The sequence below is a fragment of the Apus apus genome, chromosome 2 (assembly GCF_020740795.1).
Source record: "Apus apus isolate bApuApu2 chromosome 2, bApuApu2.pri.cur, whole genome shotgun sequence".
Taxonomy (NCBI): Eukaryota; Metazoa; Chordata; class Aves; order Apodiformes; family Apodidae; genus Apus; species Apus apus.
In genome coordinates, this window is record NC_067283.1 from 43,753,442 (window position 1) to 43,812,455 (window position 59,014).

The 59,014-nt window shown below is 44.7% G+C and overlaps 2 protein-coding genes across 8 annotated transcripts; both read left to right on the forward strand.

Moving 5' to 3' along the window:
- Positions 1 to 15,081: 15,081 nt before the first annotated feature.
- Positions 15,082 to 24,963, forward strand: GGCT (gamma-glutamylcyclotransferase). The gene is made up of 4 exons (XM_051610614.1): positions 15,082 to 15,225; positions 18,247 to 18,392; positions 21,427 to 21,562; positions 23,523 to 24,963. The coding sequence occupies exons 1-4, from the start codon at positions 15,085 to 15,087 to the stop codon at positions 23,670 to 23,672; spliced, it is 573 nt and encodes a 190-aa protein (XP_051466574.1). The 5' UTR covers positions 15,082 to 15,084; the 3' UTR covers positions 23,673 to 24,963.
- Positions 24,964 to 25,488: 525 nt separating this feature from the next.
- Positions 25,489 to 54,020, forward strand: NOD1 (nucleotide binding oligomerization domain containing 1). 7 transcript variants are annotated; one of them, XM_051610334.1, is made up of 13 exons: positions 25,489 to 25,510; positions 31,384 to 31,507; positions 32,425 to 32,763; positions 34,617 to 34,791; positions 35,997 to 37,800; positions 39,858 to 39,941; positions 40,983 to 41,066; positions 42,628 to 42,711; positions 44,763 to 44,846; positions 46,991 to 47,074; positions 47,483 to 47,566; positions 49,641 to 49,724; positions 51,124 to 54,020. In XM_051610334.1, the coding sequence occupies exons 3-13, from the start codon at positions 32,548 to 32,550 to the stop codon at positions 51,194 to 51,196; spliced, it is 2,856 nt and encodes a 951-aa protein (XP_051466294.1). In that variant the 5' UTR covers positions 25,489 to 25,510; positions 31,384 to 31,507; positions 32,425 to 32,547; the 3' UTR covers positions 51,197 to 54,020. The 7 variants fall into 7 exon arrangements, 6 of the variants coding, with proteins under 6 accessions (XP_051466294.1, XP_051466296.1, XP_051466295.1 ...); XM_051610336.1 differs by having other exon boundaries at positions 25,496 to 25,510; positions 31,444 to 31,507; XM_051610335.1 differs by lacking the exon at positions 25,489 to 25,510 and adding an exon at positions 25,712 to 25,733.
- The last annotated feature ends 4,994 nt before the right edge of the window (positions 54,021 to 59,014 follow it).

Genomic DNA, 59,014 nt, shown 5'->3' on the forward strand with positions numbered 1-59,014 from the left:
TAAGCGATTTCAGAATAATTTCTGAATTTTATTATTAGTTTATATCATAATGGTTCCTCAGCCCTATTTTAAGTATCTTAGGGAAGAACACTTTGTAAGCCAGTTAAAATGCTTCCTCGTTGGACAGAAATCAATATCCAACAAGGCAGCAATGACTTCTCTCAAATTTTGTTACGCTCACCACAGAAGCATTTAAAATATGAATCCCAGGGAACTTACTGCAAAATTGAACAGGTTTTAAATAATCCAGCATAGTAAAAGAAGCTTCCAACACTTCACTCAGAGAACATTGCCTATTCCTGGGAAGAACCTAGGAAGAGAAGATTGACTGTTCCTCCTGCCATCACCCGTATCGCCAGGGTTGGGGTGGCTGTGCCTGTTTGACTGGAGACAAGGCAACTCCCAACACCCGTGTGTCATAGAGTGAGGGAGTCCAGGCGAGTCACTCCTGAAGCCATATTCCCTGTGTGTCAATGCTATGTTGTTTGGGATGGAAGAGCTGAGGAAGTTCATTGCTCCTTTGCCTTTACTTCTCTATAGTCCCTTTGAAGTCCATGCAATCTCTGTTCTTGGAAACAGCATGAGATAATAGCTCATGTATAACTCAAACATGTATATGCTTACATATACACGCACTTGGGTCAATACATATGTTCTTCATATATATATATATATCTTCATATATATATATATATATATCTTCATATATATATATATTCCTGTGTGCATTGGGTCTCTTTATCTGTGTTTCTGGAGTAGGGCTCATAAGACAGTGCTGTGCTACATGCCATGCACATGGCACAAAACCTTGAAGAAAAAATCTTCACTAGACTGACTAGACATATCATTATTCCAATTACAATAATAGTAACACAGACAGATCAATTTATCCAATTATTGCTCACTATGATTAATTCTTTAGTTAAAACTGTTATAGACAGATTTCCTGGTATTCAGTCCTTTCTCTGGTGCTAATACTTACCCTTTACCATGTCCTGCTGGGTCCTAAGATCAATGGTGCCAGTCTTAAGAGGGAAGGTTTAAAGTGAGTCACCAGTGTCCCTAATTTTTTTGTTGGGAGGTGTCTGCTCAATATGTGTGTGTAGGCAGGGGCATCTGTTCCTCCTTGGTTTAGTGTCCACTTAGCATTACTTGTACATGCTCTCTGTTTTTTTGTGGTCATCCACAAGTTAGTTGTTATAACTACTTAGTTTTATTAGACTTTTATCCCAAATGGCCACACCATACCATTGCAGGATCATCTTTAAGCTATAGCAGAAGATGGTGCAATGGCATCTTGATGCTTTCCTGATTCTTGAGCGATGCTTTGCGGGTAGAGCTGAACAGGACTAAGGGGCTTCACAATCACACTTACTTAAGTATTGATTATTTTAAATGATACATTGGATTGCTACGATCAGTGGTGGAATGGAGAATTAAAAGGATGGTCAGGTCATTCATTTGAGAGGTAAAGGGTACATAGATTCACTTACTTGGTGTTCCAGGACATGCACCGAGAAATGTACAGCTTAAGTTAGAAACAGACTCTGGTCTTTTTCCTCAGTTGCAAGGGTGATTAAATTCTGAGCTAATTAAACTAGAGAGTTAAATTACTTTGCTTATTTTAATGTGCCCTCTAAAAACTGTGCATCAAGATAGTCATCAGACTGGTGAGTGCTTATAAAACACTTCCCTTTTTTGCTGTTGGTGGTCAGAGGGAGATCCTGGGGGGGCTTCAATGTTCACATCCGTCTCTGCTCGAACCCACTTTTGTCAGGAGCCAGATGTCTCTGAGCAGCAGAGAAGCAGCAAGCACTCTGTTCAGAAACAGAGAAACCCCTAGGAAACCTGAAGAGAAGGAAGGTCACTGACCAAATACAATTCTCATGTTCAGCTTGTGAATCTGAAAACAGCAAGACAAGAATATTGTCTCCTTGGGGAGGCAAGTACTAAAGTCCTGGTGTAAAGCCAGCTTGTATCTCCAACCTCCTGGCCCATGCAAACTGAGGGGCTCATGTGGGATTTTTTTTGGTGGCACCACTTCACACCCTGTGCCCAGAGCAGGTGTTTGAGCAGGGGAGGGCCATGGCTTGCCCCTGTCCTCCTCCTTGCTGTCTTTGACCCAAAGTACCACCACAGGGCTGGGAGGACAGAAGGGGAGAATGCCAGCTGCTTCCAGTGTGTTATCCTCTTACTTCTCTTGCAGGGAAGGGAGTAATACTGCTTGACCCCAGCTTGTGCTTCTTCCAGGAAGAAGCTTCACTCCATGCAAAAACAGCCTTTCCTCAGGTAACAGCACTCTACCTTCAGTGGGAGCTTAAGTGGCAATGGGGAAGCAAACCAGATTCGGGTTATAGCTGCAGGAAAACAACTTTATCCTCTTGAGAGCTGGGTTTTAACAACATTTTTTTATTAGCAAGCCATTTAAAGCATGAGAAAAAAAATCTAGTATTTTAGTCTGTTCCAGCCAAGGAGTGCCTGATAAGGACTCAGTATCTTTTCCATTAATTAAGATGCTTTAATTAGCTGGGACAACTAATTTAAATCAGCTCTAGGAATAGGTATAACCCTCAAGAGAGCAAAGGACAATGACTGGATTAATTCAGACTAGTCTGAGGGAAAAATCTGCTTTAGGAAAGGCATTCAAACAAGTAGACCGAGGCATCATTGGATGTACTGCTGGTCACTTAAATGCATCAGGGTTTTTTTTGGTGTTTGTGTTTGTTGGTTTTGGTTTTTTTTTGCAGACACTGCCTGTTGGTCCTTTCTAGAGCTGCAGTCACAGGTTGTTGTTTTTTCCCCTGTGATGTGATTCCAGCTGGATTTTTGCATGGACAAGAAAATACACTTTTGACAAACTCAAAAAAATAATCAGACATCTTTGCTTTCTTGTTTGCACAAGCACACTTCTATTGACTAAGGAGGGAAATAGGGAAAACAAGGTGCATATTTTGATCAGCCACTGTGATTATTCTAGCAATATCTTTGTGTGCTAAACTCACTGATGTGTTTATCACTGCAGTAAGGACTTACTCTGCAGAACAGGTAGAGCTGTATGCAGGTGCAGATAAATCTAAAGATTACTGCTCTGTATACTGAAACATGCCAGTAGGTTGGCCTGTGGAAGGATTTTGACACTAGATACAAAAAAAGAAAGTGTTTACTCAAGGGTGAAATGTTCTAACTAAACAAAACCTGCCAAAGCCAGGGTAGAGTCCTTATCATTGGCACAGATGTGCAGCTAACAGCTGCCTCCAAATCCAACAAAATACAGCAATTTTAGAAAGAGCAGCAACTTCTCAGCCTTATACAAACAGCTGGACATTGTTTGCATGGGCACACCTTTTTTTCCTATCCCCTGCACTGCCATGAATTCTTCACATCAGATTTGAAGCAGGATCTCAAGTGCCTTGAACTTAATGAGACTATGCTTCTTTTTCCCCAGGAAATACCACTTGGATCTTAAGAAACACATCATCCTGTCCTAACAGAAGCATAAATTCTGTGGGACATGGGTGTGAATCATAAAGCAGCAGATTAAATTTGGTTCTGCAGATCGGCTGATCCAGTAACTCCAAGGAGCTTGTCGGAAAGAACCGGGACATGAAAATATGCTTGCAAAAGTCTCCAGTGAGGTTAAGCACCCTGCATTCAAATAATGGTGTTGCATTGCCCACTCTCCACCCTGGCAAATGGTGTACATCCCTATCAGACCTATGTAAGGTTCCTCACTCACCACTTTGAATAATCCCAAAGAGCTGGTCAGCATCAATACGAAGCTTATGTTTCTCACATACTATTCATTTCATCATTTTTTCAGGAAATCTGGATTAGTTTGGAAGTTTCTTCGTTGTTCTTTTGGGGTTTTTTGGTTCTTGTGTTTTTGAATGGCAATCTGTTGAAAAAAACAATTGCTACTCAATACACCAGGAAGGCCTCTTCAAGCAAGCAATTACAGCAGAAGATATTAAAATAAGGCTTCTGCAATATGATGGGAATGATTTAAGAGGGTTACAGGAAGCTGGAGCCTGCTGTTCTGTCACAAATTATTTCCCTGAGAAAACCCAGTTAGTGAAATATAATCACATCATGGAATTGGTCTTGAAATATCACTAGCTCCAGGGTCTGGAAATCAGCAGCCCCCAGTGACCTTGTATTTAACATCTTTATTCATGATCTAGGAAAAGAAAAGGTAAACAATATAAAGGATAAATCAGTAGACAAGAAGGGCATTCATCTGAAGCAGAGGCTGGCAATGTCAGGTTTGTTTAGTCCTTGGGGAACTCGAATGGAAAGAGATCTAAATAGAGAACTCAAGCAGGATGTTATAGGCTACATCAAAAAAAAAAACAAGACTGATGAGTCATTTAAGGGCAGGACAGAATGGAGGGTTGTGAAAAGGGAGAGCAAGGCAAGCAGAAGCAGAGGAAAAATGAGCTTATTGATGTAATTTACTGTGATGTGAGAAGTGCACGTTGCACACCTGAAGCTAAGAGGTCTGGAAGCCCTTTGCTTCTCAAACACCGCCGCACTCAAACATCAGCCCAGATCACCAAGATCAGAAAATGAAGAGTGGAAGTGCAAACTGTACCTTCCCACTCTCTTCATCTTGAAAAATGCAAGTTGTCATGGCACCATATTGTGAGCTGTCCCCTGGGGCCACTGGTAACCCCAGTCAGCCTTCAGGGCAACTCTCATGGTGTCAAGCAGGTAGGAAGACCAGCTTCCCTCCACGAAAACCAACGTGCTTGGTTTGTGGGACCCCAAAGACTCTGTCAGTGGCTCCAGAAGGGATTGATTTCGCTCACAAGTGAACATGAGGACTAGGAAATTCCAGCACCCTGTTCCCTAGGACACAGAAGGCTGTGCCCAGAAGATGACCAAAACAGGGAGGCTATGTTGTGGAAAACTTAGGCTTGAATTCCATGGCCCAAACTGAGTGGATAACTGTGAGTGCTTAAAGCAACTGAAAAATCTCTATTCAGTGCTCAGGAACACCATAGGATGCTCATTCCTCCTGGAAGGGATGTGGGCTGGAGGAAGTACCAACTTCTCCCATGTACAGCAGCATGAGGAGATTGTAAAAGATGCCACAACCTTCCCAAGCAGAAGCTTTCCATCTACACCCTTCTCTCCCTGTGCAAAAATGCTGCTGGCAAACTGAAACTTAGACTGAGGGGAGCAGTACCCACGGCTTTCCAGCGTAGGGGGTTTTCCAGTGTCCCCCTTCCTGGAGGGCAGGGAGAGGCTGCTATCCCCGCTATAGCCTGCAGGAAAATCCAGAAGATGGACAAAATGATTGGTGGCTGCCTCTTTTGGCTTCCTCAAACTATACCCCACGCTAGAGCTGCCTTGTATTCCCCGTGGAGCAAGAGTGGCACCTGGTGGTCACATCCCCCTCGCAATAGCCACGAGCTGATTTTTTTATTACTTTTTTTTTTTTGAATGCTCGGTACAGAGCAAATGACAAGGCAGTACTTTGTGTAAAGCGGCCCTCATTGACTAGATCACTGACAACTGCTGACTGCAACGAAGCCGCTGAAGGGTCTGGAGGACAAGTCTTACAAGGAGCAGCTGAGGGAACTGGGGTTGCTTCGTCTGGAGAAAAGGAGGCTGAGGGGAGACCTCATTGCCCTCCACAACGACCTGAAAGGAGCCTGCAGTGAGGTGTCAGCCACTTTTACCAAGTCACAAGCAATAGCAGAAGAAGAAACGGCCTCGAGTTGCACCAGGGAAGTTTAGATTGGTGGATATTAGGAAAAATTTCTTCACAGAAAGGGTTGTGAGGCATTGGAACAGGCTGCCCAGGGAAGCGGTTGGGTCACCATCCCTGGGGTGTTTCAAAGCCCTGTAGATGTGCTGCTAAGAGGGACAGGGTGTAGCGGTGGACTTGGCAGTCTTAAGTTAACGAATGGACTTGAGGATCTTAAAGGTAATTTCCAACCAAAACAGTTTTGTGATTTTTTGACACCCTTCGTTACGCAAGTAGTGCCAAGCCACGGTTTGTTGTGGCAGCACACCCACTGCACGAGCCTCCCTACCCACATAATTATGTTCCTGTGAGTAGGAAGGAAGGGAGGAAGGAATGAGGACCTGTCCTAGCTTGTTGAAAACGTATTATTTTTTTCTTGGTTGCTTAAGAAAAAAAAATAAAAATCAGGGCTTCCTATATGGGCAGAGATAAAACAAGCCTGGTTCCAATCAGTTACCAAATGTGCATCCCTAGAGATGCTTAGGGCCACATGTGCCTTGGAATAAAATCTCGCTATTCCCCTGTCTGTCTCAGACATTTTGCGCCTCTGCAGGACACGACTTCTGTAATTCCCTGCACTCTGCAACCCCTGTGAATAATAGATGTGCTCTGAGGCAGAACTTCTGCCAGGGGTGTTCTTCACATCACTGACTTGTCTGGCAAGCTGAATTTTTGGTGCAGAAGGGCCCTGTCTGAGAGACGAACAGAAAAACAAGCCCACACAAAGCACTAAACCTGAGGCAGCCTGTTTTCATTGAATTCAGATCTTGCTGCTGAGTGGTTTTTATATGGCTGGAGTGTGAGTGCTTCATTAGAGATCAGAGACTGAAGGGTTGTCTGTCCTCTTACTTCTGACAAAAAAACTCCTATTGGAAGTTTTTCAGCAGCTGGGCCTCTGTTTCTCTCCTGGGCAGGGTATTTGCTGTCAAAAAGCAGATTTACTCAAACTTCTGCCTTTCCCTGTTTGAGACTTTTATTTTTTGTTGTTGCCCAGCTGCCCCCCTTTTCTGAAATTCACAGGAACGTACAGTCTTTGCAGGCACACAATGTGATAGCACGACCTGCGCTTCCCTAGGAAAACAGGCTGCAAAGTCTGGGGCTGCATGAAAACAACATCCAACTTCTCAAACTTCTCACAGCTGTTGTTCCGCAGGGAGATGATGACAGCAAAGACGAAGCAGTAACTGCCACAGAGCAAAGGTCACCAGGGCTGGCTTTTCTATGTGGCAGGCTCAGCTTCCCGGGCAACACAACTGCACTCGGGGAGGGAATCCGCTTGTTTGGCATTGCACCAGCACAGGCAGAAACCCAAGAAATGGTGATTTTATGTGAGCACTTCCATCAATTTTAATGAAGAGTAGGATCTGCAGGTACAGCCTGTTGACAGCTTCTCTGGCTTTTTTACCCGAGTGACCCCTGAGGTATCAGAAATATGATAGTATGTGCATCTCTGATGTATCCTGGAAGGTTCTCCTGGTGAAGAAAGGAAAGAAGTACTAACATCCTTCCCTCCAAGTTTTTTCTCCTGTCCTGTTCCAAGAGCTGCATCCCTGCAATGGCAGAGGCTGTAAAAGAAAGAGGTAAAAGAAGGGAGAGAAGTGCTAGGCAGACTGTTCCATCACTGGAAACAAGTGCTAAGAATATGGTCATTCAAAGACAACCACATAGGAGTGTACGATGGAAAGAAAAACAGCTTTGAGGGACAAAGGATTTATTCTTTCTTGTTTGTCCTTGAGATCTGCCCACAGATGGCAGAGGAGCATTAATATTCTTGGTCCATCTTCTCTGGAGATGCGGAGCTCGCCCTCAGCCTGCTCTAGTCCCCTCCTCATTTCGTATCATATGGCTGGATTAAGGAAAACATGGCCAATCCCCTAACCCCAGTCAAGTACCGTGCAGCTGAGCTGGACAGGTCTCGCTGCTGGTTCAGAGATCTGCTGACACAGAAGAGCAGAGCCATGGTAAGCCCCAGCCCAAGCTCAGACTGCTGTTGTCACACCAGTGCAATGCTGAGGGTCAGTCTCTTGCCCTGACACGCAGGGATTTTTCTGGTTTAGCTCATGTAATGTTGAAATGAGTTTAAAACAAGCAGGAAAAAAGCACCACTGCTATTCCACAGCAAAAACATCCACACAGGCCAGCAGCCTAGTTGAAGGACTGAATTAAATTTACCAGTAATTGCTAAAATGTTTCTGCCCAAAACCACTCAGTGGGGATTTGTACCATGTTTTGCGAGGTCTATGCAGAGCTAGGAGGAGTGGTACAAAAAGGGCCTGTTTTGACATCCATGTCACATGCTTCTTCCACAGTGCTAGCACTGCACATGCAAACAGGGAAATGCCACCATCTTTCTCCATCCCAACACCTCCCAGGCAAAAGCTGCCCTCAGAGGTCAAGACAGGCAACTGTTCTGCTTCTGGGAAAGCACATCTCTACAGGGCATGTTCTTGCTCAGTGGCTGGAGCTAGGAGATACCTGCCGAGGGCTAATGGTCAGCAGCACAGAAATGGTTACAGACACAGCAGGGCAAAAGAAGAGGTACCAGCCTCCTTTGTGTGAAATACGCTGCAGGATTAAAATATAAAGCTATAGGGTTAACAAAGGGCTGGAAAATGCCATCCAGAACTGCATTCATTTGATAGCTCTCCTGTGCTGAAAGAGAACAAAAGGAAGAAAAAAACCAAGAGTGCTCCCAGCCTACAGAAGGTAAAAGGATAAGGAGAAAGCAAATTAACATTAAACTTTAAATAATAATATTAAGAAAAAATCAGAAATAAATTGTAAATTGACATTAAATAGCAGGGCTGTCTAAGGGCAGCAGGATACATCCCTTTCATCTCCAGTCTACATTCAATAGTCATAACATCCATGGGTAAAAAAAAATACTCAGGTGCTGGACAGCCTGGAGAGACAACCTCCATGTTGTTTGGTTAGACATGTGTCCCCACCAGAGGAGGACAGCAATGATAACTGATCCTCTGAAAGAAGGATCACTTCTGCGGGGGGAGATGTCAAGGCAGCCTGAGGCAACAAATCACAGAAACGTCTCACTGACTAAATTCTCTTGACACAGAAAACAAAGAGATCCCAGTAACGAGGGAAACTCTTCAGACAAAATCTCCTGTAGCCACTTGCTTTGTATCACCAGAGAATTGTTATCATTCAGAACAGCTTCACAGTGAGAAAAGTAAAACAACAGGTCATAAAGAAGAAGCCAGATTTTTAACTTACACAAAGATGAGCAGAAATTCAACATTAAGCTGTTCCCACTGTCCACTCATATACAACAAAAAGCCTGGGCCCCAGGTACAGCCTGTGCAGTACAACCCAGCACTCTTCCTATGAAAAATGATGCAATATTTGGCAAGATTTTCAAACCAGTTGCTGAAATCATACTTGCAAGTACCTGCAGGTTTGTGAGCAGAGCAGATTCCCTTGCAAGCCAAAGTGACTAAGGCCAGCTGCATGCTGGGACTGCATGCATGGGGATCTGTTTGCAAAAGCTTATCCCACTTTTCATGTGTCCAGATTTCATGCTTTTTAAATATTTTTTTTAATTATTTTTTTTTAATAGATCACATACATTTTGCCCATCCAAAAGCTAAAAGGAGCTCAGGCAGCAAGAAGCTGTTCACAGTCTGCCTGTACAGACCTGGGCTCTAGCAGGTACAAGCAAAAGCAAGGCATAAATACACACCCTCCTCTTCCAATATCTGATCTGGAGGAGGGATTCACATGGCTCTCCTTTCCCTTTGCCACCTCCTCCAACTTCAAAGAGGACACACCACGCAGGGATATCTCAGGACTGCGCTGAGTGGGCAGCAGCCAGGGAGAGCTCAGGAAGGGCTCAGGACTCACTTTGACATTGGCCAGAGCCAAAAAAAAAGGCAGGTATTTACATGCACAGACACAGCCACTGTAACAGCTTATGTCTCCAGAAAAACTGTGCATGCTAGTTCCAGAAACATGCAAAACCAGAACTGGAAAATGAACAAGGAATGATATTGCTCCTGGTCAGAGGGGTTATGAGCCCTATGGGCCAGTGGCTTTTTCTATCAGGCAGGGAAGGAAAAGAGGCTGAATTTCTGCAGGACATCATGGTCCTTGTTTTGTAGGGAAGGAACAAGCCCTGCAACACCACAAGACATTGTAAAATCCTTTGCATGCATTTGCATGAACATGAAAACTCTGCAGACCCCTGGACCTGACACACTGTATTAAGAAGCTACCACCAGCTGTAATCATCGTGCAACAAAAAAGGTATCATTTCAATGAAATACTAATTGCAGAGCACAGCCTGCTAGAGCTCCTCAGGGAGGAAAGAAAAGCTGTGGGGAGGACTGCACTTGTGATTCATTTGCATCAGCTACCCTTATTATTCCTCCAGGTTCTCTTTTTTTTTTTCTTCAATATTAATTAAAGCTCATGCTGTGACAACCATGGGGTGGAGAGGGAGTGATGGGGAGGCACACTGAGTGACTGGCAGACATTTCAGCAGGTTTAACTTATCCCACTACATCTTATTTTTTCCTAATTTCATTTTTTTCTTTTTTTTTTTTTCCCTAAAAACCTAAGAAAAATGCGCTCAGGAATATATTGCATCTCGAGGTGAAAACCTGATGGAAACAAATTCCTGCTTGCTTTGCATAAATAACCCTCTTGCCCACCTCCACGGACAATGCACAAATTGCTGTGGCTATCGAGAGCTTTCCCCCATGTTTGGGAAGCTCCCAAATAGGAGGTGTGCTCCTGACTGCTTACTCTGCGTGGGTTTTGTAGCTATACATCCAAGGGGAAACAATGCCTCCAAATTGTTTGGGGCTTCAGACAGGTTAACACAGGTCTCACGTCAGCTGCTCTGGAGATAGCCTGCAACTCCACAACTAATTTCACTTGAAAAAAACCCACATGGTTGCATTTAACACCCTCCTCTCCAGGACAGTTAACTGTCACCTGAAAAAGGTCATGAACCAGAAAAAGTATGAAGTCGAGCAGTATCGCCAAAACCCTGCAGGTTTCTACTTAAATTGCTACAGGAAAAATATTTCCCATAGAAAGATATTGCCAGGATATTTCCCTAGGCACATACTGCCATTTGTCCATGATTTGGATGTACATCAGCAGAAAGGCTTGCAAAGCTTTCCCTCCAGACCAGATTTACTTCCCTCCTGTGCTGCCTCACCATCAGACTGATGACACTACACCAACAGCACCAGAGAGATCCTGGCTCAGGCCCCTCCAAGGGCCATACCTGCAGCACTCCTGCCTCAGCAGGCCTGCCTGAGTCTTCTTTCCCTTTTCTGGCTCATGGCAGAAGTATTTTTCCTACATCTCAGGCCTGAGAGTATGAAAACAAAGAGCATCTAAGCTGTGCCACCCCAGGGTGCTATGAGACCATGCAGACGCTCATTCCTAATGACCACCAACACTGGCCTTTGTGTCTTTGGATTAGCAATTAAAGCCTATTTTTTTTTTCCTGGCAGTAGGCTTCAGAGTTAACATTCCCTCTTTGAAGTATGCTTTGTGCTCTCTGCATACTCAGGAGGCCCCATATCCATGAGCTGCTCAGTGCTCTGCAGTAGATATTGGCCATCTGACCATCTGCTGGCACAGAGCACACAGGGCACTTTTGGGTGCTCCATAAGTTGTATTTTTAATAAAGGCTTTAATAATATTTTAAAAAAGGCTTAATAAAAGCTGTTGGGAGCAGAGGTTTATCTTTTCCAGATAGTTCAAAACTAAAGCTTCCTGTGACACTGCCCCACGTCATTAGTCTTGGCCCTTTCAATCCAGCTCTTATGTCTGTTGCCTTCATGAATGCTTGAGAGGCTCAGAGTGCTGTTTCTAAATTGCTGTGGGCAGTGCTGAGGAAGAAATGGGCTTCAGAAGTGCAAATTGATTGACTCAGTTCAATTTAAAATTAATCTAAACACCACACATCCTAGGTTTTACTTCAATAGCATTTGAATTAGCATTATCCGAGACCACATCTGGAGTATTGTGTCCAGTTCTGGGCTCCTCAGTTCAAGAGGGACAGGGATTTACTTGAGAGAGTCCAACGGAGGCTACGAGACTGATTAAGGGACTGGAACATCTGCCTTATGAGGAAAGGCTGAGAGACCTGGAGCTGTTTAATCTAGAGAAGACTTGACTTAGAGGGGATCTTATTAATGTCTATAAATATCTGAAGGGTTGGTGTCAAGAAGGAGGGGCCAGTCTCTTTACAGGCGTGCCCTGTGATAGGACAAGGGGCAATGGATGCAAACTAGAGCACAGGAAGTTCCACCTCAACATGGGGAAAAACTTTACTGAGAGGGTTGTGGAGCTCTGGAACAGGCTGCCCAGAGAGGCTCTGAAGCTTGCTTCTCTGGAGACTTTCAAGACCCATCTGGCTGCATTTCTGTGTGACCTGCACTAGGTGGTCCTGCTCTGGCAGGGGGGTTGGACTTGATGATCTCTGGAGGTCCCTTCCAACCCCTAAGATTCTGTGATTAGGCCATGTCTAGGATAGATAAAATCAAGTTACACCATGCACACCAAACCTGGGTATTGCTCCTTGGTCACAGAACAGGCTTGGTATTCAGTACCTCAAGACATTTTAATTTGAAAATGCCTTTTTGACTGATTAAATATTTAGAATTGCAAGTGGCAGTGTTTTAAATTAATTCTCACCCCTTAAGTTTGACTGTAGTTTTGCTAATGAAGGCTTTCACATACACAAACCCAGCTATGAGAACAGGGATTCAGTCTTCTCATTTGTCAATCATCTGACTTCAAAACATTTAAGTCTCAATTTTAATAGCAAAAAATGTAGAAGTTTCTCCTTTTTCAAAATATACATGCTTTCTGAATGAAAATAATCAGAATTGTTGTTGAAACTCTGAGTGTTGAGAAAAAATGGCATTTTGGGGGCAGAATGTCCCAAGTTTCAATAATGTACAAAGGATTACAAAAGGCTGGTTGGGGATTTTTTCTAGAAGAAGGTCGTTCTGAGATGAAAAAGCAACAATTGCTACATGCTTCATACCAATTCCTACATCAGATTTTTCTGTTTACAAAGAAACGTCAGGCTTGGCTCACAGCAAACCCAAACTGTCAGTTTAGCATGAACCAGTGCCTGGAAAACCTGCCCTTCAGCAGGCTTGGTTCCTGCGTCTGCCTGATTTTGGGGTACACAAAGCTGTGAGCTTTAATCAAAACACAGGGGCCCTCTGGATACCACTCCTGTGGGATCCCTACCATCTCACAGTCTTCTCTGCCTGTTTGCTTGAAAGTGGCAGAAAGCTAGTTATCTCTGAAAGCTCTTGCTTTCTGTCACCTCTGGTTGCCATCAGCCAATGGTCCAAAAGCTGCTGGAACTCCTCACAGGCTTTGCATTTCCTTAAGGAAAGGTGACTAGATTAGATGTTATGAAGAATTTCTTCACTGAAAGGGTTGTCAGGCACTGGAACAGGCTGCCCAGGGCAGTGGTGGAGTCACCATCCCTGGAGGGATTTAAGAGTCATAGATTTAGAGACATAGTAGTTAGGGATATGGTTTAGTTAAGGACTTGTCAGTGTTAGGTTAACAGTTGGACTCAATGATCTTTAAGGTCTTTTCCAATCAAGGAAATTCTGTGACTAAAAGCAGATACCAGAAGCAGAACTTTGAATTTTATGTTCAGCTGCTTGCAGTTGAAAGCAGTAAGGTTGAGGAAGTCTTGCTGTATGATCCTAAGACCAGTGTAGGAAGTGAACACGGCAACTCCCTTTTGCCCTAAAGTATTTATTCCTTTGTAAAAAAAAATCCAACAAAAAAAAAACCAGAAAAACCAAACCAAAAACAACTCTAAAAGAAAACTGCTAGTTCTGAAGGGTCAGAACAACATTTTATGATGCATCTGAGTTTGCCCACCACTGGAACAGGGATTCAAACAGAGTGCTGCACCTGTCATTAAAGGAGGGAGCTGCCTGGGCTCTCCCACTCGCTGCTTTGCCCTCTCCATTGTCAGATGAGGAGGTGCCCCGAGGCTGGGCGCTGCGCTGCCAGGGATCCCACACTGCATCCTGCGCTGGCTGCCTCTGCTCAGGGGGTTGACATGGCCTGGGGGCTTCTCTAACAGCATTAATGAATGGTGCCTCACCGTTAATGGTTACAGTACTGTTAATTACAACCCTCCGTGGGCGTTTTGCTGTGTTGTGCTTGCTGTGTCACATATGCCTATGTATATATTGCCTCATCAGCTCACGCTCAGGGGTAGCCAGTGGTAAGGCCTCCTCCTGTCCCATTGCTCATGGGAAAGAGAGGGAATGCCTCTGTGTGCCTGCAGTTCTGCCTGAGTGGGTTTCTTTGAACCCTGCAGATGCAGAGGGCCAGGAGGGGTGAAGCCCCCAGGGCAGCTGACCCAAGCTGGCCAACCCAAGTATTCCGTACCATAAACGTCACCCTCACTATAAACGGGGAAGTTTGCGAGGATGTTTGGGGGCTTCTATCCTGGCTGCGTTCGCAAGGAGGTCCCATCTGTCTCGCGGGTCACCCCTTGCTTCAGGCCCACTCCTCTGCTGCACTCCCTGGAGCCAGCATTACCGACACAAAAACTCGGGGCTTCCAAACCCCCTCGCTTTCTAGCCCTCCTCACCGAAGCGGGAGGCTGGTGCGGCTGGGCGGGGGTTCCGAGATGAAGACCCAGTAACACCAAACAAGCTGCTGTTGAGCAGGCACTCTTTCTTGCAGCGCTGGGGGTTCTCCACCGTCAGTGCTCCAACGAGTCAGCGAAACACCCCAACTAATATACCCCAAAAACCGTGCATATTCATATTGTATGTCAGTGAGTTCCCAGATTTCTTGTACATAGTCATTTTATTTCCTGGGATTGGCTATCTTTGGAATTATGCGTGCTCCAGGATCTCCTGGGGGGGGTGTCTTTGGTGATTCTAGCCCTTTGTGGTGTCTGTCCTGTCTCCCGTCCTGGTCCTGTCCCCAGCCTCCACAGGTAGGGTGCCCAGGTGGGGCAGAATCCACCTGAGCGTTGCCTGTAGGCGCCACAGGTTCTTAGCAGGCTTGACGCTGTCACAACCTGCGGGCTGCCTGGCACTAGCGGACCGACAGCTTCACACAGCACACGCACACAGCGAACCCATCCCGCCGCTCAGCCCCCGCCAGGCTGCGCCCCCCCGCACCGCGCCCCCCCGCGTCCGCGGGGACCGCAGCGCCCCCGCCCGGCGGCGCGGCGGGAAGAGCCTGCCCGCCACATCGGCGCCCCGCCCCCCGCGTGACGTCAGCAGCGGCCTCCGGGCTGGGGGGGGGAGGGTCTTAAAGGGGCCGTATGGGGTGCGGGGGGGGTGGGGGTGCCGATGGAGCCGGGCGGCGGGACGGGGCCGGGAACGGGCGGCGGCGGCTGCTTCCTGTACTACGCGTACGGCAGCAACCTGCTGCGGGAGCGGCTGCTGCTGGGCAGCCCCTCGGCCGTGCTCTGCGCCCTGGCGCTGCTGCAGGTGCGTGCGGGGCCGGGGGGGAGCGGGGGGAGCGAATCCCGCCTGCCCCCGGGGCTCTCCGGACCGCGGGCCCGTCTCTGCCGGGCGGCTCGGGCCCGGCACCTTGGCTGGGATGCCTCCTTCCCCCCTGCCAGCCCGGTGAGGAGCGGGGGGCCTCCCGTGCCCGGCGGGGTGCGGGCTGCCCCCCCAGGCTGCAGTGGGCTCCTTCCCCCCCCTCCGCCTGGGGTTATGAAATGTTAGCTTGTCAGCCTGGGCTTGGGAAGCCGAGCTCACAGTCGTTCAGCTGCCAGGAGGAAAGCAGCAAGCAGGGTTGTGCGCTTCTCTGTGGCTAGGAGGAAGCCCTGTGCTTCGTCTCTCCTCCTGGGGTTCCGGGGGGGTTTTCAGGTTGCCCAGGAAGCATCCCTTGCCTGCTGTTCCAGAGCTGGCAGTCGCAGCCAGCTTTCCTAGCCGTCCCTCAACCTGCTGCTGTGCTCCCTGCTAACCGCGGGTGGCTTCGCTGCATTCCTTCAGGCTGGAAGATGACTCCTGCCTGAGAGTGAGGAAGTACACAGGGGTTGGAGCCGATTTGCTAATTGCTCTGTGGTAGCTGGCTTAGAAAAAAAACAACACCAAAAAACCAGGCTGTAAACAGAGTGCTTCAGATGCTAAACTAGGCTATTAAGCTTGCTTCTGTGTTTTTCTTTTTGAAAACTTTGTTAATCTTCAATCAAAAGCAGTGAGGAATGGGATGCATAACAAGCACAGAAAAAGTATTACACTGGTACTTAGAAGAAAGGCCAAAGACCAAGCGTTTGACCCAAGAAGGTATCTTGAGTGTTTGTTCCCTCTGCTCTGCAATGCCTGCTGCAGTTGCCCACATGGCACGATGAAGGTTTTCCCGCTTCCAGAACTGAAGTTAAACTCACTATTTCTGCATAGTCTCTGCTGTCCCTCCTGGGTGGTACCTGACAGTTGTCTTGCAGGAGTTCAGTGCAGGTCAGGTCCCAGAAAAGTTAACAGGAGGCCCATGGTAGGGGGGTTGGAACTAGATGATCTTGAATCATTACTTTAATCACTACAAGGGCCTGTAGTGAGAGGGCAAAAGGTAATGGATCAAAACTGGAAACGAGGAGGAAATTCTTTAGTGTGAGGGTGGTGAGACACTGGAACAGGTTGCCCAGGGAAGTTGTGGCTGCCCCCTCCCTGGAAGTGTTTCAAGCCCAGGCTGGATGGGACTTTGAGCAACCTGGTCTAGTGGGAGGTGTCCCTGCCCATGACAGGGTTGTTGGAGCTAAATGTACTTTAAGGTCCCTTCCAACCCAAACCACTCTGACTCTGTGAATAGCAAAAAACTGCCCATTTTTATTTTGTAAGTGTACTTGGCTCTACGAGAGTATTTCCTTGGAGTTGGCCTGCAAGCAGTTGTCCACATCTATAACTTCAGTCTGCAACTTGACTGGACTTGTGTGCAAATTCCTAGGGCTTGACTGCCTGCACAGTCTAGTCCAGAGTCCTCCTCACTCAGTAATTCAGTGACCTGAACGCTGCAAAGCCATTTTGCAGCAGTTTGTTCAATGGTTGATGACTGATGTGTCTAAGTAAAGTGTTTTTTTTAGTGAATTAGTTTTATGTGGGACACTTTATGGGGAAGATTACTCTATTAATGGAGTAAGGAGTATGATGTTGCCAAGCTGATTATTATCTCTAACATACATAGACAAAAATTAGATGAGTGTTCTGATCAGTGCTGTTATTCTGTGTGTAAGTCTCCCAGGTGCTTAGTTTTTGCAGCCTTTTCCCAAGATCTGTTAGGGCAATCACAAGAAGGTAAAGTGACTCAGAAAGTGAATATTAATAGGTACGTGCACATATTTCAAATCAAAGTTATCGCTTAAAGAGGGTGATAATGAGAAATAAGCAAAGCTGTGTGGTTGTATCAGTTTGGCTTGTATTTTTGTTGTTGTTTTTAATACTCTTTGCCTTTAGTTGGCCAGATTTTGTTGTTGTGGTTAAGCAAGTAGTCTAAAAGTCTGATTTTGTTGGTAATTTTTTTTTCTTTCCTTTCTCTACTGCTAGGGAAGGATCTACAAATTGGCTAACAAGTAAGAGGAAACTGAGTGTATGGAGTTAGAAATTACCCTGGAAGAATGCAAAAAGTCATTATTCTGCTTATAAAGTAATATTTGATATTAGAAGAAAAAGAGAGATTTGATTGTTTAAAATAATGTTTCAGCTTGCAAAAACCTGGATGAGCGCTGGCAAGGACACATACGCCTTGACTTTAAGAACGCCCAAGAATGTTCTGTTTGAGTGCTACGATGGCACAGAACACTAAAAATACACAGGATGTTATTTTACAATTGGGTAGTTATGTCAGTGCATGAGGACAAGACCCAAAGCTCACCATCTTGTAGGCTTCTTTACCCCGTACTGTTTTCCTGGATAGCATTTAAGTTTTACAACAGCACCAAAATGTGCAAAGGAATGGGCACCAGGTAGGCATATCTTTTTGAGGAAGAGCAAGGCAGTAGTCAGTTCCCTCCTTCATAGTGCATCTCAGCTGAGGGCCCTTCAGATTGTCCAAAGGGAAGCACATCAACAGTTCTGTTGCTGCCAACTCGGACAAAAGTCAAGCTGACATTTCTCCAGCACTACCGTGTTTACTGCAGAATTGGGGGGTGTGTGCTTCTCTTGAAAAAGGGCTACCCCTGCTGTCTTCTCACTCCTAGAAAGTGTTTGCTAATGTTTAGGCCAGCCTACTATGAGGATTGGATGTTGATCCAGGTCTCTGCAGACCAAGACTTTTAACAATAGTGCTTTCTGCCAGACCTTTCTTTCCTTTGTCCCAAGGCTGCAGTTTCTCATGGAGTGGTGGAAAAGGTGGACTTCAGCTCCTTATATGAATCAGATCTCACCTGTCAGTTCCTCCTTCTGTGACTCCACTGACTACTTGTAGACTTTGCTTTAGCTGCCTTTTTCATGTTAAGCCAACAGCCTCTATCTTAAGTGGAAACTGATTCTCTGCTTTGGTTTCGTTTGCAGGATTTTAAGCTTGAGTTTGGCCATCATCAAGGCAGGACAAGTTCTGTCTGGCATGGAGGTACAGCTACCATTGTTCAGAGCCCTGGAGACGAAGTATGGGGAATAGTGTGGAAAATGAACACTAGCAATTTAAGTTCACTGGATAAGTAGGTGACTTAACTTTTGCTGTCTTCTACTATTTTAGAGAGCAATTGAAAAGTAGTGGTTAATTTTTGGTGAAGAGCTGTGTGGACGCTTTGGTGTTGGAATCAAGAAGATGCTTTGGATTTTAATGTGTGAATGTTAGATGTCTTGACATCTAACACACTTGTGATTAAACTGGCTTTGTTTTCAAGCTAGAACTACTTAAGGGTATTTTAATAAGGCACAGACCTTGATTTGGAGCTGATGTATTGGTCAGGCTCCTTTTTTTGAAATCCCTGTGCTCACAATGTCCTGCTCAGTAAATTATTCCAACTCTGTATTTATCCTGTGATACTTTCCCTGTGGCTTTAGGGTTTCCTTTGAGACTGACATCAATTTCTGTCTAAACATCTCTAGACTCCAGTTGTAGTGGAAAAGGAGTTGATGAGGACAAGACCTTGCAGAAGAGAAGGAGATCTTTAATACAGGGAAAGGGACCTTTTGAGGAGGTTATTTTGCATGCCTTCTCTTCTAAGGATTCAGAGTTTTGCAGGCTTGAGGCAGATTCAAGTAGGGAGCTAAGGCATGTTTGTTTCTCTCTTTGAATGGAAGAGACTGCCTGCAATGCTACAATGCATAGTGTAGAATGTTCTGCCTGTGCCTGATAATTAAGTTTAGGGCAACCTGAGCAAGCAATTCCCAATCTGTACCCAGGCTGAAGTCTGGAGGACTACCTGGGTAAACAAATCAAGGAGTAGCAGAGTCCCTCCTGCAGGGTCCAAGGCAGGACTCAGAACTTCATACTCAGAACTTTGGCTGGTGTCATGAGCTTATTGCAGCTTTCAGGATGTGCCTGCATGGTGCTTCTGGTACACAAGGATTGTTTGTTCAGAGCATTTAATCACTGTCAATTAATTCCAGCAGACATCTGGGCTAGTGAGGTTAAGAAAGCAGGGTATATTAAACCCATTGAAAGCATTACATGAATGCAGTTCTCCTGCCTTTCCTGGTACTATTGGGATTTTGGTTATGGCTGTGCTGTGTAGACGTGCCATCGTAACCTTGGCCATGAAACTTGGAAGTTTCAATTTGCTTTTTGTTGCCTACAGTGAAGCTGAAATACAACAGAAACTGTTGCCCAAGTTCTGTCAGCACATCATGAGAATAGGTGCTCTCAGCATTCTTGAGTTCTGGTTTGGTGTGTTAGTCTCAAACAGGAGGGCAACTAGCTGGTATGCTTCTGGCTGGAGAGAGCTTCACATGTCCCTCCCTGCTTTATTACCTCCTAGCACTAAATTCCTGGTCCCCTTTCTGCTGACCTTTACTGAAATTTTGTGATTCACCATGCTTTCCTAAAGCATAAACTTCAGAAATATAAAGATACTGTTTGGCAGCATCTGCTTTGATAGTAACACTGCATTTCCCCCTGCAGGGACAGCACTTTAAGTTCTGCAAGTGTTGTTTACATACTGTGAAACTGCAGATCCCTGGCACTTGTTTAACAGGGCATAAACTTTCATGCTGGCTAAGATGGTAGAGAGTTGAGTTCTATATGGTCACCAAAAACTGCAGGACAGTCACTAGTGTTAAAGATTGCTTTTTCCTAGCTGCCTCATTGATGCCACAAAAGTGGACTGGAAATGGATGCCTGTATAGTAAGTCAACAATGTTCTTCTAAGGATTGCTCCTAACCAGCAGAAACACGTATAAGCTCTTTCAAGTTGAAGATCTTGAAATTCTTTGGCTTTGTGTAAGCAAATAAATTAGTACTTTCTCAACCAAGTTATTTCCTGGAAATTCCATGTCTCAAGGAAAAAAAAAAAAAAAAAAATCACTATTTGCCCCCTCCCTGCCTGATAAAGAAGTCTGTGCTTTGTTATCCAGAAGGAAAGGAGGGAATGTGTAATGAATGCAGCATGTCATTAGTTGAAATACTAGTATAACAAATACGGGAGGGGAATCTTGTGCTTAAGTGGCTCAACTTTTTGGCTTCAAGTACATTTTGATGCTGTCTCATGATCAGATTTTCTTCTGTCCTCTGAGCTTCACAAACCTGTAACCTACAGAGTAAATCATGACTCTTCCTCATATATTCTAGCAGTAGAGGTTACTTGGCTCTATTGTTTTCTTGCTCTCACACACCTACATGACTTACTTTGCAGTCTGTTGGCCTTGAGTCTGCAGGTAGCTTTCATTCTCTACTTGCACTTAACCTAGTTACTCACAAAACATGGCCTGTGTTGTGTACATTAAATAACTTGAAATAGTATTAAGTCTTTGAAAGAAAGGGAAGTTGTCAAAGTGATATTTGATGAGCAGCATTAAAATCCATGTTACCACTTGCACCTAAAGCACATCTAAAGTTAATGGTGCTATAAAGTCTGTATTGTACTGCTTCAGCTCCTCATTTACTTCTTAGTATTTCTTCAGACTTGGTGGCTAAATGCTAATGGCTAAAGACAACAAGCAGCCTTGTTTTTGAGTTTGGTTTTGTTTTCCTCAGCATGGTTTTGCCAATGAAAAAAGTTGGGTTTTGGCCTGATCCAGCTCATTGTTGCTGTACACGTCTTGTGCAAATCAAAGGGTGTCTTGGATTATTCACTGGAATGTGCATTGCAGGAGCTGTGTGAGTTTCCCCTAATTCAAATGTAACACAATGGGCAAGATAAAACTTTGCAATCATTTCATTATCTGAGCAGAAGGTAATGAAAGATACGTGCCTGGCTCATTAGTCCAGATTGTGTCTCTTTTTTAGATTGCCAGGCTTGCACAGTAATTAATTCTTACGGAATATTCTCTCTCTAACTTTGCAAGTTAACCTCTAGTAATCTTTCTTACAGAGCTGAAATGATAAAATACTGCTGCTTCTTTAGAAACTTAGTTTTAGATATGAAACAAGTTTGCACAAAAAATACTGGAATGTGTTCTGCTTTATTTGTTTTTATGTCTGTTAACAGGACAGACCAGCATCCTGCCTTTAATTCCGTTATAATAAATGCATGTGTTTAATTGCACAGTTTGAAAGTTTGGTGTGAAAGAAACATGTGTCCTTTACAGGCAAGAGGGAGTTGAAGCTGGCATTTATGTCCCAATAGAAGTTAATGTCCACACTCAAACGGGACAGGTACTGACCTGCCGAAGCTACCAAATGAAGGACTATGTCTGTGGTCCCCCTTCTCCTCACTATAAAAAGGTAGGTGTTGCATCACTGCAGTTTTGAAGAGAATGAACAGAGATATATAATTCAGTACTTCTGTCCTATTTAATAGGTACTTTATTTACAGTGGATGGAAGGAAATACTAACTCTAATGTAAAGGTATAACTTAATCCTTGTGCAGTGTAATGATGATCGCAGAAGACTGCTAGCTCTTAAAAGGCCTACTAAATTGGTTTTATTTTTTGGCTTAGTTATGCCTTCCGTATATGAAACCTCTATATAACTCTTGAATTAGTTATGATTGACACAAGGATTTCTGAAGGATGTTGTTTACATATATGTAGAAATTCTCTGCTTGAATAATTAATGTACTCCACTAAAAGGACAGAGGGAAGCTTCCCAGGGGAGAAAGCAGAACCTGGTTTGTAGTCTCAAGGACGTCGATTATCCCTATTGTCTTACAAAGTGTCTGACAATTACTTAATACAGGAGTCCACCTGCCTCCATTTACCAGGTACATCATCGGTGTATCACAGATCTTCCAGCAACATCGTAAAGCACTGCAGGGTTCCCACTTGAGGGCTGGTGAGGCAGATGTGTTTCAACACTGTTCTGCAACACGCTGACTCTACAGAGACTCATGATCCAGTCACACAGCAGGCCTGACTTGCTCAGCTTGTGAGATTTGATGCCGGCCTCGGGTGGCATGACCGTGTGTCTGGAGTTGTGCAGCTACTGGCAACTGCAGATAGGCATCCCTGTAACTTGTTGACTTTTTCTATCGAGAGCAAAGAAAGGAGGGCTTGAGCTTGTTAAATCCCAAGTGTGCTGCCTGTGAATCAATTTCCAGGAGCATAGTTAGGGCCAGCTTCTGCTGGGCTTGTGAAAAAAAGCTTGCTCAGATTGCAGGCTCTGCTGCTTCACAAACCAACTCCCTGCCAACCCACTTCGTGTCGAAACGGAGCTTTGGGGCTTTTCAGGGAGTTTTACACAGTCTGCTGCTGTGTGAGAGCTCTCACCAGCATGCTGTACGAGCAAACTACCAATATCGGCAACTTTTATCTAGTTAAACATTCCTACTGCTGTCAGGGTCAATTATTGGTTCTCCTTCCCCACCCCCAGTTTTTATTTATTTAAGTTAATGAGGTAGGAGGGCTAAGAACTTAGTACAGGTGACTGCATTGGCACATCGTGATCTACATCCCTCTGTTGTTGTGTACTTCTTGTGGCAAAGTTCATTTTTTCTAGACACCTCATAATTGAATTTCCTGGCTGTGGTTTGCATGAAAGAGTATTTACAATATTGTTATCTGTTAAAAATATGTGTGTATATCTGTGTCTTCATTTCTATATGGGTACTTGCTGGTTTCTTTTTCAAGTCTTGGCTTCTACAGCCTTCTCTTCCTCTTCCTGTCACTTAATTTATCTTGTACGAATAGGTAGGTTTATTTTGTATGTAGAAGGAAGGCTGCAGTACCAGACTTGAAGGAATCTCTGCTTTTTCACAAAGTTAAGCATCTGTTTCTGTTACTCCTATAATTTGTCTAGGTACTCACTGTTGTGCTTTGGATTTGAACAGCTTAGTTTTTAAAATAACTTCAGTCATAGATGCTGTATCTCACTCAGATGTGATAGTAAGGCTGGCTAAAGACATAAAAAGTAGTTCTTATCTTCCCTGGAAGAAATAATTGAATAACTGAAGAGCAGCTTAACTGTGCAGTGTTGTGTGTGCTATAGTAGCATTTCAGAATCTTAGAGGGTATGCCTTGGTAGTTGCAAGCCTTTTCAGAGTAATTTTTGTTATGCTGCTAAAGTCTTTGGTGGTCTTCCAGAAGCCTTTGCCAATCTTCAGGTACACGTCACGTTGTTTGGGATTAATTCTCTCTTTACATCAAGTGGCGGTTCTTGTATGTGTAAATGTTTGCAGGGGTCTGTCCTTCCGAATACTATTAATGAAGGCACTTTTTTTCTCCCCCCCTCTCCTTTTGATTATAGGTTATCTGCATGGGTGCAAAACAGAATGGCTTGCCAACTGACTATCAAAATAAATTAGAAGCTATTGAAACTAATAACTATGCAGGACCGGTGCCAATCATGGAAGAGATTGAAGCAGCTGTTAAGGCAACGAAAATAAATTCTTCATAGAATACCTCTGCACTTGCTTGGTTATTCACCTTGACCTAGGTATCTCTCCTCACTGTGCTGATCAGCAGTTTATTTATCAAGAAAAGATGTTTGCTGTGTATCTACAGTAAGCCATTAGACATAATTTGAGGTCTGAAGACACGCTGACGTTGGTAACTTTTTTGTGTGTATAGCTTGACTACATGCTGAAGTTTTTGCAGATTTGGAAATTATCCTTTTGTAATTGTCATGCAGTGCTGCAAATAAATTTCTGCTTCATGTCCTGCTTATAGACTTTTTAAAAGAAGGCTGTCGTGCTAGGTACTGGCATCTCTTGCCCTCTGAGCAATAAGGGCTGCAGGATCATGCCCTTCATTTTTAAATACTGTGTACACAATTACCAAGATTTGTTACAGTGCAAAGTAGGCTCAAAACTCTAAATGGAGACTAAACTTTTTTCCTTTGCTGCTTCTTTTAATGCTTTAAACCCCAACCTATCTGAAGCTATGGAGCTCCTGTTTCTGTTTATATAGTTAGTAAAGAAAGTAATTTTTTTTAAGTATCTCCATGTTTTTTAAGTGTTAGACCAAAAGGCAACTGAGGCCTGAAGACAACATTCAGCAAAGGATCTCAAAGCATAACGGCCTCCTCCTTTCTATGTCTCGTAATCATCACAGGTGAACTGGTTAGGTATAGCCAACAGGTTTTTTAATCATTTTAGTTAGGTAATTTCAAGGTTCTTTAACTTTTTTAACTGGTATGTTGCTTATCTAGGCCTTGGTCTCGTGTCCAGGGAAATCAGGAAGACTCCTGAGTCCTAGTGCATTTATTTAATGGTTTTGTTTGCTTGTTAAACCCCAGAGGAACAGATTTGGCCACTTCTCCCCACTCCCCTGGCTTTGACAATCTTCTGCAAAAGTGGAAGCTCTTCTAACAATTACAGTACTTCTCTTTATGGTACTTAGCAACCCTTGTACCTAGTCCGTGGGGGACAAGAGGACTTTGTCTACCTGGAAGATGTCAAACAACAAAACTTGGATGTCTGTATTTTTCTCTCTTGATGAACAGAGGGGGTGTGAGATGTCATTTGTGCCACCTGTGTGAATGCTTAGACAAATGACGGAGGAACAGACTTGCTGGATCTTCTGTGTATAAATTTTTTCTGTTAACTTCTGCCAGGGACGAATAGGTGCTCTCTTGATGTCATATGCCCATTTCCAGAGCTGGGCGCTGTGACTGCAGTAAAACACGCTATTTCCAGTATTAGCAGTGTCTAGTCTGAAACAGTAAATAAAATCGTGATTACCAGACATTTCCCGTGTCTTTTCAATGCATGTTTCAGGAGCATCAGTGCTGCTTACAGAAGTGAAAGCTGGAAATCTTAACTGAACTTGCATGGCCCGGGTGGGAAACCTGGGCGGGAACACGCTCCTCGACCTCGGCACCACCGAGGTGCCCGTACCACTCTCCTTGGGGCTTCTGAGCTTTTCAATCGGCTTTTTACTGCTGCAAGAAGAGAAGGGAGACTACTACCCTGACAACCTGCTGGGAGGGAGTGGGCAGGAGCTACTGGATGCCTCCCGCCGAGGGAACGGGGTGGCAGCGCCCGAGGCCCGGGGGGGAAGGTCTCCTCCTCCAGCGAGGCAGGACCCTGGCGCCTCTCCCGGGCGAGGAGGCCTCCTTCCCGGGCCGCGGCGCGAAGGGAAGGGCGCTGCTGGCGGGGGAGAACCAGCCCTGGGCCCTGCCTGCCCGCCCGGGGAGGAGAGGCCGCCGGCGGGGCGGGGGCAGCGCCCGTGGGGCAGCGCCCGTGGGGCGGCGGCCGCCTCCCCGCCCCTCGCCTCCGTCCCTCGGCCGCCGCGGTGAGTGCAGGGCAAGGGCCCGGCCGGAGGAGGGGGCCGCGCCACGGCCTCCCGGGCCCCGCGGGGGGTGGGCGGCCCGGGGCGGGGGGCGGCAGCAGCTCCGCGGCGGGACGGGAGCCTCGCTCCGGCCTTCCCGCCGCTTGCGCGCCCGCGCTTCTCTCTGGCGGCGGGAAGGGCTGCGAGGCGGACGGGGAAGGGGCTGCGGCCCGGCGGCCGCCGCTGGGTGAGCTGCTTCTCCAGCCGCCGGGTTGAAAACCTGGGGGCTTTCCCCTGTTTCTTCAGCGGGGGCCCTTCCCGCCGCCCCGCGGGAGGCTGCCGGGAGGGCTGTTGTTGGCAGCGCGAAGACAGGAGAGCGGGGCAGCGCTGCCGGGAGGGAACAGGGCTGCGGGTGCGGGCCGGCGGTGCAGCTCCCGGGGAGGCTGCGGGTGCGGGAGCGGCGGGGAGGAGAGCCCGGCCGCCGGGAAGGGGCCGCGGCGGTGCGGTCTGCTGTGCGCGGCCGGGAGGAGGCCGGGGAGGTGGAGCTGAAAGCCTGGGAGGTGGAATTAAAAGCGTCAGGAGAGCTGTGAATGCGCAGCCCCATCGATTGCCGTTTTGGTTGTGGGGTTCGCCGCAGGTTGAAGGTGAAAACAGTGAATAACAGCAGGAAAGCGTTTTCATTTTTTTTTAGATACACCAGTAAATTGTTCCCTCCCTCCTCCGCCTCTTAAAAAAGATCCCTAGGATTTCTCTGATTGAAGAAAATTTCGTTGCTTTTTAGTAGTGGTTTCTTCTTGTTGGACTTTTCCCACCAGCAAGGAGTTACCAGGAAACCACAGGAAATCTTTTTGACAGGGGCTTGTTAATTCATCCGAACGTAAAGTTCTGTTTCTTTAAAAGTCAGCCATTAGGAAACGTCGCAGCAACACCTGTGAGGAATGCGAGTGTTTCTATAAAAGCCTGTGGCTTTTAAACAAAAGCTCATCAGTTTACCCCGTGGAGGCAGAAAGAATTTATTCTATGTTCTTTTGTATCTGTTGCTCTTCCAACAACTGGGGGTGGCTGCAGAAAGACTGTAGTACAGTCAAAGGAGAGAAAGGGGAGGGGAAAAAAACAATCCCTGAAGGATGCTTGTCTCTGTGACCTCAGAGCAATGCAAAAATCACATGAGTTGTAATGGACTGACACTAGTGTGATGTTAACCAAGGCATTTATTGACACACATAGCCTTGCTCATCATAGTTACACAGAATTCGTAAACTGGGGTATGATAAGTGTGTTTTAATTCGTGGGTGTAGAATATCATTTAGGATCAGTACAGGGATTCTGCACAAGCTCTGTCAATGCCCCGTTTGTACTGTAAAAATAAAAGGCTAATTTTCAGTACCTTTGAGAAATATATTGCATCACTTCTGGTCAAAATATGCAGACTTTTTGTGTGGTGAATGTGCCTATTTGCTTCTAATCTCTACACTTTTTTTTTTTTACTGTAGACCTATGTGAAAGAGCTGAAGTTCTTTTAAAAGTGTGGGCTGCTGTGTGGAAACACTTTCTGTCTTACTCGTTATAGTCAAAGGCTGGGTGCTGTGGCACAGATAAATTGTGGAACAGCATTCTCTTTCTGTTTCTCCCGGTAACAGCAAAAAAATTGCGTTTAGACTGGCTTGACAGAGTCTAAATTATTACCATTATTAATGAAAAAGCATGGCAAAGTCTCCAGTTCTCTTGCTGTAATGACTCCTCTGAGGTGGCTGGCACTGTAAAATAGCTTTTCTCAGGAAACCAATCTTGACTTGGAGTCACAAAGGGCACAGATTTTCATGTGAAATGAGGCACTCTTTTTCATTCATCCACCTCTCAAAGAGTAATTGCATTTTGAATACTGCAGACAGAAGGTTATGCCAACAAGGACCCCACTGGCCCTGGGCTGGCACTGAGGCTTGTGTGTGTGCTTCACTGTTGCCCTGCCAGAGCTGGCTACAAGGTGCTGTGAAAATCCTGAGGGTATTCCAGCTGCTGGCTGCTGATAGCTGGCTGTATGGTACAGGACTTTTTTTCACAGGCAGTTTAGGGGAAGAGTTTTTGTCAGAATAGCAAGACTACAGAAGTAGTATTGACTGAGTTTTCAGAAATGTTCTAGTTTGATCTTAAATCATCTGCTTTAGGGGATAGTTGTTAATTAATTTGCTCCTTGTATTGCCTTTACTGCTTCATCCTGCAGTCTCCTTGGAAGCAGCCAGCTTAATGAGTGAATTCCCTAAGTCACGTGGAAATAGAAAAGTTTTTAAGCTATTCCTTAAGATCCTTCAGCCCCTTTATCTGCAGCATTTATGTTTGGTAAGGCCTTGTTGTGAAAAACAGTGTATTCTTCACTGCCAAAGGGTTTGCAGCACTAGAAATTGAAAGGGCATAGCAGTTTTGTTAAAAGAAGAGCAAGGAGATCTTAGTGGAAAGAGGATGTGAGAAGGGCAGGGCCAGGAAAGATATAAATGTATATATGCTTGCACAATGCTGAGAATACAAGGAAGTCAGAAGAACCGCTAGATAGAAGTGCCAGTGCCTTCATTCAGAGGGCATCAGTGTCACTGCAGCTTATTGACACAGATTATACAAAACCTTGCTGTAAGCACTAATACTTTTACTGTACCTCTTACTATGACAAATTTCATTTCCCTGTTTCATTTCTCTCCTTATTCCTGGCCAGATCCCCATCTTGCTTCCTCTCTCTCGTTTTCAGCTTGGTATGCCTCTCTTGCCACACTTGCTGTTGCTCCTCACATCACTTCAGTCCCCGCTGACACTTCATTTGTCCAGGGCCCTCTCTTCCCTCTCTTCATTGTCTACAGCTGGTGGGTGAGCCCTCTTGCTCTGTTTTTTGTTTGGTTTATTAGTTGTTTGCTTGTTTTTTTAATTCCTGGTAGTCTGTTTTCTGTCTCCATCACTGGACCAAAGTGCTGTGCTCAAAATAGCTAACTGAATTTCCTCTCCAACATCACTGGCAGGCTCTTGAGTAAATTATTGGTTTATATTTTTCCTCTCAGGGACAAGAAGTCCATTCTGTTCCCAGATAGGAAGCTTTTCCCCATAAGTGTCTCTCCTGTTGTCTTCCCATTCTAGACTCCTGCTTCACCTAGGTATCATCTCTTCTGTCTCCATTCTTTCTTAGGTGTTCTGCTGGTTCAACTATTGTATCAAGCTTGCAAATCTTTCCCTTTTATCTTGTGTACATACCTTTCCGTGTACAAAACCTCAAGGATAGCTCTCATTTCTCTTAATAGATGTATTCACAAGCTGTTGCCATCAGGTCTGTCTTTACTGTAACTTGGTGATGTTTTCCAAAGGACTGTAAGAGCCTTAAGGTGGCTTTCAGATTTTATTCATTAGCCCTCTCAGAAACTGACCAGTTCCAGAAATGAGGCAGTAGTTCTCAACAGTGAATGTTCTTGGTCAGTGCACAGACCTTGGTCAGTGCACTGAGGTATCTCACATTAATATATGTCGCAGTCTTTACTAAGAATGTCCCCATGACTGATGCCACATCAGTCACAAGAATTGCACTGGAATTGAATCTGGCACCTGGAGTGCCCTAGATAAGGCAAAGAACACTATATGCACTCTGCCAAGAAAATGCTTTCAAGGCATATTTACCTTTAGACATACCAGATGTGTAACCTAGCACTGTAAAACTAACAGATCTTTGCTTGTAACAAGAGCCTTAGTACTTTGTAACCTTGTGATCCCTCGCTGAAAAGACTCATGTTAAAGCACTGTGCAAGTTGGGACTCTTTCCAAAAGGAGAGGTAATGGACTTGCAGATAAGTTGAAGACATCGTGATTGACCTCACAAACAAACAAACCAAAACAAACAAACAAACAAAACCCCCTAGGAAAATAGAATCTTAGGCATCAGAATCTTAAGGGCAGTCTAAGAGAGCAGGCATGTTTCTCATGCTGTTCAGAACTTTCAGGTGCTGTTTAACCTAGAACTGCTAGTGTAGAAAATTTTTGTGTTTAGTTTAGTCTGATTAGGACCTGAGGTTTCTTCATACAGCTGATGCACTTTGCTACAAATGTGCACATACCTGCCTAGCTCTTACCTGTGTGTGGCAGGAAGTCTTTCTGTTCCAGCACCATTTAAGGTGTTCAGCTGCTCATCTGATGTGGCATTTTCTTAGTCTCTGGATGGTGGAATTTTCCAGTTTTTCTTATTAAAAGAGACTGATGAAAATTACTGTTTTCTCCAGTACTGGGTGGTGTGGATTTTTTGCCTTAAAGTTAATATTGCCACTGAAAATATCACTGAGTACGTCAGCATGCACAGAATTTATATTGCCATCTCTGACTTCCCTGCTTGGCATTTTTGCTCTTTCTCCTTTTCTCCCCTGATGCTTAGCCTCACTTTATATTCCTTTTTTGATTGACTGCTCTGTTGTTTCTTCACTGTCTTGCAGATCACCCTGTGTGACAGGGAACATGCTGTCTCCTGCAGCATATGTAAGATTATCCCTTCCAGTAGCAACCAGGTTCTGTACTGACTTGGACTTAATCAGATGCAGGGAAGTAATCTTTGAGGCCTTCAGATTTTTCCATATTTTCCATGCTCTTGCGCTTTGGTGTATTTATTCTTTTCTTACCCTCTTTGTAGATGGATCTGAAAGAGTGAAAAAAATACTTCTATTTGTTTTGTACACATGACAGCATGTTGGTTCATTACTATGTTTGTCTCAGTTCTTACAAAGTAGGAAGAAAGGAAATGCATTGGGATAATGTAGTCCTAGAATAACCAAAGCAAGCAAGGAGGTCCAGTGTCTTGAAAGAAAAAGGTTAACATTTCTATTGCATGTGTTTTAAGGTGACTCTGTTTAACTAAAATAGCTATTGTTTGGTTTTCATCATAGAGTTCATTTACGAAATGAGCTTTCTTGAACAAAGAGATGTGCCAGTGTGGCTTCTAGGAAGCTGAGTGACTCAGAAATCAGCCACTTCATCTGGTGGGTCATGTGAATGGCGTAATGAAAGGTTGGTTTGTCTGAGTAGATACAGTCAATTACTCATGTGGTAAGAAAGTCAGATCACTTGGTTACATTCCCCTTGGTTGGAAGAGTTTTGCAGTTTTGGAGTTGGCTGTGATCCAGAACAGTTGTGCTGGGGATTTGCCTGGTCTCTGTTGAGCTTTTGGAGGGCTCAACTCTTAATGCAGTTACCTGCATCTGTGCAGGTCAGCAACCATAAGTTAGGATCTGTTGATCTCCTGGAATCAGAGGAGCTAAGCTTGGTTGGTCTGTGGTTCCAATTGTAGATAGGTAATATCACCGAAATGCAGTAGTATAAACTGTGTCTTTCTCCAGCATCAAGCAGGAGAAGCTACTACACTGATGAAGACTGCAGCTTCTGGTATGAAAAACCCACACAGATAAGTTTGTTCCTGTAGCAAGTCACCTAGAAGAATCTGTGAGCTGACAGGTCTCAGTTACAGCTCGTCAGGGGAGTGCTGGGGAGCATTTGGAAGGTTTGCTGCCACTGGAAATGTCTTGGAAAATGGTGACAATTTTGTAGAGGCAGAGCTTGCATCTTTTTCAGAATTGTTCCTACGCTTTTTGCCTTGTAAAGAAAAATGAGAATAAGTGACCATCTGAAGAAGAGCTCTCAAGAGCTGGTATAGAGAATGAGGGCATACACAGCATATATATATCTGTAGACAAGGAGAGAGCCTTCATGCTACAGAATAGTTTCTAAACAACCCCTCTACAGCAGTGAGAGGGTTTCCTGAGCCCGAAGCTGTCACGTTGTGTCTCTAGGTGTTCATGCAGGGGCTGAGGTTAGGTATTCAACCCTTAGTGTTTGTGCCCGCTTTAAATTGGTATCTTCATTCTGTGCAATCTCTTCCCTTTATGAAGGTGGAGGTGGGTTGGATGCCCAATCCAGTAATGGATATGAATTTTGATGTCATCTTCCAGGCCTAGCTCATCGTATGAGGAAAGAGTCTGTGAATTGAGTTATTCTGTGCAATCGCTTCTCAAGGTGAGGTCCAGATTTTTGTGTGAATCACTAGAGGTGGGATCTTGTATATTTACAGTGACTTCTTTCAGTCCTTTCTCTAACATTGTTATTGTTCATCTTCTGAAAAACTGTTTTTTTTACGTTTATGGTAGTCACCTGAATGTAATTACATTAAACCAATGCAATGAAATTTTCCCTGTTTTACACGCTGTCTGAACCAATAGCTTTAGGAGGTATGAAACGCTCTGTGCTCCTAAGTGGTGTACTAGCTCTGAAATCTACAGCAGCATTTTCACTGTTGGCATAATTTTACTCTGGGCTTTCTTAACAGAAGCATCTGATCAGTGGTTTTCCCAGAGTGTCGCTGCTGCCTCTCAAACCTGGTGCCCTGAAGCTAAATGCTTTTTCCTAGTTTAACTAAAACTGTCTCAAGAGTTCACAAGGCCTCGTTTACAGGGACAGTTATCATATCTGCAACACTTTATACAGCATCTGTTGTAACAAAGAAAAAGCTAAGTGAATTGCTACTATAAATTAATTCCTCCAACAAAATGAATTGCTATGAAGTATAATTTTATTCTGTTTATTTCCCTGACCAGATATGTTTGGACAGATCCCCTGCTGTGTCTATTGAAACATGAAAAGCTAATAAACAATATTAAATTATACACCAAGAACAAGCAGTTAATAAAGCAGATGCCAGTGGTGGTGTTTGAGGCAAGCTCTACAGTAAGGCACTGGGTACAGAAGAGAGCCTGCCTGCTGTAGGTATTTTGTTTCCAAAACCTTAACAAATAAATGCAAGTACCTGAGGAAGAAACATTTTAATGAGGTTGGCCATGATATTATGCAGATATTATTTCCTTGATGGCTACTTGAAGGATGTATCTGCATAGGATAAAGTTTAAATTGAGGTTCTATACAATTACTTTTTACAGGCTCAGTAACATGAAGGACAGATTGCCAGTTTCCCCGAAGTTAACTCCAAGCTGACTTCTCACTGCAAATGGACAGTTTGTCAAAGATGAGTCTAGGTGAAGCAGCTTCTTGCTATCTCAACTATGGAAGGCCAAATTTGTGCTAACTCAGAGATTTCTGTGGAAAAAACTCCAGGAGCAGGTCCTCCATCCTTCATTGCTTTGCTGAAGGTATATCGAGAACTTCTGGTCAGTCGAATCCGAAACACACAGTGTTTGATTGACAACTTGATTAAGAATGACTACTTCTCCACTGAAGATGCAGAAATTGTTGTCCAATTTCCAACTCAAGCAGATAAGGTATTCTCTTTATTTCACTGGCCAGTGCAAGGTTTTTTTTACTCTCAGTTTACCACTGGGTTTTATGGGCTTATCTGGCAGTTTAGTGTCTTTTCTAATCTTTGTTATTTTGGAGTTTCCCCACCACATTCCTTCTGGACAAGTGTCACCAGCACACCTCTTCCCAGCGTGGCTGGCACTGCGTATAATGCCTGTTGGCAGCTATAAGAACAAGCAGGCTGATAATTGCTGTTCTGTCCCCCCCAGCTGCAGCTTTGTCCTCTGATAAGGAGGTGACCACAGTGGCTGTTACAGTGCAGCTTGCTACATGGAAGCCTTCATTATTGTGCAGAGTATTGCAAGGAAAACCTGCTTCAGGATGCTGTGGGACAGATCATCCTGCTTTAGAGAAGAGACTGAAATGAAATATTATTTTAGAAGTTAATGATTGTATGTTGTCTATGTGCACACCTACCCTTTCCTTTAAAGACCTATGTGCATTGTAAATGTTTGGATAGAAAATCGATATGCCCTGACACATTTGGGGTTTTGATTCATCTTTGACATCAGTAGCAAAAATTATTTTCTGGTCTTTTGGTAGGAGAAAACTATCACATGCACATGGTTGCTCTTTGCATCATGACTTGGAACAAACTCCTGATCTGTTTCCCTCACCAGCCAGTCACAGAGCCTCAGAATAGTGTCACAGTTAGAGGCAGGCAAACCATAAAAAATTCAGAGGCCTTGGACTTCACTAACAGTGCAGATTTTCATGAAATAGTAGTTCTTGCTGGCAAGTTGAAGTGATAACACAATGCTCACTCTGTGCATAGGGTCAAAGCTGAATAAATGTAGGCTGTATCATCATCTCCACTTCTTATTGTTCAGCATAATATACGTGATTGTTGTCACAGAGCTGAGGGGGAGGCCATGCCTTGAGAGTCTTAAGTAGAAACAGAACAGGCCACAATAGTAAGTGAAGTGGTCTCTATGGAGGCTTCTCTGGAAGGCATAAAATTGCTTTTTAGAGCATACAGATTGTCAAAAAATACTATGCTTTTGCTGTGCTGTGTGTGCCTCATCCTGCTTCAAGCTTACAAGAGACCACAGTCTCTAGAAACCTTTGTCTGTTTTAGGACTGAATCCTTCATTCATTTCCAGCAAGAAGAAGATCCAGAGATTCAGAATTGTCCCCCAAATGATTGCTCTGTCTTGCAGAGGGTTTTGAACTAGGGTTGCCCTGTACTGGTTGCACAGAGGGCAGATTCTGCCTTGCCTTTAGAGGTAATGCTTAGTCTTTATCTGCTCCAGCCACTGCCTGGTATCCGTTAGTTTTAATAACAGTTGCAGGCAAGGAGTCCTTAGTACAGAGAGAGCCTGCAGGATTGAGTTTGCTGTGTTAGGAGTTGTCAGTTTTTGGATCTGCGTTAAGATCCGGAGAGAGAGATTCTGCCTGCCCTGCTCTGGATCTGGCTGGATCCTGAGGTAAATCTAGATGTGACAGAGGGTGGATTGAGATCACTGAAAAAACACCCCTTTCTGGTTTTTGTTTTTAATCAGCATGGGGTTTTAAATACACTGCTTATCCAAGCTGAGGAAATTTTTTGTGTTCCCTTGTTAGGAGTGATATTTATCCCCTGTGTTTCTGGTTAGCATTTGATTTAGCTACAAGTTCAGACCTCAACTTGCAGAGTCTCTGCAAGTCAGTTTTGTGATGGTTCAAATTAGGAGTTAGCTTTTGAATTCACTTTCTGGAAGCACCAGTTTTGATGTTGGTTCCCTCTACCAGTCCAAAAAGGATCCTAAAGCAGTCTTCCAGTTTAACTGTGATTAAATGCTGTCTATCAGTGATCTTTCACGTTGTATTTTTTCAGGTTCGCAAAATTCTAGACTTGGTTCAGAGCAAGGGTGAAGAAGTCTCAGAATATTTCATCCGTGTCCTGCAGAAAGTCACTGATGCTTACTATGAACTGCAGCCTTGGCTGGATGAAATTGGTTACAAGCCTTCAGAAAGTATTTGTAGTAAACCTGTGGTAAATACAGATCCAGGTAAGGTCATGCATTTATATCCCTTCCTGTAGAAATACCCTGCTATGTAGGAAGTTCTAACCAGGTGATGTGAGAGTAAAAGACTGGAGACAGGCAGCCAGGGAAAATAAATGTGTGCATCTTGTGCTTGCTGGATAATTAAAAGGCACCACTGTACAACCCAAGAGTCATGTTGATATATTGCATCCTGTTTTGCTAACGTCAAGCTCTTTCTGCATTTGTTTGTGGATGTAATAGCATAACAGCTTTGTGCCAGCTATAGTGTTTTCTAGGCCTCTGCTGTAATTTATTAGCATCACTGTGATGTTTTGGCAATGCAACAGCCAGTAGTTTACGGTAAGGATAGTCAAGCAGTGAGGCAGGTTGCCCAGAGAAGCTATGCAGTCCCTGTACTTGGAGGCTTTCAAGATCCAATTGGATAAAACCCTGAGTAACCTCATCTGGTCTCACAGATGACCCTGTTCTGAAAAGGAGGTTGGACTAGAGACCTTCTGAAGTCCCTTTCAATCTGAATTATTCTGTGGTCCTGAATGATGAGTTATACCAAAAGGCAGAGTTTAAGTATTGCAGAGATAAATGTTTTCCTCTTGAGGGGCTTTTTTCATACTACTTAAATACAGGAGTTACTTTGCCCCCATCTGAAGCGCAGTTTCTGTTGCAATAAAAACACAGGCCAACCTTGAGCAACAACTGAGACTCTTGTTGTTTGTCACCTTAAGAAAAAACTTCTGAGTTGCCTGTCACCCAGTTTCCTAAATGCTTGCCTTCTATTTACAATGATAAAAAATACCAAGCAAGTTAGGAAAGAATAACCACATACCTGGTAGAAATCAGAGGTTGAATGTAAATACAGTGAGAAGGCAAATGTGAAAACTAATCAGTCGCCAGCAGCCCAAACAAGCCTTTGCAGAGAAAGAGGCAGGGGCTTGGCTTTGAGTCTCAGGTGAAAGAGCAGCCCCTTAAACCAATGCAGTGTCATTCCTGGCTTTCAGGAAATGGGGTGTCACACTCTAACTTTCATTAGCATTTGAATTTCCCAAGAGAGTGATGATGGTAGCACAAAGAGAAGTAATGTGCCAAAGAACCAATTTTACTTTACAATCACTTTTGCTTATTACCCCCTCTCAGTCCCCAAAGAGATGGGTCATGGTACACATAGGCTTTTTAGCAATAGTCTTTTAAATGACAGTTTGCTGCCTTTTTAGTTAGCAGGTATCGCCAGAAACTCAGATATGAGCTGGGACGGGACTCCAAGTTTGTTATGTCATATGCTCAGAGGGAGGAGATGCTGCTTGAAGAAACCTACACTAACAGTATCATGGAGCTGGTCAGTTTTACCAATGAGAGTCTAGGCAAAGTGTGTCAACTAGAAGCCCTTTTTGATGATGCAGTTGGGCTAATTAATGAAGATGGAGAAACCATTTATGTCTTTGGTGACGCAGGAATTGGAAAATCCATCTTGCTGCAAAAAATACAAAGCCTTTGGGCCAGACAAGAATTTGACATAGGGGCCAAATTTTTCTTCCGTTTCCGATGTAGGATGTTCAGTTGCTTTAAGGAAGATGAAGCCATATGTTTGAAAGACCTGCTCTTCAAATATAATTGCTACCCAGACCAAGACCCCGCAGAGGTGTTCCACCACATCTTGCAATTCCCTCATACGGTTCTTTTCGCATTTGATGGCTTTGATGAGATCTATTCCAACTTTGATCTCAGTAGTGTGCCTGACATGTGTTCACCCAATGAACCCATCCATCCCCTGGTGCTGCTGGTAAGCCTTCTCAGAGGGAAGCTTCTTAAGGGATCCAAGAAAATTCTTACAGCGAGGACAGGAACCGAGATCCAAAGAAACATCATTAGAAAGAAGGTGTTGCTCCGTGGTTTCTCCATCAGTAACCTGAAGGAATACACTGCTATGTTTTTCAAAGATGAGGGGCAACGAACACTGGTATTGAACCAGTTGGAAGCCAACCCAAATCTCTGCAGTTTGTGTACAGTTCCTTTGTTTTGTTGGATTATCTTTAAATGCTATGAACACTTCCATTCCATGTTTGACAGCCATGAGCTTCCAGACTGTTCTGTTACACTGACAGATGTATTTTTGCTCATGATTGAAGTCCATCTGAACCGATCTCTGAAAACAAGTTTGCTGAAGAGCAACACCAGGAGTCAAGCAGAGGTGTTCAAATCAAGAAGGGAAGCTCTTCTAGCTTTGGGTAAAATGGCATATAAGGGCATGGAGAACTCTTTCTTTATCTTTGAGCAGGAGGAGGTCTCATCATCGAACATCTCTGAAGGAGATTTGCAATTGGGCTTTCTCAGGACAGTTAAAGGTTACAGTGGCTGTGACAGTCAGTCCACTTACGAGTTCTTGCACTTGACCCTTCAGTCTTTTTTCACAGCTTTGTTCCTGGTTATCGAAGAGAAGGTAGGTGCCAAGGAGTTGCTTCAGTTTTTCAATGAATGTTCTTCCACTGAGACTGCCCAGCCTACTTGTCTTCGTATTCCTTGGCTGAAGAAACAACTAGCAGGGGAGGATCCTTTCCGAAATAATGAACACTTCCATTTTACCAACCTGTTTCTTTGTGGCCTGCTTTCTAGATCCAAGCAGAAGCTCTTCAGGCATTTAGTTTTGCCTGCAGTCATTAGGAGGAAGAGAAAGACACTCATCACATACCTTGGGGAGAGCATGAAATCCCACCTGAAAGGCCTCACTCGGTCCAGGCTGCCAAACTACAACCAGATCCAGGTCCAGCCCAACTTTGTTTGGATGCTGCGGTGCATTTATGAGACTCAGAATGAGAAAGTGGGGAAGTTGGCTGCCAAACACATGCATGCCAATTACATCAAGCTCACATACTGCAATGCCTACTCTGCTGACTGCAGTGCTATTTCCTTTGTTGTGCATCACTTTCGGAAGCGCCTGGCTCTGGATTTGGACAACAATTACATCAATGACTATGGAGTAAAACAGCTGCTGCCTTGTTTCAGCAAGCTTGCAGTGATCAGGTAGGAGTCCGTGCAAGCAAGTCCTTTCTTATATCCTTGGTTTATTCCACAAACTGCTGGGCTGGAGGAATTGTTGTTGAAAGTGGAGAAAGATGAGGATTCTTCCTGCTGCTGGAAACTAAAGTTTCAGATCTTCTGAAATCTTTGTTCAGCCAGTTACAGGAGCAGGGACAAGCTGTGAATTTGAAAACCCAAACAGAAAGGATAGTAAGAAGTCCTTAGGAGCCAGGACTGTTTAAATATGAAGGTTTAGTCAGCTCTGTCTCAAACTATTTTGCCTCAAAAGAGGATTTTTATGGGAAAAAATGCTTAAGGGAAAAGGAAGGAGACAAAAGTGCTTCCTCTATAATCTGAAAATTGCCTGAGCCTATCTCTGCCTTTGGTCATATGGGGTAAATGAGGATCTATTGTTCACAACAACCCTTGATCAAAAGCTCTGAATTTCTCACTTTTACATCCTGCAAAGATGTCTGGCTTTCACAGAACAAAACCTGGTGTGTGGTACTCCATGAAAGGATGTAGTGAAATCTTTAGATGTGATTCCCTGAGGTGGTGTGGAGGAAGGACATGGCTTAGTGTAATCAGGGAGAACTAACTCCACCTCTGACATCACAGGCCACACCAGTCCTTTAAGGTTGTGCCATGTACCTATACCTTATTTGTCCAAACATTTAGATGCATAAACCCGGGAACTTCAAATATATCTTTCTTAAAGCTCCTTCAACCTCATGAGATTATTTTTTTTATATAAATGGATTTATTCCTTCTGGTTGGCTGTGCTCTCTGCCTTGTTTTCCTGAAGGACTAAAAGCAAGTGACACTTGTTTTTTCCAGTTAGTTGCAAATCAACTGGCCTCCCAAGAAAAAGCAATAAGGAAACTTGGGGGGAGGATGCATAAGTACGTGAGACAAAACAAAGAAGAAAAGGACAGACTTTCATTCTTTGTCCCTATCATATGGTCATGCCATACTCAGTGTAATCTTAACACTGTCCCCAGCACCAAACAAGACTGTTAGGTTGCCTTTTTGTCTTTATGGCTCTTCTGATGTTAGGATTTTGGTTTCTAATGACCAATTTCTGCAAGTCAGGAAATGTTTCTAACAGCTTAACCATCCCTTTCAAAGAAGTAGGCTGTTCTGATCTGTAGAAATTGGCTCTGATTGCTCTTATGTGCTAGTGCTTTACAAAGTGACCAAGTTACTAATCAACAAGAGCCAGGGAGGCTGTTGGTGATAAGGGACTCCCAGCAGTGAATATTCAGCTTCAGAGTTTGTACAGAAACTAAAGCTGGTCAAAATGTTTTCACATGGACAGCTTTACTGAGAAAATGTGATTCATCACAACTGGAATGTTTCATGGAAACCTGTCCATTTAGGCAAGGTGAAAACAGTTGCAAAGTTTAAAAAGACAAAACAAAACAGAAAAATCAAACCCAAAAACAAAGCACGAAACAGCTGTGAAAGTAAGTATTTGTATTCTGTGAATGACTGACGTGGATTTGTTTTGTGTCTACTTTGGACAATAAAATTAGAAACATCTAGCGCACTCATGGGACTGCAGTTCTATTTCCTGGCCAGGGCTTTTCACAGTCTTTATTCAGTGGAGCCTGAATGTGTGTTGGCTTTCAAGATGGCTGGTTTTCACTAGATACTCAGAGAGAAGGCTGCAAGAAGAGCAGTCTGGAAAGTTTGCTTTTGGTAGGATGTCACGCAGAATTTCTTCCTGCAATAACAGGAAGCATGGGAAGAGGATGAGGTGTTTGTTTCTGGTTTCTGACCGACTACATTTTATTGTTTTCATTTCCATGGACAGCTTCCAGAGCATGACCTTGGAGATTTGGGGCTTTCTGCTTTCTATTGTTTTTGAAGTGAGCCATATGAAACTGAGCTCACATTTCCTGTAAAGGTTCTTAATATGTGGCATAAAGACCTGTTCAAAATATCAGAAGAAAATAAAGAAAATATCAGAGGAAAATGCATAGACCTGCTATCATTTGTTAAATCCTGGGTGATGAACACTTGTAATCTGTATTGATTCAACTTTCCTTTCATTCCAGGCTCAGTGTAAATCAGGTCACAGATCATGGAGTAAGGATCTTGTATGAAGAGCTCTCCAAGTACCAAATTGTGACTTTCTTGGGGTATGTACCAGTAGGCAGGAAAACACTAGATATTGATACTAGAAAATAAAACTGCAATGCTGACATTGCTGACACAGCAAAGGTGGGGTGGAAACCACAGTCACCTCCTCAGTCACTGAACATAAGCAAAGCAGCATTTTGTGTCAGAAATTCTTCATCTGCCATCCTGTGACTGTTCACTGGGAAAAGGACCACAGCTTCCTCTCCTGCTGCATTGGGTGGCCTCCACTGGCATCAAGCCCTTCCATGACACAGTGTGGACCACTGTCAGGTCACTGAACTGCGTGGGCATGCTGGGTATATGCCTATATGCCTTCTGCTAGCTGTGGAGGGGGGGACAGAGCACAAGCTGGAGTGACCTTTACACCTAAGTCTCCTGTTTGCTGTAAATGGATTTATTTTAACTATGCAAAGCAGATACAGCTTGGTAGAGACTAGTATCAAAAACATACAGTTGCAAGTGTCGTGTTCATGGCACCGATTTCTTTGAGACCTTAGTTAGTTCTTCATCAAGTTGAAGCTGGAAGGTATGTTAGCTCTGACTTCCTGCTCTTGGTTAAGTAGCTAGATAAAAATGACTTTTTGAGACGTGAACATGAATACCAAGAATTGCTTCCTTCCTCCATTGCCCTAATGTAAGTATGTATGCTCAGGTATCTGATCTTCAGTAATATTTGCAAAGGGATTTTATGACTTTTAAAGACCAAAAATATGTTCTTCTGGTGTTTTCTCTTTTGACTTCTCTTCTGGCAATATTGTTTCTGAACTAACACAGGAATAAAGGGAAGCTTTGTTTGCCTGGGGAGACCATTTATTAAAAAAATCATATAAATATTTTCTCATGATTTACAGTCTGGTGTCCTTGTGGTTTATATCTAGCCCTTCACAATATGAACTGTATATCAAAGTAGAAATACAAGCAACTGTGAATATGTACAAAACCATGCAAAATGCATACAGGGCATTATAAAACATTCAGGTTGTAAATATTAAAGTAACAGCAGGAATAACCAATTTTTACCAATGTGATTTTTCTTTTAGCTTGTACAACAATCAAATCACTGATGTTGGAGCCAAGTATGTTGCAAAACTAATTGAAGAGTGTTCAAGCCTTGAATATGTTAAGTATGTTGGAATTTTTTTTCCTTTTTGCAGTATCCTAATTAAGGTAAAGCAACTTGAAACAGAATGGCAGCAGGTGAAACTCCTGAATCCATAGTCTTAACTGGAATATAGTAGTAAGGAGAAGGGCAGCATGAGACCTGTTCTTTACCTAAATCCAATCTGAGCACTTGAGTGAAGCTTAGGTGGTGCATGAGCCTCGCTGCCCCTTGCAACTGGTGAATTCACTTGGATTTAGTACCGAGCTTCTTTATATCTCCTCTTTATGGGTCACTAGAGTCAGGCTGTGCTGGTGTCCTAACCTCAACTCTGGAATTCCCCAAATTCACTTCGTGAGTTGTTCTCTTAAATTCCTGGAACTTTCCCAGATAAGTGTCTTGCCATGCACTAGTTTGACATAAAGGTAGATCATTAACCAATGGTTTAATTGTGACCATAGCAGAAAACAGATGTAGCTACAGCAATGTCAGCTGCTTGTATGAATGCAGCAACCAGCAGCTGGGGCCTCTTGGTTTCTGGTCCTTGTTTTACCACTAATTTTCTCTGAAATCTCACACCAGCCACATCCTTCCCACTTGGAAATATTTGCAGAGTTTTAAAACTCTGGTTTTAGAGCACTCTGGTTCTTATACTGCTTTTGACACAGTGCTTTGCTTATTTAATCTAACTTTCAAAAAAAAAGCCTGTTGAAAAGCCTGTTCCAGTGGGAGGTGTCCCTGCCCATGCAGGGGAGTTGGAACTTGATGATCTTTAAGGTCCCTTCCAACTCCAAACATTCTGTGATTGAGAGATGGTTACTTTCAGGCTGCATAGTAACCCCAGAGATTATGTTGAGATAGTGTGTATATTCATGTGCCTGAAATCAGTCAAACAAGCCAGTTTTACTTTATGTAAATGTAGTGGGCTGAGGGGTTTTGGTTTGTTCTTTACATCCATATATATGCAATTGAGACCTATCTCTTCCTTGAAATCCAGCCATTTGATATCCCCACAGAGCCCCACAAAAAAGAAAAGGTCTTCTGTAGAGCACCAGCCAGAGACACTCACTGCTGCATTGACCTGGGCCACTACCTGTAGCCTGTGCTCAGAACAGAAAGACTTGGAATTATTACAAGCTGTGCATATCAGCTGTGGTCTTCTCTGGAGCTACACAACCGAGATAGATCCCTGTGACAACATGAAACATGCTGCACGTAACCCATGTACTCTGTGGCAACTGCTGATATTATGAACTATATTAAAAACTAGGCAAGGGGGCCTTGTCTTGAGGATCAGCTCCAAAAGCTCATGTCTACATACTGAGCACCAAAACCAGGATTCTCTACTAAGACGCCTGATTCAGAGGGCTGACATGCAAAATATGTAAAACACAACACAAAATGATGTATTTTAATCAAAGGTCTGATGTCTGTAGTATTTCTTTTACTCTAGGTTAATCTTTGATAACCGTAGCTAGCCTTCAGAATTAATTAGCCTTAAGGACTTGTATTGTTTTCTGAACTGGTGTCCTAACAGCTGTACAGCTGTAAGTGATGTACCTCATCAACTCATGTGTTTTGTGCAGAATAGGAGCAAACAAAATAACGAGCGAAGGAGGGAAGTGCCTTGCCCAGGCCATCCAGAAGAGCAAGACAATGTTTGAAATTGGGTAAGTTCAGGGCTGGGTCTTGCAAGGCATCTGTAAATCCCCTAAGATTCTTTCTTTCATTCTTACCTTCTTTCCATCTGCCATTCCTTCCTCCCTGGAGTAGCATTAGAACGGACCAGTGCAGAAGCACAGCCACATTTTCCACTTGGAGGGAAAAGGAGGTTGCTTTATTGTTTTCCATTTCACATGTTTGTTTTGGGTTTGTTTTTTTTCCCCTGTTCTGACAGAATCTTAAAGGAGAGACAAACTAACAAGAGGACAGCATGTAAAAATAGCCACTTTCCTTACAGCAACCCAGCTATTCTAGAGATAGTTGGTCATATTTTAAAGGCTGGCTGGTTTTATGACTATTGGCAATGTACCTAGTTTTTGGGTGTCATTGCTGTAATTGTCTAACCTTCTGCATTAAGTCCTGATAAAGCTGCAAGGTGGGAGAATAAGAAGGAATTCCCATTGTTCTTCTCTGTAGTCTGTCCCAAACTGGAGAGTCTGCTATTATTGGAGAGAGGTCTGAATGTACTGTAAACCTTTAATCCCTGTCCTCTTTCTCAGGAGAGATGCTAGACTTCAGGGTTTGATTTTATTTTTTTCCCCTTCTCTGGCAAATCCCAGCTTCTCTTTCCTCTCTACAGAAGAATATTTTTTTCTCAGAATCTAATACTCAAATACAGGGAATTAAAACATCTGTTTGGCCATTGTGAATATCACAATAACCCAGAAATATGAAAAAATCAGATTTTTGGCTTTTCATTCTGTTGTTCTACAACATTGCACAGGTATAGCCAGCTGCACGCACACTTCTGTGGTCATATAGCTGAGTCTGCTATGCTGCTGTACTGGCTGTAATTTCAGTGGAGGACTCCTTTTTCCTCCTGTGAAGGAAAAAATCATTCCAAATGGGTTTAGGATAGCTTGGACCGAAATGTTTAAACAGAGGTATATTCAGCATTTACATAACAAACTGCATTGGGACTGAAGGACAAGGAAATTCTGGGGCTTACTGGAAGTGGATGTGTTTAGATACCACAAAGCTCAATTGATTTTAAAAGAGCTGCCAACTAATTACCTATCAAGCTGAGTGTGGCTCTGAGTCATCAAGCCGTGATCCCTCTAAAAAAACCCTTATATCTCAGCAGAGGCACTTTTAAGACTCACATGATATAGGGTGAATTTTCAAAGTAGTTGGTCTGCGTAGAAAAGATTTGACCAGAGCCTGCTATTAAATGTTGATCAAATCTCCACAGCTTTTGCCACATTACCTTCTTTTAACCCTTTGTGGTACCAAGGGTGTTTTTGCTATTGGAAATGCTGTTCATTACAAATGTGTGGAAGAGCCCAGGGTATTACCATCCCTGTGAAGCTTTGATCTTTCTCTTGGCAGCTGGTGAGAGAGGAGATTCCACTTGGGTATAATGCCTAAGGAATTGTGACTTTTTTACCAGACTATTCTGAAGGAGAGAGGGACCTTGTAGATCAGTTCACTTCAGGAAGTCACCTGTTTGGGTGATGACAACTGTGCAGTTGTACATCTGGGGAGTCTTTCCCAAGAGCTGTACTTGGCACTGTGTAAAGGCCAGTCTGCGTCCAACAGGTAACAGGAGAACTGCAGCAGGGGCATGAGGAGGAAGTGCTGAGCTAAGTGATAGGGTTTAGGACTTGATGTGTTTCCCATGGCTGCTCCCTGTTTGGGACCGCAAGGCTGCTTTAGCTCGTAAGGGTATGTGGCTGTGGAGGGTCTGCCCAGTGCAGCAAAGTGATCCCCAAAAGCACTCCTGCTGCAGCAGGCTGTTTTCCTGGAGCTGCTTCTGTGCTGTGGCCTTTGGGGTGCTGGTGAGTCAGCAGAGGCTGGTGGGGTGGTGTGCAAGGGTGGAACATGCCTGGCTCACCAAGGAGGGCACCTGCCAGGTTTTTCCCAGGCCTGAAAGACTGTGAAGTAATTGGGGGTGGGGGGTGGGGGGAAGTGGGGTCAGAGAGGGAAGAAAAGGATAATGCAATGGCAAGGGGCAGTAGGGCAGCACACCTGATATCTCTGGGTTTCCTCTCTTCACCAGGATGTGGGGTAATCAAGTTGGAGATGAAGGAGCAAAGGCATTTGCAGAGGCCCTGAGGAACCACCCCAGGTTAACAAACGTGAGGTAAAACACCAGAGGAGCCAGGCAGCTTGGCGTAGTGCTGATTTTCCCATCCTTCTTTGAAGGGATGACTCTTCCCACCAAGCATTAGCCTGGAACACCATCTCGTACTGTAACATTCGCTGCACAACCAACAGGCTTCTGGTGCAAGCAAGAAGCCAGATTGATTCAAAAGGCCCTGTGCAGCCATTAAGCAAGTTAAAAATATTGCTGGGCTGGCACCTTTTCCTCTCTCTGCACCTCCTCCCCTCAGGCTGCACAGAGTTACTGGCATTGGTGAAAGCACACGGTCAGTGGGTGCTATTTTGATCTGAGAGAATTACTAGCAGGATACACCAGGTGTCATGGAGCAGGGCTCCCAGCAAGCTCAGGGGTAACAACAGTTCCTGTTGCAAAGGTACAGCAGCTTGTACCAAAGTCACATTTAGGTGATAAAATGTTTGGGTAGGGACTGGGGCTTTCTTAAAAATCAAGATTTTTATCCTGTACTCCCATGGATCCATGACACCACACACTCAGTACTCATGAGATGTTTTCTCTCTCAAGTTCAGTGATTCAGCCCAATCTGCTTTCTGGAAGCCCTAGCATGGGTGAGGTTGGTAGCACAGCATGGGGAGAAGCAAGCAGTGTAGAACAGCCTATCCCCTGCCAGACTTTCAAATGCTGGCTAGGGATTTAAAGATGCATATTGTGGCTGCTGCTGCTGTTCTAGAGTTCCTCCACACAGCTGGAGCACTGGGTTCATGGGGTTCGGACTAGATCTTCAGAGGTTCCTTCCAACCCCTAACATTCTGTGAATTGTTTCCCAGTGCCACCAGCGTCCACGGTGAAGGAGCAGAAAAGGCTCCTTTGTTTCCCCACAAGGTGGCACATGGCACTAGTTTCTTTAGAAACACTGTGCTGGGGATCTCTGGAGAGCTTATTGCTGCCACTTCAGATCCAGGGATTTCAGAGCTGGTGCCTTGTCCTCCTTTCTGCGAGCAGATAGCCAGGCTTAAAAAATTAAAAGCTGAACAGGTGCAGTGACCTAGATATGTTTGAACTTAAAAGCTGTCTGAAATAGCTATCTTCCCATAATTGTAGAATCCATCCAGACACATCAGACTTAAAAAAAAACAACAACACAACACCAACCTTTTGAACCTGAATCAGAGCTGGGTTGCACCTGGGATTCTCAGACAGGAACAAATATGCTGCATGTGCTTGCAAAAATAAGAAGTTTTGCTGACACCTGTGCAGGGTGAATTTTCCCCTCTGCAGTGTTAATGCACTTGGGTTAATTTCTCATCTTTAACTGGTTAATCTTGCTTCATGATTTGAATTCCTAGTTGGCACCAGTGGTAGCTTTTATGCAAAGATTAAGGGACGATAGTCCCAGCTATATCAGTTTACTTCAGCATATTTGCCATTTTCAGACCCAGTCATGACAGACTGAGTATATCTAGTTTTAGCTGAAGCTTGGAGTCACTCGTGTTCACGCATATTTTGCCCAACTTGATCCCTGTTTCTACCTTTTTTTGAGACCTTGCATTGTTTTTAGGCTCTGGCCTGGCATTTTAGGTGAGAAATGGTTTTTGAATTCTCAAAGCCTGGAACATAACTTTAACTGGTTGATTTTGCCAATGTCTATTCAAAGAATGAAGGGCAGACTAAGAAATGTTTGTGGTTTGTAATGGAAAGCATGCAGGGACAAGCTTATCTCTCCATACACAACAGAAGGTGTGTTTGGAAGAAGAATGAGGTATTCGGGCATCTGAAGGACTCAAAGGACAAAGTGCTGAGCTTGTACAGGGACTTGGGGTGACAAATACATGTAAAAACCTGTGTTCTGCTAAGCACAACTCTTTGTCCTTGTTAAAAGCCTTGATTCCCAAAATCACTGGGTGCAACTCTGCTGTTGGTCCCAAGAATCCAACTCACTGACAGCAAATCTTTATGGCCTGGATGGTAGATCTGCACCAGGCTACAGCTTGTGAACTGTTCTCACTTGTCAAAGTCATAAGGACTTCCTGGTTTGCAAAGGACGTGAGCCTCTGAAAGACCCAGATGCTGAACTGTTTGACTGGGAAACAGTTCACCCAGGATATTCACTAGTCTTGGGAAGTGGTGCTGGCTGCCTCTTACACCTTTCTGTCTGTACTTCACAGTCTCGCGTTGAACAGCATCACAACAGAGGGAGGCAAAAGTATTGCTGAAGCTATGAAACACAACAACTCTGTGAAAATATTCTGGTAATTGACAATCTGGTTTACTTCTCCTCTTCACTCTGCTCCCTTCATCTTGCTTTCCCCATCTTGCCTCCATCATCTCAAGTCCTTTTCCTCAGTTTTTGCATCTCTTCAGTGTTGTCTCTCTCTACCTTTTTTCCACTACACCTCATCCACCTTTCAGACACTAAAACATCATGAAAAGGGACCATTAGAACACTAGTCTGAGAAAAAAAAGAATCTAATGCTTTTGTCTCCTTTACCTCCAAGGCTTCTCTTCAGTATTGCTTTGTGTCCAGCCTTTAGAAATTGCTCAAGGCAGGAACAGCACATCCCTCTTTGGTTGTCTAAAGCGAAGTCACAGACAAGATGGAAAACAGGGGGCTGAAAACTAATAGTAACACCCTAAGTGAACATTTCTTTCCCACTTAGGTTGACTAAAAACGAGCTGGATGATGAGGCAGCAATGACTTTTGCAGAGATGCTGAAGGTCAACAAGAAACTGGTGCATTTATGGTGAGCTACATTCCACAGAGGCACAGGCTCTTTGGCAGTCACTGCATTAAAGCTTCACCTTCCAAGTCTATGTAGGTCACAGTGAGCTTTCTGTGCATGGTCTGGATGCAGCTGACTGGTTGTAGACAGTTCTTACGGAAAGTTAATAAAGCTGCTGTCTAGCATTTTGAACCTGCTCTCATACAGGGAAAAGTTTATGCTGTTTGTGTGTCCTAGTAACTTTTGAACTACTAATTGATTCCATCTCTCCTTAGGGGAACAGTACTGGCCTCAAACACAGATGTTAAAAAAAAAAAATAGAAGCAGACAGCTAGAATAGAATAATCTTATTTTGATTCTTACTGTTTATCATCATACTATGAAAGTAGCAAGCTCAACTCTTATTCTTCAACCAAGAACCTAGATGACAGACACTTAAATACATGTCCCATTTGCCTGATGTTTTCTACCAGGGATAGGACTTTCGCTCATGCAAGATATTCATCTATAAGACATAAATCCCCAGGAAACCCAGGATTATTTCTAGCAATCACAAAGAGGTTAAACTTCTAAGAAAGCATATCATTGGCTGTTCTAGTCCAGAGGTTCACAAGATTTTGTCTGTGGATGAGGTTGGGCAGATGTGGGCTGTGAAACAAAGAGCTGTCCATTAATGCCAACTGATCAAGAGAACATAATAAATGGAGTCCCTCTGTAAGCCTATACAAAAGCTTGGCTACCCACAATCTCGCATTCTCTGTATTAATCCTAGTTCCTGTCCCTTAGGAAGTATGCCCGTAGTCAGAAGTGCTAAGTAGTTGTAGCCTCTTTTGAAAGCAGTAGAAGCTCTGGTGCCCATCACTGTAAACATAAAAAAGGCAGGAAGGAGGAACAAACAACTTGATCTTGTTGTGCACAGCTGCAGATACACTTCACTGAGCAGTGTGGTTTGAATTGGTAGTAAAACTTACCCCATCCAAAGCAGGCAGAGCAATCTAAACACGTCTACTATGGCTCAGTATTGTCCAAGGGTTTCTGCCAGTAGACAAATTTATATCCTACTTTGTTGGTTATACCAGTGGATACCTCCAAAAGGTGGTGTCCTGCATAGATAGTTGAACTGGAGGCAAAATTAGTCTTTTTCCAGCAGCTGAAAGAATCTACTGGATCCCTTGCATCTTGATTCATTCACCAAGTGCAGAAAGTCCTTTAATGGCACTGCCTCCCTGCTTCCTTCCTTCCCTTCCTCCCTAAAAGAGCATCCAGTTCATTCCAGTTTTCAGCCTCATTCTGAATCCTGTGGGATTGGTGCAGCCAGTCACATGGAATGGTACAGGTATGGGGGCACACCAGGGTAGACTGGTATTTAATTAGGCTTGGCTGATGAGTATTTCAATACTACTGCAGATGAGGGCGCTTTGTTAATTTTTAGCTGTGGGGATGGTCTGAAGGGGTTAATAGGAGTTATCCACTGCTTCATCAGTTGTGCTACTTGAGGATCTTTTGTGTCATTTTTTTCCCTTCAGCTCAAATGAGACTTTATAGCTGTTAAAGTGGCTTCACGGGGACTTGCACCTGCTCATAACAGAGTCAAATTCAATGCCTTATTTTTCAAAGATCTTGCTGGTCTGAGACAGGAGGATTTGGCAACCTCTGGATCATAGCTGCTAAAACAGCCGGTCTGCACAGGTTCTCAGAATCTTTGTGCATCCCTTAGAAAGGCATCACATTGTTCTTGATAAGAAAACACAGCTAAGAGGTTAGTCTGTCTCAAGGAGTCCACAAATACCACAGTCCCGTACCAGCAGTAAGCAGCTCTTAGCAGAAATGTTTCAGCTAGGTAATTAAGCTCAGTATCTCCAGAGTGCAACCACATGCAAGAAATGAAAGCAAAAGTCTGAATCTCCGGGCTCTGTTCCTGAGAGTTCACGTGGGACATTTAACCAATACCACGTACCAGCCTCACAGAGAGCAATCATAACTGTCTTCTGGTGGCAAACACACAGCTTTGCTCCTTGACATCTAGCTGAGTAGATTGTGCAGGTGCTGTCAGTTACTTTGCATGTTGGTTTGACATGAAGTGCTTTCTTTTTAGGCTTATCCAGAATAAAATTACAGCCAAAGGGGTGAAGTACCTCAGCGAAGCTCTCAAGGAGAACACGGCTATTAAAGAAGTCTGGTAAAGATCCCTTCCTCAAAGGCTCACTTTGTAAACTTTCTTTCCCTTTAAAACACTTCTGGCCTAACTACTTTCCAGCCTAAAAAAATTCAGGGCAAGTTTATCTGAGACAAAGGTTGTAGTTCCAGCTGTGGGCTTCAAACAGGTAAAAAGCCTCTGTCGTTGAAATACTTCCCTGTGTGTCATGGATGTCAGGCAGTTTTATTAGTTCGCATCTGTCTGTACCGCTGATGTGCAGAACACGTGTTTGCAGAACTGGGGACCTCAATTTATAACCAAGTTTTCCTTGCCCTGATTTATACTTAGGAATGTGTTTATGCTTTTTCAGGAGCTAAATCCCCACAAGCAGGAGATGGTTACATTTAATTAGCATTACTAATTTGGTTCATAGAATTTGTGCTTGGATTTTCTTTGGGCGGTGCTCCAAACACACTGGAAGTGCTAAGCTACAAGCTGATTAACTTTTTGAAAGATATGCTTGTTTTAGATTAGATGGGCATCACACAGTCACCCATGTGCATTGAAGGCAGAAAGCCAAATACCACATTCCTTACCTCACCTCAGGGAGCTCAGGAGTCAATAGAACTGCGCTGGTTTTAGCACTGCTGCTTTATTATTGAACATTACATTTATTTATATGTATTTGTTTTAGTGAAAGGACACTGAATTCTTGCTTAGAAAGACTATGACTCACTATCTGACTCGTGGGTTCCCTGGAGATGTGGAAGAGATGCTTTTTTCAAAGGCCAGTGCCAGCTTTCATCTACAGAAGAGGCATCAATTCCTACATTCTGAACCTTCAGACCAAAGTCTGTCTTTTAATTCTTGCCTGAATTTTCAGAGGTGGTCATTAACCCACATAATTTCATAAGTCTAAATGGTTTAATGGGTTTCAGCATTTCTGAAAGCTGCATTTACCAGGCTGCTCATTTGCAGGTGTGTAAATATCAATCTAGATTAACTTTATGTAGCCAGACTTGAAAATTTTGCTGTAAGTCATTTCACATTCCCAATACCTGAGTACTTAACAGAGTTGTCATGGAAGACACAAAATGCCCTGAAGACTATCTAAATTTCTTTAAAGTAGCCCACTGCATGGTAAGAACCTTTGTTAGCTCTATGCTGCTTGCTGCAATGCAAGCAGCAGGGTATCCAACACTGAGTTCAGTTCAAGTGAAGTTTAGGTGTTAGGAACAACTAGCCTTGTTCCTCCTGTGTGCAGTGGGAACAGCAGTGCTGGAGCCTGACTGAGCCCAGCTCCCAGCTCTGTGCCCTTGAGAAGCATTGCAGCTCACACAGCATTGCAAAGCTGTGATCTCTGCTCCAGAACCTTGGAAAAACAGAGGATGGGCAACAGCCACTACCTAATTTCCACCTCCCTTTTATTTTTTCCCTCCAGTTTGAACGGGAACCTGATAAGCCAAGAAGAGGCCAAAGCTTTTGAAAATGAAGAACGGATCATTTGCTTTTGAATGAGGGTTTTCCCGTTGTGACAAGCTTCATGTTACCAATGTTTCTCCTACATTTGGACTGCAGAGTTTATAAAGGCATAAATCTGCAGTGCTCACGGCAGGAGAGAGTTACATGATTAACTGCCTTGTAATGAACATGCTGCGCTCCCTCAGCTCCATCCCTTACCCTGCCTGCTATTCATAATCCTTCTGGTGAGTGGGAAGCTGCCTGGGTAAATAATTAATGTTTGTGTGGTGATTTGAAGATGAAATGCAAAGCCTTAACAGGTCAACTCCACTGGCAGGTGTATACATTTTGATAACTGAGTTTAGAGTTACTCTGTACACTGATGTAAATAACCTCTAACTTATTTATATACATAAATATACATACACAAATATATGTATATATGCAAGAAGGGGTACGAGATGCACAAACTCGACAAGTTCACAGTATTATCTGCCTCATAACTGAAAATGAACATCCATAGCTTTACTGGAAACATAATAGTTGCATGATACCAATGTTTTCAGCATGAATACCTATCTCCTTCCTAGAAAACAGGCTCTTATTCCTCCAGTGACTACAGACAGGATTGTAGACACTGCTTTGTTTTTTTAGGGTTTGGGGTTTTTCAATCATCTGGTGTGGTTTTTTTTCTTTTATACAACCAGAAGTCCTCACTGCCATCACTGTAGATGCATAACACTGGCAAGTAAAGCACTTGTGCTTAACGTTTCCTGAGGGCTACACAGAAACTGCTACCTCCTGTTTTCACAGTGTTTGTTCTGGGGAGAGGGGCTGGAGATAAATGTGAAATATTAATTAGCAGGCTGTTCATTGCCTTGGCTCTGGGCCTAGACACTATGCTGGTGGCAATACACCAATATTAAGTTGCTTGGCTTCAGTGGTGAGAAAGGACAATTGGAAATCAATTGCATCAGGTAGAAATCCCTTGTCCCAGCAACATGTAAGCACAGAGAGGGACTGAGATTCGCTTGGAAACCTTTTATCCAGTGCTCGAATTAGTGGCAAGAGCCAGGCCAGATAGCAATGATAAGGAAATCATGGTAGGACTAGCAAGAAAACATTATCCCCCTCAAAATGATTAGCATTTAGGGAGTGTAACCATTAAGTGCCCTTAAAAGAAACCAGTTTGCAAAAGAGTGGGGAATTTGATTATTGTGTGAGTGTGTGTGTGTGCGTGCAAATCAGGCATGCTTTATAAAGGTAAACCCAAATTTTATCCCCCAGTGTGTACAAGGAACCTAAAATGGAAAAAGCATGATCCATTTTCCTTCCTTCTCCTGTGTTAGCACCCCTAAAAAAACTTTGAGAAACATTTCTCCAGTGCTGAGGAACCCACAAAACCTTGGTAGGCTGGAAGAAGAAGAATCTCCAGTTAAAATGCCAGACCCACAAACCTTTGCCTTCTCATCTCCCAAATCTGCCCCCTAAGGCAAAACATGAAAGAGGGCTTGCTGTGTAGGTCGGAGTTTCTCCATTTCTTACAGGGTAGCAGACCTTTCTCTTTCACAGTCCCCAGTTATGTCTGCTCCCTTCAGCTCCCCAACACATTTTTAAATACTCATAAAGCTTTTCACAAAATCTGCAGTTAAAAAAAACCAAACAACACAAAAAAAAACCCAGCAAAAGCACCCCTTTGTGTTCATTATTTTTCAGTGAATTTCCTCCCTGTCCCCATATCAGCACTGATGTTTTTCACAGGGAGACAGATGAGGCTTTTCGAGCGTGCCAGAGGAAAGTCAGCTAACTCGAAAGGTTTCTGCACCTGAGCCATTTGTTTACTGAAACAAAGTACATGCAGTTATGGATGAGATGGATTTCAATTGCAAAAACATCTGCCAAAGCCAGGCCTTTAAAGACTTCTCAGCAACTTTAACAACTCTGATGTCCATGTCAAAACGTCATTCCTGTTTTGCCAGCCTGGTCTTGCAGAGGGGAGGAGGCACTGGTGCAGGAAGGGCCTTAACCAGAGGTGTCATTTGCCTGTGTGGAGGGAAGTGTGCTCCCGGTTTGCTCTATTCAAGGAATAATTTGCTCTTTTACCAGGTAGAAAACACAGTTTAAAACTCCAGCTCCTGTCCTTATTTCACTGATAGACTAAAGCAGTACAAAGTATCCCTGACAGCTCCCTCTGGGCTTTCCAAGGCAGACACTTCTGCCCCTGTTTTGGTTTACAGCAGCCTTCGGAGACACTTGTAGCGTGACAACAACCTCAACTGTGTTGCAAATCCTGTTACATGCCCAGCTGTTAGAAGCCCGGCATCCACTGCATGTCGTTTCAGAGACTGGAGCATCTGCAGGGCTGCAGTGGCTGAACATGGCCTCAGGGCAAGCGGTGCAGGATCAAGCCCAGCTCCATGTAGGACAGAGTTTGGCACCTATTATGGATGGTGCCAGTGATCACACCAGTCACAGCCACTCATTCCAGCTCGGTCTGGCTTTGACAAGACTGAGGGGTTTCAGTGTCCTGCTCCCAGCTCACCCAGGGCAGAGGGTCTGCTTCATGCAGCACATCACGGCTTTGGGAATTGTGCTGAGGAAACAGGTTGCTGCTCTGGGAGCAGCTGGAGTTTCCTTGTTCACTGGCACAGCATTTCAGGCTGAGGTTTTTTCGTTGTAGTCCTACTGGGCTGTTTGTAGAGCCCATCAGAGCAACATCAGCAGTTTGCACCAAGAGCCTTGTTTACTGGAATTCACAGACAATGGTAACTTTTTTTAGGACTTACTTATAATTTGCTAAGGCATTCTCTGTGTGCCATGTTATGTTTTTTTTCCACTTGTCCACTGTGATAATAAACAGCTTTTTAAAGAACCTGATCAGGCTGCCTGCAAGTGCTTTGGCTTTGCTGAAGCCCTGTGAAGGGGCTTGGCTAGATGGAGACAGAACTGTGACAGCCTGACCACTTCTGGCTGCAGAGGAGAGAGAGGAGCTGCCACAGCTGGGACAGCCACCACCATCCATGAGTGATGCCAAAAGGCAGTGAGAGACTCACGCCTGCTTCCCTGTAGCTTCACTCCATTCCCTTGCTTTGGTTTGGCAGAGGCAAGAAGGAGCACATTGCAAAACTGTATAAATGGCTGCACTTACGAGCAAAGGTGTCAGAGCTAGGCCAAAGGCAGCCAGGGACATGTGCACCATGAGGAAGGAGAGGTCACTGCAGAGGGCAGCTCTGATGGAACAAAGAGCAAAAAGCTGCACCTGCACACAGAGAACTTGACTGTTGCTTTCATAGGTAGAGATAAAATGGCAGGATGTGGTGCTATATGAAAACAGAGGCCAGGTCAGGAGCTGCCTGCTGCACGTGGAGACTCCAAATTTACTCACAGGAGATGGTTTCTGTTCACTTTCTGAGGGCTCTTGGTTGCCTTGTGGGATGTGTGTGGCTTCTAAAAACATCATGTAGGAACAGTGGTGATGAGCCCTTCCTTCCTCCCCCTGCTAGGGACAAACTGTGAGAGGCTCCAGGGAGTGCCACAGGGCCTGGGCAGTCCCTTCTTTTATCCTGGGGAATTCATGTTCAGATCCCCCGTGAATCTCAACAAGGCTGACTTTAGCTGGTGTTCGGTTTCCACTCCCAGAGGTAAAAGAGAGGTAAGAGCACAAACAGCAAAGTTTTGAAATAACTTGCCTTAAGTACATGGTGGGACTTGAAGGGAAGGATGATGTTTCAGAGAAAACAGCAGCTTCAGTTTCAGGAGCATCAAGGCATGAGAGGTCACAGCAGATGGGTCAGGGAATAAATACTGGTTTTGTAGTCAGCTGGGTGCAAAAACTACATCACTTTGAGCTTGGAAAGCAGGGGAGAAGGGGATGTCCTGTGCCCTCATATGTCTGTGCAGCCAGGGAGTCCCTGGGTGACTGCACCAGAAAGCAGCAGATTTCTGGCAGGGCTGATGCCACCTCACCCACTCAAGCTCAGCACCTTTGGGGGCCAAGCAGCACCTTAAGGTGGTGATACATAAATCCCTCTTGTGCACCAGGGCTGCTGGACAGGGGGCTTCCCAATAGCCCCAGGAGGCTGTGACCCTCCAAAGAAGTGTGGAAATGGAAGATGCAGAGGTTGGCACTAGGTACAGGAGAGGAGGAACGGTGTTTTTGCTCTGGCTGTCCTATTGGTAGCTACCACCATGTTTTCTCTGCCCAGCAGAGCTGCTCAGGCAGGGCCAGGGATCCAATTCCCAGCCCTCCCCCTAGCCTGGCCCCTGCCCCACACATGGAACAGTTCAGAGTCACTCACAGGGGAGTAGCTCTGTCACTTCACTGGACACAATTTTCCTGATTTGGTGGTTCTTCTCATTCCCTTGCCCCAGACCTGCTGGCTTTCATAGCCCCAGCCACCACAGTCCTGCTTGGAGCCATGCCACATGCCAGCAGCCACCTCTGTCCCTCTGGAGCAGTGCTGCTTCAGAGGCATCAGCAAGACAGGTGGCACACACCTAATGGGGGCACAACTAAATCATCACACCCTGCTCACACACAGCCCCTCCTGCCAGCCCAGCAAGACTGACAAGGAACAGACAGACACTTCCCCCAAGCTTAGCACCTTCAGCAGGTGACCATTTTGTGCACTGCAGGCAAGCCCAGATTTGAGCACCTGTGCTTCCCACATCCTGGCCCCCAGTGTGAGTAGCCAGTCCATGAGGTGGCCACTGGTGGCACAGCTGCGGGCCACTTTCACCCCAGCAGCAAGCAGCTGTGCCTGAAAGCAACCAAGTGTGGAAGAGTCCCCTTTGCTCCCTCAGGAAAGAGAGCAGGAGCTCCAGCTCTAGCAAACCATTTGCAAACAACTAAATTATGCCCAACAGCTCTCATCCAGGGATTCATCCTGCACACTGAAGGCACCAACTTAATTAAGTGCTAAAGTCTCATGAGCTGGGAGACTTGGACCTCACGAGCTGGAGCAAATGAAGCTGTCAAGTTTTCATGCTCCTGTTACCTGCCGGACTCTTAAATCCTGAGTTTAGCAGATGTTAATCCTGGCCTCGGTGGCTTGTGAAGATGAAAGCTGCTCCCTTTAGAAGTCACCTGGATCCAGTGATGCAGGGAGTAGGTGAGGAGACTACACTGTGGCACGGGGAATGATGGGCTCATGGGGGTCATTCTCCTTGGTGATAAAGCCTGTCCAGGCTTGGACAGGCTTTTGGTTTTCCTTTTCCTTCTGTTTGAAGCCAGATTAAAGAAGCAACTAGGAGCGGAAGAGGAGAAAAAAAACCAAACGCTTGTTAAAATTTAAACCCACGTTCAAAGACGTCTGCAATCAGGGTTAAAAATGAAAACCAGGGCAAGAGCTTGACACAAAGCATGACTCAAAAGATAACGGTCCAATCCGGAGAGGCAGCGAGCACCTGCAGTTTCTACCAAGCTCAGCTGAGGACCCAGCCCCGTGTTTTTAATCTCTGCCTCCGCTATGCTCTTACGCTCTTGCCTTTACAAGGAGTGAGTCATCTTGCGTCAACTGAGGATGGGCTTTACACAATTATTTATTTATGTCAAACCCTTCTCCCTGCCCCCATGCATCCCTGATCTCATCCCCCTCAGAAAACAGATGCTTTATTAAACAGGGGCTGGAAGACTCCATCTAACTTGGCTTTTGCTGAGGCTCCTTGTTGTCCAGTGGCCAGCTGGCAAGGAGACGGTGGGCACAAGCTGCGCAGCACCTCTCAAGCAGCATCCTCTATGGCCCTGTTTGGCTTTTTGGACACAGGCACCCCTCTTCCTGCAGGGTGGGATGGAGCTGGGTCACCTCCTCAGCTAAACCAACACCCTGGGCGATGTTCACAGAGACCAGCGGGCTCCAGCCTAAGCCCCCAAGGCACAGACATTGCTCAGGTCTTGTAGCCTCAGAAGGGGCATGAGAGCTTCCAGCACAGGGCACTCAACAGTCAAGGGAGAAAACGCCTCCGTTCAGCTCCAGCTGCTGCAGGGGACTCTCCCCTCCCTTCCTGCTCTTCGCTGCAGGCTGCGTGTTTTGCTCCTCTCCCTGCTAAAGGCAACACAGCACCCAGAAGCAGAGAGGGGCAGCAGGCTGGCTGTACCAAGGACAGCAGGGCCAGATGCGCACACACGTGCGGCAGCAGCCTCTCACACTGACAGCCCCTGGGAACAGCCCGGGGCTGGTGCTGCTGCCTGCTTCACCCTGGAAGGCAAAGCAACTCGGGGCAGAGGCAGCACGTCCCATGGCCCCGCCATGGGCAGGAGGGCAGGACATGATACCAACAGATGCCACTAATTTAAATTCCACACATGAAATCGCGTAGCTACTGAACTGGAATGATTTCCAGCAGATTTTCCTGATGCGAAGCCAAAAGCAGCTCTAACTGGTTATCAATTGCTTCCACAATATGGCTCAAGACCGTGGAGAAAAACACAGGAATTACTGACTGTGAAGGAATTCAGGCTTCCCAGAAGGCAACTGGGGGGTGGGGAGGAAGTTACACTTGCAAGAGCTATGAACACGTTCCACAGTAATTACATCCAACTGTCTGTTGGTGCAGACTTGAGTCATTCATGCATCAAAACTCTCATTTCCCAGGGAGAGAACTGCGAGAGCCATAGCTGTTGCTGTGCTATAACACCAGGCTCAGCCACCCCTGGCCACACCAGAAGGCTTCTCTCAGGAGTGGAGCAAGCAAGGCCAGACACCCAGCCTCAGAGGAACCTGTGCCATAAACCCTTGCATCACATTCCACCAGCAGCTCTTACCAGCCTGCTGACAGACCCTGGCTGGGAGCAATACCCTGTTGTGTCGAGATGCAACACACCAACACAAGAAGAGGTGTTTTCTGCATGAAGAGCAAACTCCTTTCATCTTCCCCACCCGCGCTGCACTTAACCCTGGTGAAATGCACTTTGGTTTTTGCTAAGAGCACTCACAGCTCCACTCCCAACTAGTGTGGGGGAAGGGGTGTAAAATCACACCCCTCCCCCCCGCAGACTTACACCGTACACCATCAAAAACCTGCATATCCTTGGTAGCACCAGCACAAGAGCTGCAGCTCTTCAGCTGCTGCCAGGGCAGGCAGAAAGATGTGGAGTAACAACATGGTCAGGCCTCTCACACCCTCAGCCCCCTGCTGCAGGTGGCACTGGGGGTGACCCGATGCATTCCTTAGCTACAGCTGCTGCCCCAGGCAGAGTCTTCCAGGGAGTCACCAGCAAAGTGATCTGCCCTTGCCAGGGAGCTCAACTGGAGGATGATTTAATGCCTTGTGTGGATCTGGGCAGAAATTCCCTCTGCCAGCTGCAAATGTCTCTCTGCTGGAGCCTGCTGTAATAGCCTCCTCCCAGCTGTTTAGGGACAGAGCTGTCAGGAGAGCACTGGTAACCACCAGGGACAAGGAAATCCATGCACTGCCCAGCCACGGGTACGCTGGCAGGGAGCCAGTTTTAAGGAGGGAACTACAAAGCATTTTGGGAGGAAGCTTTAGTGGTATTTGGGAAGAGGAAATGGAAAGAACAAGAAATGTATTAAGCTTAGCGTGATGCTTTGATGGAGCTTTCCAGCAACCCACAAAGGTTTGTTTGCCACCCCATTCCACCCCTCTTTTTTAGCCATCCATGTGAGTTTCCCACCACCAGACCTGCCAGCACCAATTTACACTAACCTTGAAGGCCATAATGTCTGCTGAGGATCACCAGAGGACACACCAACCAGAGACCCCTTGGCTCCAGCCACCAGCCATCCTGGCAAAACAGCAGCTACGTCAGCTCTGCTCTGCCAAGACTGTCCTTGGCCAGCTGGATGAAAGCCTGTCCCACAGCTGCTTTGCAGGACCTGTGAAGAGCAAAGGCAGCTCCAAGAGGGGCCAGA

Excerpts from the sequence above, each read along its gene's own strand:
- GGCT (XM_051610614.1), top strand. The coding sequence starts at position 15,085 with ATGGAGCCGGGCGGCGGGACGGGGCCGGGAACGGGCGGCGGCGGCTGC. Across the intron at positions 18,393-21,426 it reads AATTTAAGTTCACTGGATAA|GCAAGAGGGAGTTGAAGCTG; the intron begins GTAGGTGACTTA and ends TGTCCTTTACAG. Across the intron at positions 21,563-23,522 it reads CTTCTCCTCACTATAAAAAG|GTTATCTGCATGGGTGCAAA; the intron begins GTAGGTGTTGCA and ends TTTTGATTATAG.
- NOD1 (XM_051610334.1), top strand. The coding sequence starts at position 32,548 with ATGGAAGGCCAAATTTGTGCTAACTCAGAGATTTCTGTGGAAAAAACT. Across the intron at positions 41,067-42,627 it reads TCAAGCCTTGAATATGTTAA|AATAGGAGCAAACAAAATAA; the intron begins GTATGTTGGAAT and ends TGTTTTGTGCAG. Across the intron at positions 47,567-49,640 it reads AAGAAACTGGTGCATTTATG|GCTTATCCAGAATAAAATTA; the intron begins GTGAGCTACATT and ends CTTTCTTTTTAG.